This window comes from Nicotiana sylvestris, chromosome 5 (assembly GCF_000393655.2).
Source record: "Nicotiana sylvestris chromosome 5, ASM39365v2, whole genome shotgun sequence".
NCBI classification, from domain to species: domain Eukaryota; kingdom Viridiplantae; phylum Streptophyta; class Magnoliopsida; order Solanales; family Solanaceae; genus Nicotiana; species Nicotiana sylvestris.
Window position 1 is genome coordinate 63900434 of NC_091061.1, and position 72089 is coordinate 63972522.

The 72089-nt window shown below is 39.8% G+C and overlaps 3 protein-coding genes and 1 long non-coding RNA gene across 5 annotated transcripts; 2 read left to right on the forward strand and 2 right to left on the reverse strand.

Moving 5' to 3' along the window:
• Nucleotides 1-33854: 33854 nt before the first annotated feature.
• Nucleotides 33855-34982, forward strand: LOC138868745 (uncharacterized). Its single transcript, XM_070146314.1, has 2 exons — nucleotides 33855-34640; nucleotides 34689-34982. The coding sequence occupies exons 1-2, from the start codon at nucleotides 33855-33857 to the stop codon at nucleotides 34980-34982; spliced, it is 1080 nt and encodes a 359-aa protein (XP_070002415.1).
• A 3229-nt stretch (nucleotides 34983-38211) lies between these two features.
• LOC104221587 (uncharacterized) lies at nucleotides 38212-41806 on the reverse strand. Of its 2 annotated transcripts, none has more exons than XR_011407387.1 (4): nucleotides 41696-41806; nucleotides 40322-40438; nucleotides 39490-39618; nucleotides 38212-38377 (listed from the first exon to the last, which is right to left on the reverse strand). It is a non-coding gene; the product is annotated as an uncharacterized lncRNA (long non-coding RNA). The 2 variants fall into 2 exon arrangements; XR_011407388.1 differs by having other exon boundaries at nucleotides 38212-38975.
• A 413-nt stretch (nucleotides 41807-42219) lies between these two features.
• Nucleotides 42220-46354, reverse strand: LOC104221588 (probable pre-mRNA-splicing factor ATP-dependent RNA helicase DEAH5). The gene is made up of 2 exons (XM_009772663.2): nucleotides 42900-46354; nucleotides 42220-42719 (listed from the first exon to the last, which is right to left on the reverse strand). The coding sequence occupies exons 1-2, from the start codon at nucleotides 46148-46150 to the stop codon at nucleotides 42326-42328; spliced, it is 3645 nt and encodes a 1214-aa protein (XP_009770965.1). The 5' UTR covers nucleotides 46151-46354; the 3' UTR covers nucleotides 42220-42325.
• Nucleotides 46355-61868: 15514 nt separating this feature from the next.
• LOC138868746 (uncharacterized) lies at nucleotides 61869-62381 on the forward strand. Its single transcript, XM_070146315.1, has one exon. The coding sequence runs from the start codon at nucleotides 61869-61871 to the stop codon at nucleotides 62379-62381; it is 513 nt and encodes a 170-aa protein (XP_070002416.1).
• Nucleotides 62382-72089: the final 9708 nt, after the last annotated feature.

Here is a 72089-nt window from a genome sequence, read left to right on the forward strand (position 1 = left end):
CGTTCATCTAGGCTGTGGAAGGCTGACCAACGGGCACAGTTAATACATCCGTGGAAAAACGGAACGACGAAGTTACTTTTACCTTGAAGAACGAGAATCAGGAGCGCAATGAATGACATCGAAAAGCATGAGCCAGGGGCCGCATCGTCGACATGGCGTCGCCGAAAGAAGCTCAAGGAGTCAAGTGTCAAAATCATTTCCCATCTCTCCGATATGGGAAACACGGAGACTATCTGTATACGGTGAAATCGGAAGACTCAATTTCTCGCTGTTAAGACATTTCAGAAGCATATCCCGGGGTTTTGAGAGCAGGAGGTTGCGACCGAACTCTCAACCTCAGGGCTCGTTGAAGCCCGATTTAGAGGAAACAAGGGAAGACGCCCTCTAGGCACATGGCTACGCCTGACAAACACGGCCTACCTAGAGCCTACGCTGAAGCATCACGTCAAGCCATCCCATCATCGTACTTTGTAGCTAACCCCCACATACTTGTAACTGAGTCTCCCCCTCTACATAAAGGGGGCACGGTCCATCTTGTAAAGGGTTGATGTTGCTCCATTTCTCCACAAGTGCAATAATATCTCTCTTTTCCCCCCTTTTCTTCTAAGTCATTCGTTCTCATTGGCCCGAGGTCATTTCGCATTTATTGTTGTCTTACTTGTTCTTCACCATCCAGCTATACATTATCCATAAAGAGCCTTATTCAATCGTATTACTGCTTGTTATCCCTTTCCCAACTGTCCCCGATAGTTCGAACTCGGCCCAAGTTTCGGCCCCGAGGCCTCCATCGACCTACTCTGCATCCGGCTAACAGGCCCTTTCGGTTTGTCTACTTCCTCGATTTAGTTCGTATTTTATCGTTATACCGTATATTCTTAACACAAACTGCTTTAACAACTAGCTAGAGAATAGATCACGTATTTTTATAATTCCATTTACAAATTTAATTATTGTTACCATTTTCACGGTAAACAAATATACAGAAAGAAACAAAATAAAGTTGGAATAAACATTTTGATACACATATTATTAATATATTATTCAATGTGATATATAAATAATATAATTTTTTTATATTATACACTTGGATACATTGATAACAATAAGTTATAGACAACTATATTTATAATTTCATATCCTATATACAAAGAAGGAAATAAAATTTTGATATATATTTTGATAGACACAAAGAAGAAAATAAAGTTATGATATATATATATATATATATATATATATATATACACGCACATTACTGTTGTATTATACATTGGGATATACAAACCAACAATATTTTTGTACTATACACTTGGTTATACATACAACAATAAATTATAAACAACTATATTTATAATTACGCATTTTAGATGTTGCTCTAAATCTGATATACATTGATGTAGTGAGATATCAAGAAAATTAAATAATAAAAAAGAAAGTAGAGAGATTTGGGAGAAAATGTTGAATGATTTTGCTGAAATTGTTAGGAGAAAGATACTAAATATTTTTGCTATTTTTAAGGAGGATAAAGAAGTAGGGACTAATTTGGCTACCATATGCCAATAAATGAAAATAAGTTAATTCTAGCCAATTAGTAGGCAAAATCGATATACAGTGCAAAATTCCCCATCAATATATCAACTTCATCATCTATGTAAGAATTGCATCATGGTATCTGCTTTGCACACTTCCATATAGTATTACTTAATTTTTTAAAAATTATTTAAAGCTTTGTTAGTATTGGTGTATACGGTTGAACTCACGGTCAGCACACACCCCAAGTTCTCGGCGAGTCTGACGAAGTACGAATGTATGAGATAGAGACCGAGTCTGAGAACTCATTAGTTCGAGGCCAAAACGGGGTGCTCTCCATCGGGCCCGACAAGTAAATATTCCTCAAACCCAGAACGAGTTGCAAGACCTCGGAAGGCAGTACAAACGGTTGCACACGACTAACAGAGGCCGTAATATCCGCATCCAATCGGATATCACGACACAGATCTCGCTCAATGCCGGTAGCGTATCAGTGATTGATGTACAAGGAAGTTTTTTACCTTTTTTAGAATTTTACTAGAGGTAAAACTCCCCTACTATATAAAAGGGAGGCTTCTTATTCAATGTACACATTGTAACAGGTTTTCTAGACATTGAACGGTTCTTATTTTATTCATAGTTCTCCATACACATTTGGCTTCGAATCGCTGGCCCGGTCGAGGGTAAGACCATTGTTAAGCTAAAACCTGAGCCCAGACTCAACATCACAACTGGTTTGGTTATTGATTTCATCTTTAATTCGTTTATCTAACATTCTAGATTTCTTGTATTGAACCTATCCACATATCTTTAAAACCGCGTGTAAATTTAATTGTTACTCCTTTTAAGGGTAAACAGTTTGGTGCCCACCGTGGGGATAAGGATAATAGTGGTGGTTTGATACAAATCCATAACACATTCTATTTTACACTTGCTCTTTAAGGTCTCAATTTCAAGTCAGCTTGAAAATGTCAAATTCTCAGTCCGCTCACTTGAACGTTGAGGATGGGTCTGGACAACATGGCAAAAATAACAATCTGGTTCCTAGCAATGAGGTGCCCCTGCTAATCCCAACGGGGTCCCTGTCATAGAACTAGTCGATGTTAACTCACAGGTGGCCATCGATGCCAACCTTCTTACTGACCCCGAGAACAGGATTCATGGAGGAGCCCGACCAACGGCTCGAGGAGAGCCTAAAGGCAAATGCGACGGGGTCAGTCTGCGATTGATTTTTGATATGTTGCAGGATCAACAAGAGGTATAGCACAGCTGCAAAATCAGAGACGCTCTCCCAGCAGAATGGAGCCCAAATAATCCCGAGAAAATTCCTGAAGCAATGAGCAGATCACCGAAAAGCTGGGTGAAGCTAAGTCCGGAGTCAGCCCCTGAACTAATGAAAATGCTTGAATCATTAACGAAGCGGGTGGAATCAGGTGAAAAGAAAATTGAGACGAATGACAAAAAGGTGGAAACATATAATTCGCGGGTCGATCAAATCCCAGGAGCGCCCCCGATATTGAAAGGTACGAATTCTAAGAAATTTATTCAAAAGCCTTTTCCTCTGAGCGTGGCATCGAAGCCAATCCCGAAGAGGTTTTGCATTCCTAATATTTTAAAATATAATGGAACCACGGATCTAAATGAGTATGTGATCTCCTACATATGCGCCATCAAAGTTAACGACTTCGAAGACGATGAAATCGAGTTAGTGTTATTAAAAAAGTTTGGGAAAACTCTATCAAAAGTAGCAATGATATGGTACGACAACTTACCCCCAAATTCCATTGATTCGTTTGCTATGCTCACGTATGCTTTTGTAAAGGCTCACGCTGGGATCTTCAAGGTTGAAATCAGAAAATCGGATATTTTCAAGGTTAAGCAAAGGGACAACGAGATTTTCAGGGAGTTCGTGTCAAGATTTGAAATGGAACGGTTGACTTACCTCCAGTTGTGGACGATTGGGTCGTTCAGTCATTTACTCAGGGACTCAACCCCCGAAGCTCATTGGCTTCGCAGCAGCTGAAACAAAATTTGGTAGATTAACCGGAGGTAACTTGGGCCAACGTCCACAACTGGTATCAGTCAAAAATCAGAGTCGAGGACGACCAACTCAGAGCCCTTCTGGGTCTTTTTATCCTATCAGAATCGGCGACAGGCCTAAAAGAGTCATCGATCATGAATCAAGGACAGTCCGAGGTTGGTACCAACCATATAATGCATATCAAAGGGGAAACATGTCCGGACACAAAATCTATAAGGAACGAAAAGAGAAGCGATCGAAGGCTCAATAACCGAGGCCTGATGAGCAAAAATTATTTCGATAGGCTGCTTGGGGGAAAGGAAGCTCTAAGATTTTTAGAGTATAACTTTAACGTTGATGCAACAAGCATCGTATCAGCCATAAGACGCATTAAGGAGACCAAGTGGCCTCGACCATTGCAATCCAACCCTACCCAGAGAGATCCGAACTTCATGTGTGAGTATTATGGCACTTATGGACACAGGACCGAGGACTGTCGACAATTGAGAGAAGAAGTTGCCCGATTGTTCAATAACGGACATCTCCAAAAATTCCTGATTGATCGAGCCAAAAACCACTTCCAGAATAGGGACTCCAATAAACAGACCGAACAAGAAGAACCTCAACAAATCATCAACATGATCATTGGAGGGATCGATGTCCCACATGGACCGATGTTAAAGCGCACTAAGTATCCACTACGAGGGAAAAGCACACCCGATATTACATTCCAGAGGGAACCATTTCATTCAGTGATGATAATACTGAAGGCATCGTACAGCCTCATAATGATGCACTGGTGATATATGTGCTTATCAACAAATCTCGAGTTAAATGTGTGTTGATTGATCTAGACATCTCGACCAATATTATCAGATCGAGGATTGTAGAGCAGTTGGGGTTATATGATCAGATAGTACCCGCGGTCCGGGTGTTGAACAAATTTAACATGGCTTGTGAAACTACTAAACGATAAATAACCTTGCTAGTGAATACCACCGGGAGAATTCAAGATACAAAATTCAACGTGATCGAAGGCGACATGAGGTTAATGCCTTATTCAAAAGGCCATGGGTTCACAACATAAGGAAAGTACCCTTAACACTGCATTAGGCACTATAGTTCCCTACACCGGGAAGAGTCAAGATGGTCTACGGAGAGCAGCCAGTCGCAAAAGAAATATTCCCAGTCGACGAAGTGATTTTAGCACCCGTGATCTCGACATCAAAGAACACAGAGCTGACCAGGAAGGAAGAAATTAAATAGCAATCACCGATACCAGCCCCGACCGAACTAGAGGACCGAGGAGTAGGCGAGGAAGATGATTATGGAGTCCCTAGGTCGTTCATTGCCCCTGATGATTTCGATGCCACCAAATCAACGGTCGAGGAGCTGAAGCAAGTCATATTGATAGAACACTTTCCTGATCGGAAGGTATACCTGGGCACGGGGTTAAGTCCTGAACTCAAGAAAAAACTCATTAAATTTCTTATAGCTAGCATAAATTGTTTAGCTTGGTTCCATCTTGATATGAAAGGGATCCCGCCAAAGGTAACCACTCATAAGCTGAGTTTAGCCCCGAAGTTCCATCCAGTTAAGCAGAAATGGAGACCACAGTCCGAGGTCAAGCATACATTAATCAAGGATGAGGTATCCAAATTAAAATAGGATCCATTCGGGAAGTTAAGTACCCGGACTTGTTAGCCAACATAGTGGTAGTACTTAAGAAAGGAAATAAGCTAAGTGTGAGCACGTGATTTTTGCCCTATATATGAATAATTCCCAAAATCCCAAACAAAATAATTTTTCTTTTGTTTTTACAATTTTTGTGCGTTTTTGGTGTCATCTTCTGATAATTGTTGCATTTTATTTGTGCGTGTTAATTTTTATAAAATACAAAAATACGCATTTTTCTGCACTTAGGATTTAATTTTATACTTTAGTATTAATTAAGGATTAACCTGTTTTGGAATAGGATATGAAGAAAATGACAATAATAGTTCACTTTAACGTTTTTATTATTTTAATTGTGAGACAGTCGCAAATAGTTATCAAGTTAATTTTAGGCATTAATTGGTTGTAGCTTAATTGTTAGTTTAATTTCCCACCTTTGTAAAAAATCAGAAAAAATAAATACAAAAATACAAGATTGCAAAATGAAAAATGGAAAATTATTGTTTAAAAGAATAATAGAGGGGGTCTTGTTTGAGACCCGAAATTTGGGCCAAATGCATCAAATATTTCAGGCCCAAACGCATCTAACATTTTAAAGTGAGTCCAGCCCAAGTCCCTACCCGATCTGCCCCCCCTTTAAATGAAACGGTGTCGTTTCAGGGCCCTTGAATCTCATCAATACAACGGTCCGGAACTAACGAGGTTTCCAGTATATAAGTGTCCAAACCGTTCCCCCCTACCCCCATTTCCATAGTCTTCTTCACCCTACCCTTTCTCCCCAAACCCTAATCCGCGCTGCCCTAAAATTCCTTGCCGGCGGTGAACGCGAACTACGTCGTTCACCCTGAAATTAACACCATGGGCTCCCCTCACCCTTCTCTTTCTATTACACCCGTTGGTTTGCCTCGAATAAGGCCGGAACTCTTCGAATCTTGATTTGAAGTTTTCCGGCCAGGTGACAGTTTGTCCGAATTAGCCCAAAATCACACCCTACAACCCCCAGCCCTTCCTCAACACTAATCTGTGGTTATTTTCTTTCAAATCACCTTGAAACGACCCAAATCTTAGATCTAAGAATTGCTGACCAAACCCTAAAACCAAATCCTTTCCTTAACCATGTGTTCTCGTGTAAGAACACATGGTTAGGGGTGTTACGCGTCAAAAATCTGAAAGGATTCAGATGTTTATGACTGGCCGGAACCCCTTTTGCCTTTGTGAGTTTTTCTTTTCTTTTTTCTACTACTTCTTTTACTTGCATGATTGAAACATTATTTGTAGTCGTTGTTTCATTATTGTACTGTTAATTTTATGGTTTAATTGTGTTAGTTTAGGTTCTGTTAATTACTGTTGAGTTTAAGCTTGTTAGTTGGTTGAATGATTATAAGTTCGTGATTTAATAATTAGTTTTAAGTTCATTTAATGTTAATCGTGGTAGCTTAAGCTCAGTTCAATTTTGTTTAGTTTGTTTGAGTTGGTTAATTGAACAGAATTGGTTCAGTCAGTCTGATTAGTTGGTTTCTGATTGCTAGTTAATTAATTTTAGTTAGTTTCTGATGGCTAGTTAATTAATTTTAGTTAAGTTTCAGAATGGTTTAGGATATTGGGTATAACTGTTAGGGATAAGGGTAGGTTCAGTGATTCTAAAAGGCTTTCAGGGGTAATCTGGGTATGGAAAAGGGCAGTTCTGATAGGAATAGTAATATCAAGGTATAGGGAAGGGTAGTATGGGTATTGTATGGGTAGAGGAATGCTTTAGGGCCTTCTAGAATGGGTTTCAAGTGTAAATTTTAATAAGTGTACTGCAGTTACTTGTTTAGCAAGATAAAAATAGAGGGACCAAAGTGAAAATAAAGAGGGACTAATTAGAAAATCAGAACTTAGTTTAATCTCTTTGGGGTTGCCTATAAAAGGGCATAAGATGCCTTGGGAAAGGGGGTCGGCTCTATCTTCTGCCTTGAGCCCTAAGTTTTAATTTGAGCTTTCATTTTTTTATTCAGTTAGCATTTCAATTCTGAGGGTATTCAGAAAATAAAAACATCAAAATATGGAGATCTGAAACAGTTTCAGAGTCTCATTACTAGTTTTGGACTTCAGCTGTGAGGGATAGGGGTATGTTAGACTGATCTGTGGGAATTGGCTTATATATCTGATTTTCGAAGTAATCTGTCTGTGTTTTTGTGGTGTAACATTGCTGGGTTTGTTGCTGTTGTTGTTCAAAGTACCTGACTCCTCACCTTTTCTCTATTTTACATTCCAATTTCCAGGTACATTTCCCTGAATCTCACTGATGTATGTTCGTTGAAGTTGAACTGAAATGTTCCAAGGCCTGTTATTCAACTGAAAGTAGCATGTATCTTTAATGATAGTAATAGTGTGGTCTCCTGTTATGTAAATGGCAAAATGTGTATAATTAAACTTGTTCAGTAGGGTAGATTACATGTTGAATGATGCGTAGTTTAGAACTGTTGAATTGGACATTTGAATAAGCTTTGAGCATGGGCCTGGGCTGATCAGAAAATTCGTGTGAGTTCCATAAGCAATTAGACCTGTGTACATGACATGAGAATTCATGAGCAAATTTGATGACATTTAGCTTAGTCATTGGTATCTTGTCATTATAGTGTAATAGAAGGTTTGCTTTGGTTTTATGATTCTGAAATCGTTTGGAAGATCATAATTATGGTAAGTAGATTGGTATAGAAATCAGTTGGAAATCATGAAGCAAACTCATTCATCATTGACTTAGTTCATTAAGAACAGCAGGTCGTGATAGGCAATGTGTAGGATAGATCATTTAGGAATTTTGAGAATTCACGTTTTCAGTATAAGGATTCATGGATATTTTATTAATTGTTACAATAGAAATAAATCTATCTTCGTTGGGCCGTTCGGATCACACTAAGGCCATGGGCAGGCCCAATTCTCCTTTAAATTTGGTCCTTATTTTATTTCATTGCAACCCATTTTCAAATTAACTAGTCTTTTAGAGGCATACAAATAAGTAGAAAATCGTAGCTATTTCGGAATTGCTACTAGCCTTGCCAGAATAAATCACATGCGCGGACTGTCAACAATGGGCTACTAACAATGATTAGAAATTGGAATGGCCATTTAGCAAATTCCATGGTCCTCTCTAAAATCATATTACATTAGAATCTTTGAGCTCGATTTAATTGAATAACCTTCTTAAACTCGGGTGCGCATTGATGCGACCCAAATCCAAATCTCGATGAAGCCGAAATGTGTCGATAACCGCGGGTGCATTGATTGCAACGTGGTTCGAAACACGTTTTCGCGACATCGTAATTCTTAAAAAAATAAATAATGATAGAAAAGAGTTTCACAAATTGAGACGAGCCTCACTGCGCAAAAAACAAATAAATGTGGGGCCCTTAGTAAATAATTATCGAAATAATTAGAATGTGGGATGGCCGTTTAGCGAACTTCATGGCTTTTTCCAAAAATAACACTACGTTAGTATCTTTAGGTACGATTTAATAACCCTCTTAAAATTCGGGTGCGCATTGATGCGACTCAAATCCAAATCTCGACGAAGTCAAAATGTGTTGATAACTACGGGTGCATTGATTGCGACGTGGTTCGAAACGCGTTTTCATGACGTCACAATTCTTTAAAAAATAATTATAATAAAAGCGGTGTAAAATTAAATAAAAGGTATATAAGCTAGCATGTATTAAAACTAGATAAAATCAAATACAACAGTTAAGTGACCGTGCTAGAACCACGGAGCTCGGGAATACCTAACACCTTCTCCCGGGTTAACAGAATTCCTTACTCGGATTTCTGGTTCGCGGACTATTAACAGAGTCATAAATTTCCTCGGTTCGGGATTCAACCGGTGACTTGGGACACCATTAATCTCCCAAGTGGCGACTCTGAATAATTAACAATTAAATCCCGTTCCGATTGTCCTTTAATTGGAAAAACTCCTTTACGTCCTTGTGGGGCGTAGGTATAGAAAAAAGGAGGTGTGACACTAAGAATGTGTGTTGGATTATAAAGATCTGAACAAGGCATCCCTACGGATTCTTTTCCTTTGCCTAACATCGATCAGACGATCGACGCGACGGCCGAGCATAGGATACTTAGTTTTCTCGATGCTTATTTCGTGTACAACCAAATTTGGATGGACCCGGGCGACCAAGAGAAGACTTCCTTTATCACTAAATTTGGCACCTATTGTTATAACATATTGTTATTCAGATTAAAGAACGCCGATGCCAACTATCAACGCCTAGTAAATCGGATGTTCGAAGAACAAATAGGGAAATCAATGGAAATTTATATTGACGACATGTTAGTCAAGTCCCTCCAAGCAGAGGACCATTTGAAACATTTGCAGGAAACCTTCGACATATTGAATAGATATAATATGAAGCTAAACCTGGAGAAGTGCACACTCGGAGTCGGATCTAGAAAATTCCTCAGGTTCATGGTATCTAATCGGGGAATCGATATCAATCCCGACAAAATCAAATACATAGAAGACATCACCATAGTGGACAATGTCAAGGCCATTTAGAGTCTGACCAGGGGTATAGAAGTCCTAGGTTGGTTCATGTTGAGGTCCTCGAACAAAAGCCATCAGTTCTTCTCCATGTTGAAGAAGAAAAATAAATTTTCTTGAACCCCGGAATGCCAACAGGTCTTGGAAGAACTCAAACGATACCACTCGAGTCCCCCCTGCTCCACACTCCAAAGGCAGATGCATGGTTGTACCTTTACTTGGCAGTTTCCGAGGTGTGGTAAGTGGAGTCCTAGTCCGGGAAGAGGAAGGTCGGGAATTCCCTATTTAATGTGTCAGTAGTACTCTACCGAGGTTGAAACAAGGTATTCCCACCTGGAAAAATTGGCGCTCGCTTTGCTATGCGCCTCTAGAACGTTAAAAAAGTACTTTCAATGTCACCCCATATGTGTCGTGACTTATTACCCACTGAGGAACATCATATACAAGCAAAAGCTCTGGGGCCAATTAGCCAAATGGGTCGTCGAAATTAGCGGGTATGATATCGAGTATCGGCCCTGAACTGCCATTAAAACTCAAATTTTGGCCGACTTCGTGGCCGACTTTACACCAGCCTTAGTGCCCGAAATCGATAGAGAATTACTGTTAGACTCAGGGCCTACCTCGAGAATTTGGACCATTTTTACGGATGGTTCCTCGAATGAAAAGGGGTTCGAGCTCGGCATCGTGCTGACGCCTCCTACAGGGAACGTAGTTAGAAAATCCATTAGAGCTGTAAAATTGATTAACAATGAGGCCGAGTATGAGGCCAAGATTGAGGGCGTCTAATTGGCTAAAAGCCTTGGGGCCGAGCTGGTCGAAGCAAAGTGTGATTCTCTCATTGTGGTAAATCAAGTCAATTGGACATTCGAAGTAAAGGAGAAATGAATTCGAAGGTATTTAGACAAGTTACAGGTGATGTTTCATCAATTCAAGGAATGGACTCTACGGCACGTACCCCGAGATCAAAACAGCAATGCTGATGCTCTGGCTAACTTGGGATCATCCGTTGATGATGATGAATTCAGTTCAAGAACAGTCATACAGCTCATGAAGTCAGTGATAGAAGAAGGCCATGCCGAAGCGAACTCAATGATTTTGACCTACGATTGGAGGAACAAGTACATAAACTACTTGAAAACTGGGAAGCTGCCTTCGAATCCTAAAGAATCAAGAGCCCTGCATACCAAAGCTGCCAGATTTAGCTTGGCCGAATGGACACTATTTAGAAGAACGTTCGACGGCCCATTAGCCAAATGCTTGGGGCCGGGAGATACTAAGTAAGCCTTGAGAGAAGTTCACGAAGGCACTTGCGAAAACCATTTAGGAGAAGAGTCTTTGGTTCAGAAATTAATCAGTGGCGGCTATTATTGGACCGAAATGGAGAAGGATGACAAGGACTTCGTACAAAAATGTAACGGCTGCTAGAGACACGCACCGATGATCCATCAACCGGGAGAGCTACTACACTCGGTCATGTCCCCATGGCTGTTTATGAAATGGGGTATGGACATCGTCATTCCACTACCATGGGCACCAGGTAAATCTCAATTCATACTATTCATGACCGACTATTTTCCAAATGGGTCGAGGCTCAAGCATTCGAAAAGGTCTGAGAGAAAGAAGTCATTGACTTCATCTGGGACCACATAATAAGTCGATTTAGGATACGGGCCGAAATCGTGTGCGATAATGGGAGGCAATTCATTGGCAACAAGGTAAACAAATTCTTCAAAGATCACAAGATTAAAAAAATACTATCAATACCTTACCACCCTATTAGGAACAGACAGGCGGAGTCGACAAACAAGACTATACTCCAAAACCTAAAAAAGAGCTTGGCCGATGCCAAAGGGAAATGGAAGGAAATGTTGCCCGAAGTCCTATGGGAATATCATAAAACCTTGAAGTGTAGTATCGGGTCACTCCATTTTCATTGGTCTACAAGGCCGAAGCCTCGATACTAGTTGAGGTGAGAGAACCAAGCCTTAGGTTCCAATATGCGACTGAAGAATCAAATTTCAAGGCCATGATTACGAGCTTGGAACTATTAGATGAAAGACGCGAGGTAGCTTTAGTCCAGTTGGTGATAACTATGGATTGTAGCATATCTTATGCTCTCTTTTGCTTAGGTTTTGGTTCAAAAATATGTAAAAGTATTTTCGAAAACTAACTTACTGTGCTTGTTTGCAAGGTTTGGTCAAAATGAGGCAAGAAAGTTATAACCAGCTCATAAAGTAGTTAAACCTGCACAAGTTCAAAGCTGAGATAAAAGCACTAACAGAGAAGGAAAAGGGCGGCTGCGGAAGGTCCACCGCTGAGGCGGCCATAATTACGCTCTGAGCAGAATTGAGGTTAAGGAAATTTTGGGCACAACAGATACCGCTGACCGCGGTGAAATAGCAAGGCAGCAAAATACTTTACGCGGCCGTGGTGCAAAATACGCTGAGGGCGAAATACAGATTCAGAGGCCTGGATATCTGAGCTCAAATGAAGAGTGCGGTCCGCGAACATTTTACGCAGTCGCGGTTGAAGACAATGCTGAGGCGATCTCATTTACACTCCCAGTGAAATCAAGCCCAGCCCCAGTTCAAAATGCAAGAAATGGAGTCCGTGCATGCTTTTGCGCGGCCGCGGAAGTCCAAGCGCTGAGGCGCTCAGTCTTGCGCTGATAGCGGAACCTCCGTAGGGGTATTTTTATCCAGTAATTTCAGTTGTGTATAAATAGATCTTTTTCAGATTTTTATGTCATTTGTTGTACTGAAGAGCTCGTGAACAGCCGTATTTTACTACTTTGAGTAATTTTAGAGTAGCTTTAGCTTATATTCTTAGATTTTAATCTTGTAATCAACTTTTATGGCTTATATTTCATCTTCATCTTTGATTTATACCTTTATTATGAGTATCTAAACCTATTAGCTAGGGTTGTGACCCAACCCTAATGTGGGTATTTAATGGGTCTTCTATTTTAGGGCTTAATTGTTTATGGGTTAGTGATATTTAGCTTGATTCATGCTTTAATTGTAGAATTGGTGGTTGCAAATACTCATTCATGCCTTTATGACTTAGACTCTTCTTGAGAAAGAGGGACTAAGTCTAGGAAAATTAGACTAACAAGGAATTGGGGTGAACTCAAGAGATTGATAACCCCAATTAAAGGGTTAAACCTAGAGATAGTAATACCTGACTTGAGCCAATTTTACTTGTATTGTTTGAACACCCAATTGGGCTTGAGAAAGCCAATTAGGGCAAAGTCACTCAAACTACCGAGAGGTATAGAGTGAGTAATTTTGTGTAATGGCTATATTACGACCCCAAATATAACAAGCTTGTCCTAAATTTTGGATCTCATTAGATACTCGCCTAGGTGTAAGTCACTTCCCTAGTGCTTTTTATCCCTTGAGAAAACTTTACAAAAATATTGTTCTTAGTTTATTGTTAGCATTCAATAGCATTTAAAAGTAGAATAGTACCAACTCCAAGCACAGTTAGAAGTGCAATTAAAAGCAATGCGCATAACTAAATTAGATAGAAACCCAAGTCCAAACCAATATTAACTCTCTGTGGAAATCGATCCCGACCTTTCGGCTAAAAGTTGCATCGACCTCTCCTCACCATTATATAGTGGTGTAGGGTTGGAGTCGATCACTTTTTGGCACCGCTGCCGGGGAGTTAAACGGTTTTGGCTATCTATCTGACTAGTTGTGTGTCTTATTTTTCTTTCCTTCTGTTTTACTGACTTGTGTGAGTTAATCGATTCAGGTACAAAATGGCAAACAATAATCCTATCGGAAATGTTATCCTGGGGGAGGAGGTAGATGTTAATGGTGAAGATGAGGTGCCTCTAGTACCTCAAGCGCAAAGAAGAGGCCGCCAGGCCAGTGAAAATATTCTAGACCCTACCCCAACTCCTCCACGAATGGCTCCTCGAGTGCTTCCAAACGAAGGGTACACAAGTGCAATTGTCCCACCTTGGATCCGGGCAGGTAATTTCCAGATTACAAATGTCATGCTGACTTTATTGGAGCAAAGAGGATACTTCACAAGTTCTCCCCATCAAAATGCATGTAAACATCTAAAGGGCTTTGTGGATACCTGCTGAGGAAGCAAACAAACTAATCTGTCGAAGGATACATTGAGACTAAGATTGTTCCCTTTTTCACTCAGAGGGAAAGCTTTGTACTGGCTCGAAAGACTCCCCAACCATTCCATCATTACGTGGGATGAGTTGGCCGATAAGTTTAAAGCCAAGTGTTTCTCACCAGGACATATGGCTGCATTAAGGGATGAGATCTTAGCATTTAAACATGAACCAAATGAACCCCTTCATGAAATCTGGGATAGATATAGGATTATGGTCAAGTAATACCCCAATAATGATATGACTGAAGCAATGATCCAACAGACATTCTATCGGGGTAAAAACATGACCAATCAATGTGTGGTGAACCAGTTAGTAGGGGGTAATTTTATGAAGTTGCCTTAGGCTGAAGCTTGTGAGATTCTTGATGAGATGACTGACACTTCATCAACCTGGCAGAGTCGGCCAAATGTTCCTCAGGGGGGGACCCTCATGTCATAAACCTTCACAAAGAACTTCAAGACCACGGATAATCCATGGTTGAGTTAACAACAACCATGAACCAGTTAGCCAAAGCACAACTTCAGCAGATTCAGGGACCAAAGCAAGTAAACGCAATGGAAGGCGTCAATCTATTTGTAAACAAGAAGAGACAACATGGTCAACAAATTCAAGGCAATCAAGATCAATATGAGCAAGGTAGTAGTGGTTACAACCAGGATGATGGGTATTATGAGCAAAGTGAAGAGGTCTTGTATGCCAACAACTACCAAGGACAACGAGGTAATGTTCCAAATCAACAATGGAGATCGCAAGGGAATAATTAGAACTGGGGCAACCAAGGCCAAGGAAATTGGAACAATAACAACAACAACTCTAACAATTGAGGGAACACCAACCAGAATCGGGGTAACAATAGCAATTGGGGTGGCAACAACAACCAAAGAGGTTGGAATAATGGTAATCAAGCTAATCGGGGGCCGGGTTTTCAAAGGCCTCCAATGTTTCAAAAAACCAAACAATCTGCCTCCATTTCCGTCTCAATGTCCTAGCTCGTCCAACAATAAGATGGGGTGGATTGAGTCAATGTTTGAGAAAATGATGAAGAATAACACCGACTCTGATGCTCAATTGGCATCCCATAATACTTCTATTCGCAATATGGAGGTCCAACTTGGTCAGGATTTGCAAGCTTTAAACACTCGCCCTAAGGGGGCACTACCTAGTGAACCGTGGTAGTAAATCTGAAAGTGGGAACAACACCGGCCATGCAATGGCAGTGACCACAAGGAGCGGTAGAGGTGGTGAAGCAAATACCTCCAAGAAAAAGGAAGTTGTGAGTGATGATGTTGAAGTGCAAAATGAAGATGATCCTATAGTTGATGAGCAAGTGAGTGAAGAGAAGTTGGATGGTGAGGTGAGGATTGATATTCATGACAATGAGGAGGAGACTCAAAATGACGTAAACTCGTCTAGGGAACACGTGATAGACATACCGGAAATGGTAATGCCTAAAGCCAAGGCTGCATTGCCTAGGCCTCCTCCACCTTACCCTCAAAGACTTGAAAAGCAGAAGAATGAAAATCAGTTCAAGACGTTTATTGAGATGATGAAAAGTTTGTCGATCAATGTGCCCTTGGTGGAAGCTCTTGAGCAAATGTCGGGATACACCAAGTTTATGAAAGACTTGGTATCTAAAAAGAGATCTATGAATTGTGAGACCATCAAAATGACTCATCAAGTGAGTGACATTGCGCACTCGATGGCTCCAAAGCTTGAAGATCCCGGCGTATTTACCATTCCATGTACCATTGGGAGTGCGGATTTTTCAAAGGCCTTGTGTGATTTGGGAGCAAGTATAAACTTGATGCCTTACTCCATATTCAAAACTTTGGGTATTGGTCAACCGAGAGCTACTTCAATGATATTGAAAATGGCGGATTGAACAATGAAGAGGTCGCTTGGTATTATTGATGATGTTCTTGTCCGAGTTGACAAGTTTATTTTGCCTGCTGATTTTGTAATTCTCGACTGCGAAGTCGACTATGAGGTGCCAATAATATTGGGAAGGCCTTTCCTCGCAATAGGGAAGGTATTGGTTGATTTGGAAGCAGGGGATCTCACCTTCTGGGTGAGTGACGAAAAAGTACTCGTCCACGTGTGCAAATCAATGAGGCAGCCGAATAGTATTGAAGTTTGTTCTTTTGTGGATCTGGTGACGAAGGTGATAGTTGATGACACGAGTGTCATGATCAATGTGGAGGATCCTTTAGAAGCTATATTGTTGAACCATGATGTGACCGAGGATGAAGGCTTGGTAGAGTATATCAATGCCGTGCAAGGAATGGGTTCTTACTCCTATAAGCCCCGTAAACTTTCTTTAGATCTTGAGAACAGAAAGACTCCACCAACAACGCCCTTAATTGAGGAACCTACATTATTGGAGTTGAAGCCTTTGCCCCACACCTCAGGTATGAATTCTTGGGCCCTTGTTCAACATTACCTATTATTCTTTCTTCTTGCCTTACTAATGTGCAGGTAGATGCCACCCTTGAGGTGCTTCAAAGAAGGAAGAGGGCAATTGGATGGACTCTAGCTAATATTTGGGGGATAAGCCCCGCCTTTTGCATGCACAAGATTATACTTGAGGATGATGCCAAACCCTCCATGGAACATCAAAGGAGGTTGAACGAGGCTATGCAAGAGGTAGTCAAAAAGGGAGTTATCAAGTGGCTAGATGTAGGGGTGGTGTATCCCATCTCGGATAATTCATGGACTTTACCAGTACAATGTGTGCCGAAAAAGGGGGGTATGACTGTGGTCACAAATGAGCAAAATGAGTTGATCCCCACTAGGACTGTCACCGGATGGAGGGTATGCATGGACTACCGGAAGCTGAACAAAATGACCCGCAAAGATCATTTTCCATTGCCCTTTCTTGACCAAATGCTGGATAGACTTGCGAGGCGTTCCTACTATTACTTTTTGGATGGGTAATCAGGCTACAATCATAATATACTCAGGCTACAACCAAATTATGGTTGCACCAGAGGACCAGGAGAAAACCACATTCACATATCCGTATGACACATTTGCATTTTCTCGGATGCCATTTGGTATGTGTAATGCACCGGGTACATTTCAGCGGTGTATGATGACTATATTTACTGACATGGTGGAGGACTTCTTGGAAGTGTTCATGGATGATTTCAGTATTGTGGGTGACTCTTTTGAAGAATATTTGGGTAATCTAGACAAAGTGTTGGCCCGATGTGAGGAGACAAACCTAATGCTTAATTGGGAAAAGTGCCACTTTATGGTCGAGGAGGAAATTGTCCTCGGCCATAAGATCTCAAAGAATGGCATCGAAGTGGACAAAGTGAATATTGAAGTGATTTCAAAACTCCCTCCTCCTACTTCCGTCAAAGGAGTGAGGAGCTTTCTCGGGCATGCGGGTTTCTACCGAAGGTTCATCAAGGACTTCTCCAAGGTGGTGAATCCCTAGTGCAAATTGTTAGAAAAGGATGCAAAGTTTGTGTTTAATGATGAGTGCATGAAAGCTTTTGAGCTTCTCAAGTATAGATTGACTACCACTCCCATACCAATTGGAGCTTGCCTTTTGAGCTCATGTGTGATGCTAGTAACGTTGCAGTAGGAGCGGTCTTGGGGAAAAGGGTGAACAAGATATTTCATCCGGTGTACTATGCAAGCAAAACTATGAATGATGCCCAAGTTAATTACATGGTGACGGAGAAAGAGTTGCTAAAAATTGTGTTTGCAATGGAGAAGTTAAAGCATTATCTCATGGGTGCCAAAGTGATTGTTCATACCGATCACGCGGCACTCCGTTACTTGATGACCAAAAAGGACTCTAAAGCTAGACTGATGAGATAGGTTTTGTTGCTTCAAGAATTTGACCTAGAGATTGTTGATCGGAAGGGAACTGAAAATCAAGTGGCAGACCACTTGTCCCACTTGGAGGAGGAGAGGAGACCCAATGATGGTCTCGAAATTGATGGTGCATTCCCGGATGAACAACTCCTCTCAGTTTCTTTGAATAGTATGCCTTAGTTCACCGATGTGGCCAATTTTCTTGTGACTGACATTGTTCTGAGTGAGCTCTCTTCTAACCAAAGGAAGAATCTTAAACGGGACAACTTGGATTATTACTGGGATGAACCTTATCTTTTCAATATTTGTAATGATGGTGTGATCCGGAGATGTGTTTCGTAAGAGGAGCAAATGAGTATTTTTGATGCTTTCCATTCCTCGCCCTACGGTGGTCATCATGGTGGGGAGAGAAGTAATTCAAAGGTTATAAGCTATGATTTTTATTGGCCTACTCTGTATAAAGATGCGGGTGAGCTTGTCAAGAGATGTGATGAGTGTCAGAGAGTGGGTGGAATTTCCAAGAAGGATGAAATGCCTCTCACCAGTATTCTTAAGGTTGACATTTTTGACGTGTAGGGAATAGATTTCATAAGGCCTTTTGTAAGTTCGTGTGGCAATACTTATATTCTGGTGGCCATTGATTATGTTTCCAAGTGGGTTGAGGTCGTGGCTTTGCCCAACAACAAAGCCCGGAGTGTGGTGGTGTTTCTCAAGAAAAATATCTTCACACGATTTGGCACTCCTCGGGAAATCATCAGTGATGGGGGTTCTCATTTCTGCAATAGGGCATTTGACACTTTACTTGGAAAGAATGGTGTCAATCACAATGTATACACCCCTTATAATCCTCAGGCTAGTGGACAAGTTGAGGTCTCCAACAGGGAGATAAAGAGCATATTGTCAAAAATTATCAATGCAAATAGGACTGACTGGTCCAAGAAACTAGATGATGCTTTGTGGGCTTACAGAACTGCTTATAAGACTCCAATTAGAATGTCTTCGTATCGGTTTGTATTTGGGAAGGCGTGCCATCTTCCGGTTGATTTAGAGCACAAGGCCATATGGGCGCTGAAGAGGTTAAATCTTGAGTGGGATGTTGCAGTATCTCCGGGTAGAGAAACTCAATGAACTTGATGAATTTAAGTTTCATGCATTTTCCAGCTCATCCTTGTATAAAGACAAGATGAATTACTTACATGAAAAATATACTCGGAGCAAGGAATTCAAAGAGAGTGACTTGGTTCTCTTATTCAACTCTCGGTTACGATTGTTTCCGGGAAAGCTCAAGTCAAAATAGAGTGGCCCTTTTAAAGTGGTACATGTGACTCCATTTGGTGCTCTTGATTTGAAGAATAAAAATGGTGAAGTTTTCAGAGTTAATGGGCACCGAGTCAAACACTACCTGGGAACCTTGATTAATTTCAAATGATGATGGTAGCATATGTCGTGCCGCGACGTTAAATCAGGCGCTTCCTTGGAGGCAACCCATGTGTTTCTCATTTTCTTCTTTTTCATTTTCTTCTTAGTGTAGTATTTGTTTTGGACTAACTAGTTGTGAGATGTGTAGGAATGTTTGAGGTAGTACAGGACAATACTGGAAAAATTTTGCTAAGTCTATAATTGGACCGCTGACTGCGCTCAAAATTCTGCGGTCGGCGGAAGATTTTGCGGTGGCATGATTTGGTAGCGGACGCGGGCTTGAAAAGTCCAAAATGTGACCTCTCTGAAGTTTGAACTGCATCCACGGTGGCTTTTTCGCGGTCAGCGGACCTGTTCTGTGGCCGCGCCCAATTTTCTGCTCTCAGCGGTAATGTTGAACAGGCAGCCTTTCAAAAATGGTAAAAGCTCGGACCGCGGTGGAATTATGCAGCCGCGCCAGGTAAGATCTGTGGATCCCAGTATTTTTAGTATAAATAGAAGGTCATGGGGCATTTTACCCTTTTTCACAATTTCCATTCTCCAAAGAAAGAAGTTATTGTTCATCTCCTCTACACTGAGCTATAATTTTCTTAACACGAATTAGAAGTCAATTTCCAACATACATCAAACTACTGGTATGCTCAAATCATCATTGTTTTTCAATTTGTACTTTTCTTTTCTTTTAGTTTTAACTTCTTCCTCTTTTCTTTTAGTTTTAACTAGGGTTCATTAGTTGTCAATTGTATGATGCTAAATTAGTTAGGGTTAATTAGATGATGACTAGTAGGGGTTAGTGGTGTTTATGATACCCGTTAATGACAAGAAAAAGTGAAACCCTAGGTTTCATGTTTAATTTTTGAATTCCACGACCGTGTCTATATTTCCGCGGTCAGCGTTTATGTGCAGCTTGAGTTAAAAATGATTTGTTTTCCACGATCAGTGGTGGAAATTCCGCTGACAGCGGCCTGCTTTACGCGACCGCGATTCCTTTTACGCAGATAGTGGAATTTAAGTTCAGAGAAGTGTCAAATTGGGTCCGCGGCCGCGTTTATTTTTCCACGAACAGCGGTTCAATTTTTGCGGTCGCGCCCAAAATTCCGCTCTCAGCGGTACCTCAGATTCAGAGGTTGGGTAGTTTGATCCCCAGTCCTCAACGGCCACGGCCCTTTTTATGTTGTCAGCCGTACCCATTCTGCGGCCGCTCTCCTTTTTGCGCTGTCAGCCGATATGTGCTTGTGAAACACTGTCAACTTTTCATCTACTTTTCTTTGCTGATTCTTCTAACACCAATACTAATGATCTTTCACTAATTTTCTTTGCAGACAATGGTACGATCTAGATGTGCCGATGATGCATAAAAAGGGAGGGCCAAATCCTCCTAGGGCAGGGGAAGAGGAGGTCAAGAAAGGACCAAATTACCATTAGCAGTCCAAAAATCGATAGGGAAGCTGAGGAAAACAATCAAAGCTACAAACAGAGCCGCATCCCATTTGGAGGGTAGTGAGTATATCCCCTCCCGAGAAGCTTCGGAAGGGAATTCAGTGCGAACCCATATTCCCACAGATTTCTAGGGGAGATTTCAGTTGAGAGATGAGCCTACACCCCCAGCTTCCCCAACTTTTCCTGCTTCTTCTGAGTCGTCTAATGGCTTAGAGTAAAGTAGTGAATCTTCAGCATCAGCCACTCCTCCAGTTTCTCTACCTAGACAGGAAATAATTGATGTAGATACTGAGATCCCTGATGACGGGAGAGGTGGTGACACCCAAATAGGAGGGTTGGATAAAACAAGGAACCCCGTGGTGTGGCAAGAAAGATTTGTCAGTGAGAAAGCCTACCACAAATTTTGGGAGTGGTGGCCTCAGAGGTCACTCACACATGAGAGGCATTTTATAGAAAAGGATCTTCTACCCCAATCCCAATGTGAAGAGGCAATTTGATGAAAGAGTGGGGTGAAAATTCTTCATAAGCAAGCTGTCGGAGGCCAATGAGAACTTGGTCAAAGAGTTTTATGCCAATGTTGCCCACATCAAAAGGGGCACCTATGTGACCAAGGTGCAGAACCAGAAGATCAGATTTGATGGCAAGGCATTGAACGATTATGCTGGGTTCAATGATGAGGATGAGTCCTTGTATTTGGAGAAGGGGGCCATGGATGAGTTGGCCCGCCCGTGGCTAGCATCAGTGACTGCTCTCCCAGGGACTACTCCAGCTTGGCTGACACCTGGGGTCCCAATCTACAGGAACATATTGAGCTTTGAGGCGAAGGATTGGGAGACATTCGTGTGCATCATATTAGACCCCACTACTCATGGCAGTAATATGCCGGTCTCCCGAGTTATTATAGTGGGGGCCATTATAGCGGGGTACCCGATCAATGTCGGGAACATTATGTGCAGGGTGATCACTAGAGTGGTCAACAAGAATGAGAGCTCATACCCTTTCTCGAACTTCCTCACCATGTACCTAGAGGATCAGGAAGTCGAGGGAAGGGACTTTGACACGAAGGTGAAACCAAATAGACCATTTTCCTGGTACAGCTTTCAGGGTACCGACAACCCCAAGTCCAAGGGCAAAGCCTCCACTTCAGTCTGAAGAGCCAGGAGTGGTGGCCACTGGTTCTGAGCCTCCTACTGGCATACCACAACCTCCTTCCAAACCATCTACTTCCATGCCTATTTCGGTGCCTTCTTCATCAGCTTACCCTCTCACTGTACCGAGGGTTAACCAGACTCTATCCAGCATCAACAACTGGATGCAGGCAGTGACAACAAAGCTGTCTGTCATATCCAGCACAGTGGCAACTCAGTTAGCTCTGGTACAGCCTCAGGTGCCAACTTCCGTAGAGGAATCACTAAAGGAGATTTTGGACAACCAGAAGTTGATTATGGCCACTTTGGAGGCACAGGGAATGGCAATCACGGACCTGAGCAAGCAAACAAAGAAAATGAAGAAAACTCGGGCTAAAAAGGAGTCGGTAAAGCTGCTGAGGAAGGAGGTGGAAAAGATTAGATCAACTAGCGACATCCCATTGGAGCTACTATTGGAGGACCTAGTTCCAACAGTAGAGGCACCGGAGCAGGTGGCTGATAGAGAGTCTATGAGGAGAGGGATGATTCTCAGCCTGATGACGTAGAGATTGAGCTGGAGGACCCCCGAGGAAGGTGACCCAGGGACCCAGCCACAGGACCCAGTCAGTGACCCCATGCAGACAGAGGAACCATAGGGAGTTTTCTTTACTCTCTAACCCCTCTTTGATCTTATTTTGTGCTTTTAGCATTGAGAACAATGCTAGTTTTTATTTGGGGGGTGGTCCTATTTTGATTGATTTGGTAACTGGAATGTAATTATGGTACTTATTTTTCATTATTGTTATTTTTCACTTTTGGTATGTATATAACTTTACCATTTATTTTTTACTTTTCGTTATTTTTTAATTTCGGTATGTATATAAAGTTGCCTTTCCATGTATATATTTATTCCCCTTTTATGTATATTCGTCTCAATTTCCTATTGTACATATTCAGCTAACTTTCTGTATTTTACTTTATAACTTCTTTTGAAATTTTCCTTAATAACATAGCTTCTTATTTCATTCAGTAGTTTCTTTTTAAATTTGTAGGTTCTTACTTTTACAAGTTTGCGTGATCAATAAGCCTTTGGTTTTCTGAATGTCATGGTTCTTTCCAAAGGTGGAATTTCTGTGAACCAGGTGGCTCTTCCCGATGATGGATGGCATGACAACCTTCTTAAGGGTTTGAGTCCGTTTTCTTTACGTTTTTGTGTAAATAGTAGTAATGAATAAAAGTATCTCAGGCAAAGCTTCACTTGGGCCTAACACATTTATCTTTGACCTTATAGTTAGAAACAAGTTTATTTGAAAAGAATGGTGCTAGTTTTGACCTTTAGACTCTTGTGTTGACTAAACAATCATCGAATGGTTTTTCGGGACCATTTGTGTTGCTCAATCTTAGTTAAGGTTGTTGTGGGCCCTCGACTCTGTTCTCTTTAGCAATCCAATAGATTGTAAGGTGAGGTATTGATTTGCAAGTCCAAGTCCCGTGCCAATAAGTCTAGAACTTGCCCTAAATGTTTGTTTAGGCAAAATTCTAAGTGTAGCTCGACTTGAGAAATAATTATAGGCTCTCCTTGATTCCAAATTGAAAACTTGAAAGCATCCATAGCCCACCAAATATGATATCCCTAGTCAACCCCGTTGAGCCATAGCCCTTGTTCTTTCAATAACCATGATACAAGCCTTTATCCGTTCTAAAATGACCCTCTCTTGGCACCCGATCTTTCCTTTGCACAATTGGCAAAAGCATAAGTTTGGGGGAGAGACGAGGAATGCAAAAGTGATAAAAGGTACAAAATGAAGAAAAGGGAAGGCAAAAGAAAAAAGAAAGAAAAGCCAAAAAGTCAAAAAGAAAGTGAGCAATATAGAAAAATGAAGGGATTCAATAAAAGCGATGATGAAAGGCTTGGAATGATTAGAAAGGAGAAAAATGATTGTCATGAACAAGAAAGAGTGACAGTGTGTCTCTCTAGTTCCCTAAGGAAGAAGAAAATGACTCAAAGAGTCAAGAAAGTGTGAGCCGAAATGAGAAAATAAAGTGCTCAAGGAAAGATGAAACCTTCATATACCGATATACCCTACCTTGAACCAAAATCCTTTATTACAATCTCGCAAAAACCCTACAGGATCTTGAGTTGAGTGAGCTTACATTAGTGGTGATTCACATGAGGGGCAAGCTTATGGTACTTAGAGCCGGATTGTGACCTTCCTTTGAGAGAGATGAGTGTATTTTTCCACAATCCTTGTTCTGAATGCTATAGTCTAAAGTGAGATTTGCTTATGGAGAGTAGAGGAGAAAGAGTTTGGGTTCCACAGTGACCTACGTAGTAGAGCGAGCTTCTTTGATGAATTAAGTCAACTCTTGATGCTCTTGTGTCGCACTAGAGTCATGGTTCTAAAAAGGTTGTGTGTTGTTGATAATACATTTGTGTTGAGGGTAATTGTTAGTCCTAATTGATGCTTGCTGAAGTCACCTTAAAACAACTAAAATTCTTCTTTCTTTTACCTTGTGGAGGTGGGGATTACTTTGTTTGCTTGAGGACAAGCAAAAGCTTAAGTTTTGGGGAATTGATAACTACGGATTTTAGCCTATCTTATGCTCTCTTTTGCTTAGGTTTTGGTTCAAAAATGTGTAAAAGTATTCCCGAAAACTAACTTACTATGCTTGTTTGCAGGGTTTGATCAAAATGAGGCAAGAAATTATAACCAGCTCATAAAAGAGTTAAACCTGCACAAGTTCAAAGCTAAGATAAAAGCACTGACATCGAAAGAAAAGGGCGGCTGCGGAAGGTCCACCGCTGAGGCGGCCATAATTACGCTCTGAGCAGAATTGAGGTTAAGGAAATTTTGGGCACAACAGATACTGCTGACCGCGGTGAAATAACAAGGTAGCAAAATACTTTATGCGACTGTGGTGCAAAATACGCTGAGGGCGAAATATAGATTCAGAGGCCTGGATATCTGAGATCAAATGAAGAGTGCGGTCCGCGAACATTTTACGCAGTCGCGGTTGAAGACAACGCTGAGGCGATCTCATTTACACTCCTAGTGAAATCAAGCCCAGCCCCAGTTCAAAATGCAAGAAATGGAGTCCGTGCATGCTTTTGCGCGGCCGCAGAAGTCCAAGCGCTGAGGCGCTCAGTATTGCGCTGATAGCGGAACCTCCGTAGGGGTATTTTTATCCAGTAATTTCAGTTGTGTATAAATAGATCTTTTTTCAGATTTTTATGTCATCTTTTGTACTGAAGAGCTCTTGAACAGCCGTATTTTACTACTTTGAGTAATTTTAGAGTAGCTTTAGCTTATATTCTTAGATTTTAATCTTGTAATCAACTTTTATGGCTTATATTTCATCTTCATCTTTGATTTCTACCTTTATTATGAGTATCTAAACCTATTAGCTAGGGTTGTGACCCAACCCTAATGTGGGTATTTAATGGGTCTTCTATTTTAGGGCTTAATTGTTTATGGGCTAGTGATATTTAGCTTGATTCATGCTTTAATTGTAGAATTGGTGGTTGCAAATACTCATTCATGCCTTTATGACTTAGACTCTTCTTGATAAAGAGGGACTAAGTCTAGAAAAATTAGACTAACAAGGAATTGGGGTGCACTCAAGAGATTGATAGCCCCAATTAAAGGGTTAAACCTAGAGATAGTAATACCCGACTTGAGCCAATTTTACTTGTATTGTTTGAACACCCAATTGGGCTTGAGAAAGCCAATTAGGGCAAAGTCACTCAAACTACCGAGAGGTATAGAGTGAGTAATTTTGTGTAATGTCTATATTACGACCCCAAATATAACAAGCTTGTCCTAAATTTTGGATCCCATTAGATACTCGCCTAGGTGTAAGTCACTTCCCTAGTGCTTTTTATCCCTTGAGAAAACTTTACAAAAATATTGTTCTTAGTTTATTGTTAGCATTCAATAGCATTTAAAAGTAGAATAGTAACAACTCCAAGCACGGTTAGAAGTGCAATTAAAAGCAATGCGCATAACTAGATTAGATAGAAACCCAACTCCAAACCAATATTAACTCTCTGTGGAAATCGATCCCGACCCTTCGGCTAAAAGTTGCATCGACCTCTCCTCACCATTATATAGTGGTGTAGGGTTGGATCCGATCACTTTTTGGCCGCCCAGAAACAGCGATAGATGGATACTATAACCGAAGATCCAACCTCCGACATTTCAAAATCGGGGACATAGTGTTGAGTAAAGTAACATTACAAACCCGGAACCCGAATGAGGTAAAACTGGGGCTGAATTGAGAAGGACCATATAAAGTCATCGGAATTACCGGTAAAGGCTCATACAAACTCAATGCGGGAAACAGTGTGCAACTACCGAATAACTGGAATGTGACGCACTTAAAGCGGTACTACTACTAAGGTATGATATTAACTCTTTAATCATATTATGAATCATACTAACACTCGCAGGCAACGGCCAAAGATGGATATGGCTATTAGGTCTGAAAGCATGCATTGCACTCTTTTTCTCTTGAACCGGTTTTGTCCCAAAATGGTTTTTTTGGAAAGGTTTTTAATGAGGCAACAGTAAAATTTGCTAACTTAGATTCAAAGGCCAGTCTCAAATCGGGGTCAATGGGCATTCATTTCACATCAACGGTATCCGAGCCCTCTCAAGCTCGACCTCAAATACTAGGGGCCATTACCCTCGGATTAAGGTTTTAGCAACAAAAACTTTAGCAAGGGAAAAAGAAAACCTAGTATGTTAGAAGCTAAGGCTCGATGGTTAGGATTCAAATTAAGGGCCAAATAGTCGTATGAATGTGCCCACATAATCCACTTTAGCCTTGATGCAAGCTTTTACACGCTTTCGATCATGTATTTTACACACTGAAATGAACCTTGCTATTATGCATTTTTTTATTTCTTCGATCTCGGATTCCAAGAGCTCATGGGCTATCCCTACTCGGGGACTATCAAGCCTAAGGGCCACCCTTTATTTTGGAATTATCGAGCCCAAGAGCTACCCTTATTTGGGGACTATCGAGCCCAAGGGCTACCCTACTCAGGGACTGTTGTCCGAAAAAGAGTTCAGACAATTCGGGATACAAAATCCCGGAGGCATCAAGCCTATTAGGCTAGTGCCTAAATACAAAAGGCTATAGCCGCCCTAAAAATGGCTCAGAGACATCCGAAGCTCGTAATCACTTACATAAAAATTTGAAACCTGCTAAAAGGTCATCCTCGGCAAAAACATCATCTAAAATCACTTAAGCATCTTTAAAAAGACTTTTGGTCACATCGAGTTTTCAAAGCCTCGAACAAACAAAGTTGTATCGAAGTCAGACTCCGTTTAGATCTTTGAAAATGGAATTCCCTATAACTACATTTGATTCTACGCTAAGGCATTAGAAGAATTGCAAGAGTAGAAATTATGAAAAGATGCTAAAAGACTCAAAATTGCCAGAAAGGGAAAACTTTATATATATTCCGGAATACACATACAAAGGCTCAATAGAAATGGCCTCAAAATAAACAAAAAATGTACATAAGACCAAAACTAAAAAAAAAAAGTACTAAGCCATCTACGCCTAATCTTCACCAGAGCCCAACTCATCGGTGGAGCCATCAGCGCCTTCGGATCCCTCTAAGCCCTTGAAATCCTCAAAGGCTTCGGCACCTTCAGGCTCGTAAATCTTCTTTTCCTCGACCTCAGATTTTTTAGCTTCCTCGGTCTCAGCCGACAGTTCAAAACCTCGGGAATGGATTTTCTTGAGGGTCTCTCTTCGGGTTAGCCATTTCATATATTCGGCCTTTTCCTTTAGGCGGACTTCAGCTGCCTCCACATCGGCCTTGTATTGGGCTACCATTTCGTCGGTATCAGCCAAGGTTGTATCCAACTTGGACTTCACTGCCTCGTATTCTCTACCGAAGGCATCCCGCTCTCTGACAGCCAAGCTCAACTGTGTTTGGAGATCATCATTCAGTTGAGACCATTTGTTAGCAAACCTCGTATCTCTTGCAAAAGTCCAAAATAATTAGGTCTACGGGCCCACTATGAAGGGATAAGTGTAAATACTTAAATACCCCTCCACATGAGTGGTGATATCATCCTCAGGCCCGGGGACTACCACGTCCTTACACATGAGTGGTAAATACTTAAATACCCCTCCACATGAGTGGTGTTGACGACGAATAACGACGACGAGGGAGGGGACTGTTTGGTCGAAGGACTGGACGACGCCATGGGAGGCAGCCATGGTTATCTTGGGTTGAAGGTTTTGGAGAAGAAGGAGATGGAGGGGGGAGGCGGATGTTAGTGTTAGGTTTTTTTGTTTTGTTATTCTTTGTTTTGTTTTTGTGTTTAGACCAAAAAAATGAAGAAAGGGGTTGGGTATTGGGTTAATGGGGCGGACCGGGTCGACCCGGTCTGAAGTGGACTGGGTCATAGGGAAGATTGGGCCATTTTTTGGGTTTGTGGCTTGAAATCGAAGAAGAGGCCTAATTCCGACTTTCTTTATATTTTCGCTCTCTTTTCTTCTTTTATTTCTCTAAAACTAATTTATAAAAATACTTAAACTATTATTAAGAATTAAATTAAGTTATAAAAGCGCAAATTAACTCCCAATAACAATTAACGCACAATTAAGTAATAATTAAGCATAAAATTGTATATTTGGACATTAAATGCTAAAAATGCAAACGATGCCTATTTTTGTAATTTTTAATTTTTGTAAAACAAATTTAATTACTAACAATTGTAGAATTAAATCCTACATGCAAAATGCGACATATTTTTGTATTTTTTATTAATTTAGCAAATAAACACGCACAAACAAATATAAATAATTATTCAAAATATCACAAAATATCACAGAAATTCCACACCAAGGAAAATTATTTTATTTTTGAATTTTTGGGAGTAATTATCATATTGGGAAAAAATCACGTGCTTACAGATTTCATCTTTAATTCGTTTATCGAACATTCTTGATTTTTTGTATTGAATCTATCCACATATATTTAAAACCGCGTACAAATCTAATTGTTATCCGTTTTAAGGATAAACAATTGGCAAAGTTCAAAACCGTAGTTTTTTTTTTTCACCCGGTGTTTGGTACCCGCATTGGAGCCTGATTATATCTGAATTCGCACTGTGTAGGGCCCCATTCGGGGGAAGCACTCCCTACCAAGGATTTTTCCATACCCATGGCTCGAACTTGAGATGTTTGGTTAAAGGAAGAGCAGTCCCTTCTACTACACCACATCCTTTGGTGGTCAAAACCATGTTTGTTGTTGCTCCTCTTCCTGTTACTCTTTTGGCCGTTTTTAAGTGTGGAAAGTCTTCATTACCTTAGAAATTTCTTACCACGAGTGTTGATCTGAGAATAGAACAAATAGAGTCAGGAATATGAAAGAGGAGAACCTAAGAGTCACCATTTAATTCACCCAACTGTCATTTGAGTAAATAAAATATGATAAGAATTCATTGTGGAAAATGGGGAAGCATTTTTTTACCAAGAAGAAGACTAATTCATTAAACATAGTCCAATTTTTTCTCGTCCCTTTCTCTATCCAATTTTTTTTTTACTTTTTGAAAAATCTTTTGTTGTTTGGATATTTGCCAACTTCAAACATTTTGGGTTTGGATTAGGCTTTATAGTTCCTACTTAAGACCTTTCTGATTCAAAGTTTTCAAACTTCGTACATACAGATCTAAAGATGGGATTCCCAAGTCTAACTTCAAAGCCAAATATTTAAAGTTTGACATTGCCAACCACAAACATTTTGATCTAAAGTTTGGTTTGGGAATCCCAACTTCAGACCTATATGTCTAAAGATTCAGATTTCAAACAAGTGATTCCCAACTTTAGTCTCGCAAGTCTGAAGTTAATTCTAAGGTGGTTAAACTTTATAAACCTTGGCTATTTTTTAAATAGGGGACCTAAATACAGCTACTTGTACACTTACCCCCTCATGTGTTCAGCTTTGGGGACTTGGGATAAGGGATAAGGAAAGATACACAAATACCTATAGAAACCCAAAAAATTACTCTCACTGTATCCATTAAGAATTCTACTCGTTAAATAATATCAAGGAATTTTTACATTCCTATGTCATATAGTAAACTATATTACCCTTCATGCTTAACTTTTAATATAATTACCTTCTATATACCTAATTACCATTTATGTACCATTTTAGGATTTTAATGGTATTAATTAGTCTCCTAATTTTACTCAACCGTATATTCACACTCCCCCAAGTTTCTCTCTCCAAATCCCCACGATTTCCTCTTCAATCACCCACGATTTCCTCTTCTAAAACCAGCGAAAATCTGTGACCCCTCCACCATTGACAACCATTAAAAAGTTTTGAAGCTTTGAATTCGAATTTGGGTTTTCAAAAGACATTGTTTGTTTGGATTGGATGTTGTTGCAAAGAATTGAGAATTATCTCTACGTCTCTCTCTATCTCTTAATCCCAAATTTCAGTAATATAAGAGAAAAGGAAAATAGAGCAGTAATTCCACCATTGACAGCCATTAAAAAGCTTTGAAGCTTTGAATTCGAATTTGGGTTTTGAAAAATCATTATTTGTTTGGATTGAGTGTTGTTGAAAATAATTGGGAATATGGTTTGGAGTTTATATCTCAATTTTGAGGGGTTTTGGGAAGATTAGACTTGGTTTTGGCTGAATTTCAGATTGAAACTGACTTGATTTTAGATATGGAGTTTATATCTCAATATGGGAGCTTGTTATTCCACTTCGTCTGTTTTGGAGCTAACTTGTGCAGAGGAGAAGATGTTTTTTAAGTTATATATATTGCTATACCTTTAAATTCAAGAAAGTATGGTTGTATTGTATTTAAAGAGGCGTGAATTTGTAGAATAGGTTGAATGTGAGGAATGAGTCAAATAAGACTCACAATGGCTTGTTTTCGGGGAGACAGAATTGAGGAATTGAAATTAGGTTGTGCTTCATCTATTGATCAAGTTGCTATAGTCAAAAGCCAGGCACATGACCATTTATTTAGTTGCTTGAGGATTGTAAAGTAAAGTGAGGCACATGACCAATTTTCTAGTTGCTTGTAGATTTGTAAAGTTACGTGAGTTGAGTGCAGATGCACAAAATGTCTTCTTGACTTTGCAGAACTGAGCATGAGGTGCGGATGCACAATTTTACTACCATAAAATTGTATTCTTTTATTCATTTAACTATGGCGTATATCATTATGGATTTTTACAATATCTACAAAATTTCTACATTTATTCTACAATAAAACTACATATCATTTGAAAAATTAATATGAAAATACAGAATTTCAATGTTTCTACAAATTATCTACAAAATTTCTACAAACTGTTCATAACAAGAATTTATCTTTATTTTCATGCATGTTCGTCTGGAACACTAAAGTTACTTGATATGCCAACATCTCCCGTTATAGAGGAATACAACTTATCTATAATTTTCTACAACTTTCACACATTATTTTCACCCAGTTAAATACAACTACAATAACATAAAACTTACATACAAATTTTATACAAAATTTGTACAATATATCTTTTGTATATTTTGTATCTGATTTATACATAGTAAAAACAAATTTCATACAACTAATTATATATTATACAACTTATCTACAAATTATCTACAATTTTCGTACATTATTTCTACTAAGTTATATACAACTACAATATAATATCACTTAAATACAATTTTTATACAATGTTGTTAAACTTTCATACAATAGGTAAATGAATAAAAGAAAAATAAAAACAACAGTCTACAATTTTTCTACAATTTCTGCAATATAATGTATGTCATGTCTTTTTCTTCTTCTTCTTCGAGTTTCAATCTGAAATCTGCCAAAACCAAGTCTAATATTCACCAAAACCCCTCAAATTGAGATATAAACTCCAAACCATATTCCCAATTATTTTCAACAACACCAATCCAAACAAATAATGATTTTTGAAAACCCAAATTTGAATTCAAAGCTTCAAAGCTTTTTAATGACTGCCAATGGTGGAATTGCTGCTCTCTTTTCCTTTGCTTTGTATTACTGAAATTTGGGATTGAGAGATAGAGAGAGACGTAGAGAGAATTCTCAATTCTTTGCAACAACATCCAATCCAAACAAACAAATATCTTTTGAAAACCCAAATTCGAATTCAAAGCTTCAAAGTTTTTTAATGGTTGTCAATGGTGCAGATTTTCGCTGGTTTTAGAAGAGGAAACCGTGGGTGATTGAAGAGGAAATCGTGGGGTGTGGTTTGATACGTGAGTGAGGTGGTTGTAAAATATTTGGAAGAATATTTAATTCCCCAATATTAGCGCCCCTAGATAAGGAAGCCTACAGCTACAATGATTCCTTATTTAATGAATTGTCTATATTTTATAGAAATACTATTAGCATGGCGGGTAATATGCAAACTATGAACATATTTGGTAATATAGTTTCCTATATGGTATAGGAACGAAAATTTCCCTAATATCAATATGCCTACTCTAGTTTCCAACTTCTATATTAACCACCTGATCCCTATTTTCTCTCCTTTTTTCCCTTTCTTTTTCTTTTTTCTATCTTTTCTGTTCCTCCTTTTTTTTATCTTCTTTTTCTTTTTTCTTTTTTATTTTTTATTTTTTATTTTTTTATTTTTTCTTTGCTCCTTTTCTTTTTTATTTCTTTTTTATATTTAAATTTTTGTTTCCTTTCTCTTTTCTCCTTTTCTAGTCCATTTATCTTTTCCAAATTATACTTTTCTTTATTTTTTTACTTAATTGGATCCCATTTATATTTTCTTCAAATTATTTTTATATTCTTTTTTGCTTAATTTGATACCATTCATTTTTTTCGTTCCTTTCCAACTGAATACCTTTTATTTTTTAATATAAACTATAATATACCTTTTATCTTTTCTTTTTTTCTTTTTTTACTTTTTGTGGTTATATATATGTGTATTACTGCAAATATTTCTGGCATATAGTATACAGTATAACAAAAGATATATCATTATAGTAATATAACATGTAAATGTTCAATATTATAGTAAAATATCTTGCACGGTAGTATACTAGTGTTAGCCCCTTGACAAAGGTCATCGGCAGGTGTGGGTTATGACAAGGATTTTCATGATGGCCTTGGCACACAACCTGAAAATTGGGCAACATCATGATGGGCTGCTCGGCATGACGGACAATGTGGGGTTCGACAAATGCACCTTGAACGGAAGTAAGGCGCACTTTACTTGGATGTGCGGGTTGGCAAAACAATGGCAAGGCAAAGCCATGTCAAGCAGGGGCAAAGACATGGCAAGGCAAGGCAAGGCAAGGCAAGGCAAGGCGGTACAAGCAATGGCAAATGATACGGGCAGATTTGATCAAGTCGGGGGCGACTTGACATGTGCGGGCAGCTGTGACAATGAACGTGTGCGGCTAAGTCAGCGGGCGGCGAGCTGTGGCAATGACATTGGCGCGGAAAAGTGTCAAAGGCAAGGTTGGGCACAATGCCAGCCTTGGCATAAAGCAGCTGGGCGAAAATCAGACACATGCTGTGCACAAGTAGCAGTTGGAAAACATGTGCAAAGCACATGGGAAGCAGTTGGCAGTTGCAACCTCTTCCAAGACATGTTGATCATGGCCTAAAAGTGTGCCCACGTTTTTGTACTTTGTCTTAACTTGTTTGCCCATCAGTTGGGGCTTGTCAACTGATTGTAGCCTTATAAATACTTGTCTAGGCTATCCAAAACAAGGCAAAAAAACTTAGTCTAAGGCATTGTGAAGCCAAATTCGTCTAAGTCATTTCCTAAGGGTGAAAAAATCTTTTTGGGGCAGGGAATTAGGGAATTCTTTGTCTTGGCCATAGGGTTGGCTTTTGTGTTCTTGTATTCACATATTAGTACAAGTTGGGAAGAAATTCCTGTATATCGTGTGTGCCTTTATTTACTGTTTTTGCTGCCTATTTTCATTCTAAGTGCAAACGTCCCTAAAAATAAAACTAAGTGTTGGAAAGACTGAAGTCAAGGCTGGGATTGACTGTCGCACGGAGGTGAACCTCGGGCAGAATTCGAGTGACATAAATCACCCCTGTGACAACTAGTATCAGAGCCAGGATGGATCGGGGCGGAGACACAACGTTCAGTGGTTGAATTTTGTGAAGAATGGCTGGTGGCAATGCAGAACTGAGGGAAAAGGTTGCTGCATTAGAGGCACTCGTCGGAACTGTTGATGGGGATCAATTTCTGACTATCTTGACTCGTCTCGCCTATCATGAGGCCGAGATGAACAGGCTGAGTCAGGAGTGCACAGATCTGAAAATGGAAAATGGGTTGTTGCGTCGTGCTGTTGGCAATGATGAAGCACAGCGTGGGGCAAATTGTACCAAGGTTAGAATTCCGGAGCCTAAAGAGTTTAATGGCGCAAGGAGTGCCAAGAAACTCGAAAACTTCCTGTGGGATATGGAACAGTACTTCCATGCTGCCAAAGTGCAAGATGAAGACAAGGTCCCCATTACGACTATGTACTTGGTGGACGATGCAAAGTTGTGGTGGCGTACGCGCGTGGCAGATGATGTAAGTGCTGGTAGACCGAAGATTGACTCTTGGGAAGGGCTGAACAAAGAGTTGAAGGATCAATTCTTTCCTAGCAAAGGGGGCTGGATTGCTAGAGATCGTTTGAAGAAGTTGAAACAAACTGGAACGGTCAGAGATTATGTCAAAGATTTCAGTTCTTTGATGCTGGATATAAGCAACATGTCTGAGGAAGACAAGCTGCAAAATTTCCTTTACGGGTTGCAGTCGTGGGTGCAAATGGAACTACGAAGGCAGAATGTGAAAGACTTTCCTAGTGCCATTGCTGTTGTGGATGCGTTGGGTGATGTTCGGTTGGGACAAGATGGTTCTGATTTCTCTACTACTTCAAAGTCCAAAAACGGGAACAAGGACAAGGTAAAAGAGTGGAGGAAAAACGGAAACGACAAGGGTAATGTTGTTTAGGGCAATGGCAATGAGAAGGGAAAGCAATGTACTGGACCTTCGACAAACAAGGGACAAAACAGCAAATTTGATGGCTGTTTTATTTGCAAAGGACCACACATGGCGAGGGATTGTCCAAGAATTGAACGGATTTCAGCATTTTTTGCTGAAGAAAAGAGTGAAGATGAGCCAAACGAGGAAGAACATGAGCAAGCAACAGCATATTTAGGGCCTATGGTGGTGCTGAAAAATGTGGAAGCTGCTTCGTCGAGGACGACGAATTCTTCTGGTGGGGGTGGTTTGTTAGCCCCTTGACAAAGGTCCTCGGCAGGTGTGGGTTGTGACAAGGATTTTCATGATGGCCTTGGCACACAACCTGCAAATGGGCAACATCATGATGGGCTGCTCGGCATGACGAACAATGCGGGGTTCGACAAACGCACCTTGAACGGAAGCAAGGCGCACTTTACTTGGATGTGTGGGTTGGCAAAACAATGGCAAGGCAAAGCCATGTCAAGCAGAGGAAAAGACATGGAAAGGCAAGGCAAGGCGGGACAAGCAATGGCAAATGATACGGGCAGATTTGATCAAGTCGGGGGCGACTTGACATGGGCGGGCAACTGTGACAATGAATGTGTGCGGCTAAGTCAGCGGGCGGCGATTTGTGGCAATGACATTAGCGCGGAGCAGTGTCAAAGGCAAGGTTGGGCGCAATACCAGCCTTGGCACAAAACAGCTGGGCAAAAATCAGACACATGTTGTGCACAAGCAGCAGTTGGAAAACATGTGCAAAGCACATGGGAAGTAGTTGGCAGTTGCAACCTCTTCCAAGACATGCTGATCATGGCCTAAAAGTGTGCCCACGTTTTTGTACTTTGTCTTAACTTGTTTGCCCATCAGTTGGGCTTGTCAACTGATTATAGCCTTATAAATACTTGCCTAGGCTGTCCAAAACGGGGCAGAAAAACTTAGTCTAAGGCATTGTGAAGCCAAATTCGTCTAAGTCATTTCCTAAGGGTGGGAAAATCTTTTTGGGGCAGGGAATTAGGGAATTCTTTGTCTTGGCCATAGGTTTGGCTATTGTGTTCTTGTATTCACATATTAATACAAGTTGAGAAGAAATTCCTGTATATCGTGTGTGCCTTTATTTACTGTTTTTGCTGCCTATTTTCATTCTAAGTGCAAACGTCCCTAAAAATAAAACTAAGTGTTGGAAAGGCTGAAGTCAAGGCTGGGCTTGACTGCTGCACGGAGGTGAACCTCGGGCAGAATTCGAGTGACATAAATCACCCCTGTGACAACTGGTATCAGAGCCATGCTGGATCGGGGCAGAGACACAACGTTCGGTGGTTGAATTTTGTGAATAATGGTTGGTGGCAACGCAGAACTGAGGGAAAAGGTTGCTGCATTAGAGGCACTCGTCGGAACTGTTGATGGGGATCAATTTCTGACTATCTTGACTCTTCTCGCCTATCATGAGGTCGAGATGAACAGGCGGAGCCAGGAGTGCACAGATCTGAAAACGAAAAATGGGTTGCTGCGTCGTGCTGTTGGCAATGATGAAGCACAGCGTGGGGCAGATTGTACCAAGGTCAGAATTCCGGAGCCTAAAGAGTTTAATGGCGCAAGGAGTGCCAAGAAACTCGAAAACTTCCTGTGGGATATGGAACAGTACTTCCATGCTGCCAAAGTGCAAGATGAAGACAAGGTCCCTATTACGACTATGTACTTGGTGGACGATGCAAAGCTGTGGTGGCGTACGCGTGTGGCAGATGATGTAAGTGGTGGTAGACTGAAGATTGACTCTTGGGAAGGGCTGAAGAAAGAGTTGAAGGATCAATTCTTTCCTAGCAATGCGGGCAGGATTGCTAGAGATCGTTTGAATAAGTTGAAACAAACTGGAACGGTCAGAGATTATGTCAAAGATTTTAGTTTTTTGATGCTGGATATAAGCAACATATCTGAGGAAGACAAGCTGCATAATTTCCTTTACGGGTTGCAGTCATGGGCGCAAATGGAACTACGAAGGCAGAATGTGAAAGATTTTCCTAGTGTCATTGCTGTTGCGGATGCGTTGGGTGATTTCCGGTTGGGACAAGATGGTTCTGATTTCTCTACTACTTCAAAGTCCAAAAATGGGAACAAGGACAAGGTAAAAGAGTGGAGGAAAAACGGAAACGACAAGGGTAATGTTGTTGAGGGCAATGGCAATGAGAATGGAAAGCAATGTGCTGGACCTTCGACAAACAAGGGACAAAACAACAAGTTTGATGGCTGTTTTTTTTTTTTTTGCAAAGGACCACACATGGCGAGGGATTGTCCAAGAATTGAACGGCTTTCAGCATTGTTTGCTGAAGAAAAGAGTGAAGATGAGCCAAACGAGGAAGAACATGAGCAAGCAACAGCATATTTAGGGCCTATGGTAGTGCTGAAAAATGTGGAAGCTGCTTCGTCGAGGACGGCGAATTCTTCTGGTGGGGGTGGTTTGTTATCCCCTTCACAAAGGTCCTCGGCAGGAGTGGGTTGTGACAAGGATTTTCATGATGGCCTTGGCACACAACCAGAAAATTGGGCAACATCATGATGGGCTGCTCGGCATGACGGACAATGCGGGGTTCGACAAACGCACCTTGAACGAAAGCAAGGCGCACTTTACTTGGATGTGCGAGTTGGCAAAACAATGGCAAGGCAAAGCCATGTCAAGCAGGGGCAAAGACATGGCAAGGCAAGGCGGGACAAGCAATGGCAAATGATACGGGCAGATTTGATCAAGTCGGGGGCGACTTGACATGGGCGGGCAGCTGTGACAATGAATGTGTGTGGCTAAGTCAGCGGGCGGCGAGTTGTGGCAATGACATTGGCGCGGAGCAGTGTCAAAGGCAAGGTTGGGCGCAATGCCAACCTTGGCACAAAGCAGCTGAGCGAAAATCAGACACATGTTGTGCACAAGCAGCAGTTGGAAAACATGTGCAAAGCACATATAGTTGGCAGTTGCAACCTCTTCCAAGACATGTTGATCATGGCCTAAAAGTGTGCCCACGTTTTTGTACTTTGTCTTAACTTGTTTGCCCATCAGTTGGGGCTTGTCAACTGATTGTAGCCTTATAAATACTTGGCTAGGCTGTCCAAAACGGGGCAGAAAAACTTAGTCTAAGGCATTGTGAAGCCAAATTCGTCTAAGTCATTTCCTAAGGGTGAGAAAATCTTTTTGGGGCAGGAAATTAGGGAATTCTTTGTCTTGGCCATAGGGTTGGCTATTGTGTTCTTGTATTCACATATTAATATAAGTTGGGAAGAAATTCCTGTATATCGTGTGTGCCTTTATTTACTGTTTTTGCTGCCTATTTTCATTCTAAGTGCAAACGTCCCTAAAAATAAAACTAAGTGTTGGAAAGGCTGAAGTCAAGGCTAGGCTTGATTGCCGCACAGAGGTGAACCTCGGGCAGAATTCGAGTGACATAAATCACCCATGTGACAACTAGCACGATGTATAAGTATACCAAATAGGTATATTATTATTTTACGTCTATTCTTACCATATCATGCAAAAAACTGTGGGATATGTGGTCGACACACAATTTTGCATTCTTTAACATGGTATTTACAAAATTAATCTCTCTATAATCAAATAGGGCAAGAACAGGGGAGCATGTGGCTGGTTTTCTCAGTGCTTTGTCTGGTATGAATATATCATCTTCCTCATCTGCTACCTACACAAGAAGTTATGTTGAGGAAGATTAGTAGAACTATCAGCAGGAGAATAGGGAAAAACAAACCAAAGAAGTGGCACCAGTAGTGTAATTCGCCAAAGACCCACAACGCTAAATACTGTTTGTACGCCTAACAAACTATGAGTTCCGTATCAACAGATAGTAAGTCCAATTTGCATGGGTACTCAGGAAGACGTTAAATAGTTTGGTAGTATAGTAATTGCTAGCACATACACATTGCGCTCTGCAATCGCTACTTTATGTCTCGCTGCAAAAGTATAAAGAGAAGGATTTGAGTTCGCAAGTAAATTCAAGTACTATTCTTCTTTTCAACTCCTAGTTCTTTAAATTTTCAATCGCTACTCCCTTTTTACCTATTCTGACAATAGTAATCTTAATGTCCATGCTGCAACATAATGTCTTCAGATTTCAAGAGAAATAACCATTGCATCTATGTGTGAAAGATGATCTCAAGGATCGGAGTGTCCGAAATAAAGAAAGCTAGAAATTTTAAATGTATGTTGGCCACTTCCCTACAGTGAATGGTTAATATCCTTGCAATTATAATTCTTGTCCAAATAATTAGCCCATCCTGTTCCTACAAGGCAAAAGAAAATTACGACTTCAAAAGGATCTGATATAATATAGTAACTGTTACTGGGTAAATGGCATCTGGTTTCGTAGTCATGTCAAATATTTTCCTTTGCATGTTCAGAAGCGGTAGTCATCTCTTAGGATAATTAAATACAAAAGACAGAGTGAAACCAAAGGGAAAAAATTATTTTTACAAATTACTTATTCACAAAAATGGAAGGAAAAAAAAGCCAAAATGAAATTCTTTTTTCTTGAACAGAGGTGATTGAAGATGAATCTTGAAACGCATATCCATTTATAAGTGATTAGGAGGCAATAGAATGAGAGATAGGGGCAAGGATGTGTGGATCATGGAAAGGGAGCTTGAAAAGGAAAGTAGAGCTGAACGACGGCAATTTTAAGCAGAGCCTATTCCATTTGCAGAACCACACAATATGTGGAAACTTTATCTTTGGATATATTTGTGTCTCAGATAATCACACATAGTACCTCATTAAGGAAATTTCACGGGGCCTTACCTTTGGCCTGCTTGTTGTTTTGCTTTCTGCATTTTGATAATTTTCTCTGTCGCCTCCCCTCAAGTTGCTGAGTTAATGGCTATATTCTTGAAATGTGGTGCAGCCAACAAAAAGACACTCACTTTATAGCTGTATAAAACAGATAAAATTTGTTGGACCAATAATTGTGAACTGCTAACGGAAGTAAAGCATTCCCTTTATTAAGATTTTGTACGATTGACGAGTAGCCTCTTTTCCCTTATTTATTTTTGATGCACCCACGAGGTTCCCATATGTATATACGATAGGGTGTCTTATGTAGAAAACCATGTCTTTTTGTAAGGTTTTATTTTTTGGGGGTATACGCCTTGTATACAGGCATGTTTTGGCCCTTCTTTTAATGAGATTTATTACCTCATCAAAAAAACTGATACAGCTAAACAGTGGCTAAAAGTCCTGTCGCACATCTTTCCCAACATTGTGCAACTAAAAAGAGAGAGTCGAGTATTTGAAACTACTTAAACAAGGAAGCATTCTATTTTTTTTTATCTGAACTAACAGGGAAGCATTCTAATGGAAGCCAAAACAAAGACAAAGTGTTTTTCAATTGCCCGACACCTTAAAGGTATTTTCCTTACTTTTACTAAAACAAGAACCTGTTCTCACAAAGGAAATTAGAAAGCTAGTGACACAGCTTAGCTCAACTCAAATTGAATGAAACATAACCATATTGGACTCCACTAATGCAGGCCGCGACAGCTAATATTGAACAGCAAAAAAACAACAGATGAAAAGGAGGTGTGATAAGCAGAGTTAGCATCGACAAAAGCTATTTAAAGACATAATTTGTTACCTAAAAATGCCTTTAGATCAAAAGCACCGTGAAGACAAACTCTCAAAAATGTAACAATTGGATCCCTTGCATTCCACTATGATATCAGTCAGGATGGACAAACACTGAGATTTAAACCTGCGAGTTTGGAGAGTTAAGTTCAAATGCAGTTACCTTCAAATTTTCATATACAAGGTTTTTGCACAGAAGTGACCTATTCAAGGACTATATTAGTTATGTATTACAGCAAAGTTATGTAAAAGTTCATTATCACCTCTGACAGAAGGAATTCACAATAGGCAACCATTATATTCAAAACTACTTTAGGCTTGTCCTGATAAACATGTGTGGACGAAGTTATATGTCGAAGACTGCAAGACACTCATTCATGCACTTCAAAACCAACAAGGCAACAGACTCCATTTTTCTGTGTTCTGATTTTAAGAGGCCTCCCGACAACACTGAGCAGCACAAAATAAATAAGAAAAAAATAACAGAAGACCGATAAAACCACCAAAGCAATAAAATCCGATTACTCCATGCTCATATTTACTTTACGCGGCTTGAAAAGATAGATACACAGAAGACACGGAAAAAAAAAAGATTGAAAACAAAGCATAGATAGGAAAAATAACAGGAATTATAATCACAATTAAATCTGAAATTGACTGAAAAGACTTAACAAAAGATTGAGGCAATAACAGAGAAGGAACTAAAGAGAAGCAAAAAAAAATGGACCAAGGGGAAAACCAGAAGAATCAAAATATGGGAAAGAAGAACAACATAAATACCAACGCTTTGATTGCAAAAGGAAAACAATAAGAAAAGATAGCTGCATAATATAATGTAGGATGCATCAGATAGCATGCATTCTCATACCCAAAAAAGAGGGGGGAAAGAAACAAGAAGAAAACCAGAAGCACAAAAAATCCAGAGCATGGTTTCTAGAAGCTTCAAAATACAACACAACAATTCGAAGGATAAATCGGCAAAAATGGAAAAGCATCACTTGCAATAACATTGGATGATGATATCATAGTCCTCACATATATGAAGCTCAAGAAATATCAAAGAAAAGGTGAGAAGGAATGATATTCGACATGCTTGTGACAAAAATATTTCTAGAATTTTTTTCTATATCGCCAAGAAGAAAGCACACTTAGTTTCAATCTCTTCTATGGAACTTCCTCTGAACTCTGAAGATTCTTTATTTCCTAAATACATGGATATCTCGGTTTTCCTGAGTAACAATATTACCCTCCATATAGCATTTTACCCAACAAAAAAAATAGAAATAATAAGGTATCCAGAACATGAGCCCAGACATCTATTTCAAAACATACCTAGAGAGAAAGAAGAAAAACTAAAACCGGAGAAAATTAAACCAAAACTCACAGGTAGATCTCGCTGGAATAGAAGAAACCAAAGCTTCCGGAAGAAGTGGAGAGACTCGAGAAAAAGCTGACACATAAATTACTGAAGAAGCCAGAATGAGATAGAAACAGAGAGTCCAGGGTATTCCAAATTCCAAATAAGAGATTTCCTTACCTGCTATGTTATTAAATGACAAAACAATAAGTTCCCCAAATTGCCCCTGTTCGTACCATCTTGTTCATCCACCATTGTCGGTTATGTATAATTTATTTAAATTTAGTAGAAATAGCACTCGCACTAAGCAACCGCAAGTACCAAGAAGTTAATAGGTCTTTGGAGCTTCCAACCGAAACATTGTCACTGAACCAAAACCTGTATCAGAATATTAACAAGTTTCTCCTGGAGAACAGATTCGATGAATGCTGTCCTTCTTAAGAACAGGAACAAACTTTGACAATCCCGTAGCTTCTTCAGATTCCAAACAGGAAACAACATAAAGATAGCTACCAACAATTTTGAACCAAAGAAGTAATTCCCACAGTTGCTAAGACCAAAATTATACTTTAAAATAGAACAATATTCTTTTACACCGAACAAACAAGTGGTTAAGGTCACAGCATTAACCCATGAAAAATAGAAAAAGCAAAAAGATCAAGCTCTCCTTTTACTCAACCGCCATGAGTTAGGCTCATGGTATCTATCGTAAAGGGGTTCAATGCGTTCTTGTCTCTTGCGCTTGCTCAATTTAGTTGGGTCAGACACTTTGAAGAATCTCGGCGCCAATTCCACAAGCCATTTCGGATCTACAACAGTGACTTCACGCATGTATTCCTTAGTTGTCATCACCAGCTCATGGTAAATAACCCAGTCCGGTTGTCTTTGAAAAAGTGCACTGCTAGGATGGATGTAAACGGGCTGGTTTTCAACAAGGGTTCTATAACCCTCTTGAGGATCCTTTCTGGCAGAATGAAAAAAGAAACCTGCTGTAATAGCCTTGCGGATCTTTGTAAAGTTTTTTCCGGCACTCATAACATCCAATTTATACCTGCCAAGGCATGGAAGATTCACCATTAGATAACAAATCTATTAAGTTTCTTCTCAATAAAATTATGGATAGAAATCAATTGACTAAGTCCAACCCAATCAGGCAGTAAAAGCTGAATAAAATTGTAAGAGATGATGAAGCAAGAAATGAAAAAACAAAGAGAAGGAATTAAAGACGTACTTGTCCATAATGGAGAGGAGTTGTTTCCTGACATCTTGTGCCCTCCTAAGAGATCGAGATTGAACAAAATTTTCAAAACACCATGGCCCAGAAAAGTTTTTGGCTTTCCAAGCCTCGTAAACAGCAAGCAAGGTCAGATGATCACCCTCAGGCTGAAAAAACTTGGCTCTTTTCTGATCAGCCTGAGCTTGTTTTTCTCTTGGTCTGTAGAAGATATTGCCAGTTTGAATCATTGCAATGATGGTCAAGATCTCATCGCTACAACCAAGGTCCACACTGGCGAGGAGCATCTTGGACAAAGGAGGATCCAATGGAAATTCTGCCATTTTCCTTCCCAATTTTGTTAGGAGCCCCTCTTCATCCAGCGCTCCAAGAGTATACAACTGTTCCATGGCTGATACCAGAGCCTGAGGGGAAGGAGGGTCCATGAAATCAAACGACAAAAGATCATTAATTCCCATAGCTTTCATCATAAGTACAGTGTTCCCAAGATTTATCCTCTGGATTTCAGGGATGCTAGTAGGAGACATTTCATTGTGGAACGCACTCTCCGTGTATAGGCGGTAGCATTTACCAGGTCCTGTTCTTCCAGCACGCCCAGCTCGTTGCTTTGCTGATGCTTGTGAAATTGGAGTTATCACCAAAGAATCAAGCCCCTGTTTTGGATTGTACACATTTTGCTTTGCAAATCCAGGATCAATAACATAATATATACCATCGATAGTCAATGAAGCTTCAGCAATATTCGTAGCAACAACCACTTTTCTCTTCCCAGGAGGGGCAGGATCAAAAATTCTAGATTGCATTTCACTGGGCAGAGCACTATAGACAGGTAAAATAATCAGTTCAGGAACATTTTTACCTAGCCCTTTCATCCTCTCGTACAGACATTGGCAAGCATAATCAATCTCCTCTTGACCAGTCAGGAAAAGGAGGACGTCACCTTCAGGTTCTGTCAAGTGGATCTGTAGTACAGTGATTAAAGCTGCATCAAGGTAATCGCTTTCTGGTTGTTTAGTGTAAAGCACCTCTACTGGAAAAGTTCTTCCTGGAATTGTAAAGATGTTGCAGTTGAAGAAATATCCAGAAAATTTCTCTGCATCCAAGGTTGCAGATGTGACTATCAGACGGAGGTCAGGTCTCCTCTTCACAAGTTGCTTAAGCAGTCCGAAGAGAACATCAGTGTGAATGGTTCTCTCGTGCGCTTCATCAAGCATTACGACTGAATACTGGGACAAATTTTCATCAATCAGAATCTCCCTCAGAAGCATACCATCAGTCATATACTTTATAACAGTTTCTGGTCCAGTACAATCCTCGAAACGGATAGCATAACCAACTTCTTCCCCTAAACGACAACCAAATTCCTCAGCAACTCTCTTAGCCACTGACATAGCAGCCACTCGACGAGGTTGAGTACATCCAATTTTGCCCTTCGTTGTATACCCTGCCTCAGCTAAATACTGTGTCACCTGTGTTGTCTTGCCAGAACCTGTCTCGCCAATGACGACAAGGACCTGATTATCATGGACAGCCTGTACCAGTTCATTCTTCAACTTGTAAATTGGAAGGCTCTTCCTCTGCTCCTGGAGAGATAGTTTAGACCTCTGCCCAAAGGTCAAGGCTTTACCATAAGCATCCTTTTTCCATTCCGGCATGTCATAGGCAGATAAACCGACACCCCTCAATTCCTGTGCCAGATGCCTCTCACCAGTCTCCGGCATTGGGTCTTCCCATGGTCTGTTAAGATCCTTCGGGATGGAATCTAGCATTGTTCTCTGTTGCTGTTCCCTCACTTCCCTTCTCTCTTTAATCAAAGCTGATTGAAGTGCTGCAGCACGACTCAAGGATCCTTCAGGATTTTTAAATATTTTAACAGGGGACATATCCACTGAATACCGACTCTGGCCTTGCAAGAAAGGGGGTTCATCTTCATTCAACTCAATCTCAAGCTCTTCTTCCGCACCCTCTTCCTGATATAGCACCCCATCCCCCTCTTCATCAAACATAGGAAATTCCTTTACACTCATAACACCTGCAGCTATGAGTTGTTTTGCTTCCCATATTTCGGGAGAACTCATTCTCTTCAACGGTCGTCGTGATGGAACAACATCTTCCTCCTCTTTAATCCTGATACCTGAAAGACCAATCCTTGTCTTAGAACCCTCATTGTTCATCCCCGAAGGATTCGCCCTCAATCCATCATCATCCGAACTCTTCTTCAATGGCAACAAATCCCTTCCAGTAGTCTGATCAACATCTCTCATCGACAGACTCAGCTTCTGCCCACTAATAGAGATCACCTTCACATAAACCTCCTGGTCACGCTTTACCAAATCTTTTGCATTTGAAACCCTTCTAGTAGCAAGCTGGGAAACATGCACCAACCCTTCTTTCCCCCTAAAATCATTCAGCTGAACGAAACAACCAGAATCCATCACCCTCGACACCCTCCCCTTATACACTCCATACAACTCAAGCTCATTCGACGGAAACCTCCCCTTCCTTCTTTCATCATTCCCATCCTCCTCATACCCATCTCTTCTGTTCTTCTCATACTTGTTCCTGTCCTGATGCCTCCCAGACCTCATAACATCCTCCTCACCTTCCCCATACCCATCTCTCCTATTCTTCTCATATTTATTCCTATCCCGCTCCCGATCCCTATGCCTTTCCCGGCCCTTATATTCAACTCTATCATCACCATGATTATCCCAGTCTCTATCCCTCTCGCTCTCCCTACCCCTATCCCCATCATCCCAATCCCTACCCCTATCCCTATGCCTATCCTTGCCCCGTTCTCTTCTATCATCTCGATCCCTCTCTCGCCTCCTGTCATGCCTATTCCTATCAAAATCTTCTTCCTCATCCTTCCCCCTCTTACTCTTTGCCTCCAACTCAATCTCCTTCTCTAATTCCTTCACTCTATCTCTATCATCCCTAATTTTCAATGCCGAAAATTCAGAATCATCCTTACTCAACTCATTCTCTAACTTGGACTTCACCTTAGGAGGCAAAATGGCATGAATTATGGTCAATAATGTGCGGACAAAATAATCCGGCATTTCAGCACCATTTTCTTTTAATTTCCGATCAAATTCGTCCACTGTCTCGCACTTTCGACCAAGCTCCGTAATAAACTCAGCTAATACTTTATCACCGAACCCTAAATGGGTCTCGAGCTCTGAACAAACTTTTGAAACTAAAGAAAGATATTCTAATTTCTTTAGTCCATCTTCTTCAGCTCCCATTTTAACAAATCCAAAGGCACGAAATATACACACAAATTGCTTCCTATATGAAATTAGGGTTTTAGAGACTTACCGTTTGAGACTGATCGTGGGATTTTGAAGAAGGGGAATTGGCACTATAATATGTATTTGATGGAAATTATCAATCTGAGCTGGTTAAGGAGAGGAAACCGACGTAGTTCCGGTTTGGGCAACAGTTGCAAGTTCCGGGACTTATTGCAAGGTTATTTAAGTTATTGGGCCCAAAGCTACTACAAATTTGGGCTAAAATGTAGCGGGTGGACCGTCTACTTCAAATGTAAAAAGAATTTTTTATTAGGAATTTTTACATTCCTATGCCATATAGGAAACTATATTACTTTTAATGTTTAAGGTTTAATATAATTATATTTAGTATACCTAATTATCAATTCTATACCATAAGGTGTTTTAACTGTACATTAATTGTACCTTATATCACTCCTAAATTTATGGTACCGTATATTTCTCCAAATCCCCTCTCCCCCCACGTTTCTCTCTCACAGCCCCACACCCTCACCCATGTATCACCACACACCCACGTTTCAAACCATTATTCCCTCTGCTAAAACCAGAAAAATAATTGAAACCCTCTACCATTAACATTCAAAACCAAGGTTTTTTCTTCTACAATCAGTCAAAATTGAAGTCAAATCTTCAAAGTTCATACATGATAATAACTTTTGATGGTTATGATTTCGGGTTCCTTCAGTAATATAAGAGGGAAGGAAAAGAGAGCAGCAATTCCACCATTGACAGCCATTAAAAAGCTTTGAAACTTTGAATTCAAATTTGGGTTTTCAAAATCATTATTTATTTGGATTGGGTGTTGTTGTAAATAATTGGGAATATAGTTTGGAGTTTATATCTCAATTTTGAGGGGTTTTGGTGAAGATTAGACTTGGTTTTGGCTGAATTTTAGATTGAAACTCGAAGGAGAAGAAGAAGAAGACATGACATACATTATATTGCAGCAATTGTAGAAAAATTGTAGATTGTTGTTTATTTATTTTTGAGCTTTTGTGTTTTTGTGTTAAAAATTTTGATGGGAGCTTGTTATTCCACTTCGTCTGTTTTGGAGCTAACTTGTGCAGAGGAGAAGGTGTTTTTTAAGTTATATATATTGATATATCTTTAAATTCAAGAAAGTATGGTTGTATTGTATTTAAAGAGGCGTGAATTTGTAGAATATGTTGAATGTGAGGAATGAGCCAAATAAGACTCACAATGGCTTGTTTTTTACATTTAATCTACAACAAAATTACATATTGTGAGCACGTGATTTTTGCCTCACCTGAATTGCTCCTACATAATCCCAAGAATTAGATTTTTCCTTTTAATTATTTGTTATTTTAGAAATTATTGTAGAATTTTTCTTTTTTGTTTGCATTTTTTGTGCGCATGTCTAGTTTTTGTTTAAGCAATAAAAATACAAAATATATTGCATTTGCATTTAGGACTTCATTTTATATTTTTTCTTGATTAATTAGTAAATTAGTGTTTTGCAAAAATGAAAAATCACAAAAAAAAATTTCATTTTTGCATTTTTAATTTTAGCTTCAAATTTTGTAGTTTTCCTTTAATTTGGTAATTAATTAGTTGTTGCAAATATTATTTGAGTAATTAACCTAATTTGGTAGCATAATTTGGGTTAGGAATTAATTTAGGTTTTATTTTTATGTTTGAAAAGAAAAAGAATTTTGAAATGAAAAGAAAAGGAAAAGAAATGAAAGGAGTCGAATTTTTGGGCCAATTTAATTCAAATTCCCTCAGGCCCAAATCGTTTTCCTCCATTACCCATCCAGACCCGACCAAATCAGACCCAAACCCGTTGTCTCTACCCGGTCCAAGACTTCAGCCTCAAGACTATTGAAAACGACGTAGTATGGGCTTGAGACTACGTCGTTTTGAGTTTGAATTTTTAAAAGTCAATTGAGGCCCTTTATTTCATCAGATCCAACGACCCAAATTACTTATCCCAATTACATAAAAATGCCTGAAACCCTTTTCATTAACCTAGTACAGATCCTGTCTCTCATCTCCCTCATCAAACCAGCGCCGCCCTCACGTCCTCTTCACCATTTTTACCGGCGAGACAACATCCAATCACCACCAAACTTCAACCCCATAATCCCTATAGTCCCTTAAACACTAAACCACAACCAATTTTCCCTAAATCCTTTCCACTTCTCCTTAATTTCAGATCGTAAAACGGAGCCCTAGACTTGTTCCCACCTTCGATGCCTCATTTAAAGGTTCTGGTTCGGTTATTTCGAAGATGATTTTGGCTAAAATGAGTGCTAGACGTTTGTTCTCGCAAGAATAAACCGACTGACACTCTTTTTTGCTTCAAATCGGAAAGCACCAGAAGTCCGTTCAAGCCATTTTCCTTTTTCTACTATTCTAGGTATTTCTTTGCTTCTCATCATTTTTTGTTCATCTTCTTCTGTCTTCTTCCTCTTTTATCTCCTATCTTTTCTGTCATTCTTTGTATGCATTTCAAGTCGCGTATTGTTGTTTATTCTTATTTCTTTCTTCTTTTGTTATTTCGAATTGATCTCTGTTGCATGTTTAGAATTGGGTCGTATTAGTGATTATCAGTATATTAGTGTAATTAGCCTTTTCTTCAGTATTTCTGATTTCGTGTTTGCTTGTTGCCTCATTTTTTTTTCCTCCGTTAGTTTTTCTCTTTCGATGCCGGAATGGCAGAACTTATGGGCTTACCTATTCGCGGCCTATGGTCTTTTGGATCACAATTTGGGCTTCAAGGGTTCAGGAGCCCAAAAGCCATAGAACCTGCTAGTGCAGTAGCCCAAGACCTTTGGGCCATTTGTCTGAAGTTTTGGTTTACTGAAGTAAATAAAAGGGGTTTAAAGGGTATTTTGGGTAGTTTACCTTAGAGAATCTTGCATAACTGAATTAGGAAGTTGCTAGGAAGGTGTCATTGAGACTTAACTGAAAATTTGATTTTTTAAGTGAGGGTACTTGAGCAAAAACCAAAATTGCAAAAGGTCTTAAGTTCAAAAATGAGCTTGTTTCTGCAGCCCTAAAACCTTGCCTATAAAGGCATCTTTACTTGAGGTTCAAGTCAGAGATTAGAGACAAAAATCCCTGGAAAAAAAAATGAAACGACTGAGTTCTTTTAAAAAAAAATTTTGAATTCCTGCATTCCATGGTTGAAGACTACCAAGATTTTGCTTGTTTAGATTTCTGATCTCTCTTTGTTAGCTAAAGCACTTGAAAATTTCCCTAGTTACACTTCTGGTTTGAGAAATGGCTTGAATTTTGGTTTGAATCTGGGTTTGGATTTGTTATTCCTCCACTGTTTCATTGATTGTTCTTGAACTGATTTCACTGTTCTACTGCTGAATCTGGGACTCTGTTTTGTTGCTGCTGCCTACTGATCCCTACTTCTTCTTGCTTTCCCCTTATTCTCAGGTAAATGACCTCTGAATTTTACCTCATGTGAGGCTTGACTTGAAGAATGAAATGAAAAGCAAAAGTTTAAAGCATATCATCAGTTATTTTGTGATTCAGTCGTATTTCTTTTGATATTTTTTAGTAACCTGATGTGTACATCGTCTAGTTGAGTTCTGGTTTGGATAGTGAACTTTTACTATTGTATCTAACTTGGGACTATTATGAAAACTTGGGGAACAATTTGTTTTTGTTGAATTAGTAGTTAGACCCTATATTCAATCATGCTAAATCCTATAATGTGGACTGCATCAGAGTCTTTTCTGCTATGATAGTTCGTTTAAGTTGTTGCAACATATTAGTTGTGTTTGGATGGTGCTGTGTTCATGTAGTTGGGTAGCTGAATGTGTTCTTAACTTTAGTGGGTATGAAATCATGCTTAAAGCGAGCGAAATGGTCCAGAATACTCTAAGAATTGAACTATGCGTTGATTTGATCCTGATTTACTTGTGGGCATGTTTAAGTGTGACTATTAAAAATGCAGAATGATCATTTAGTTGGTTAGTGTTTCAATAGTAAAAATTCAGAAGTAAATGTCAGTTGATTTCATGTTTGTATGGTCCTAGTTGGTTGGCATTTAATTAAATTTGCACAAGTGTTTGGTTCTGAAGATTGGGCCTAATGCTGGAATAACTGATAAAAGTCCAATTTCAAATGCATGTGTTGTGTCATGGACGCCTTTTCTTCTACCAAGAATCGGGCTCATTTTTGGGTTTAAGCTTGAAAGCATTTGCTCATTGGGTTGCTTATATTTTGTTGTTCGAGCCTATTTTATTTTCATCAAATCCAGCGCCCTGTTCATATTGCTGTTGTCTGGGACGATTTCCCTAAGTAATTAATTATTTGAACAAGGTTCATTAGTTTGTTAAATAAGTTCGAACTTTTAGTGTAAAAATCAGAATCCCTTAAAAGCTTTCCTTTATTAATTGGCCTCTTGAAAATAGTTTGAGGTGTGTCATATCAGCCAAACACATAATTTATGCCCCCCTCCCAATCTAAGTTTAGAAGCCCTTTTAAAAATTAGAATCGAGGTGTGCCGTGCCAAATAAAAGCTCAAAATGCATGACCCTCGCTTGATTAATATTTTAATCCTTAGAAATCGAGGTGCGTCATTTAGTTGAATTTTCCATGGCTCTCGCAAAGTTGAAAGTGCGTAGTTGCTTTAGGCGCGCTATTTTAAAAAAAAAATTACTTTCCTAAACTCGGGTGTGCATTTCATGTGACCCAAATCCAAATCTCAACAACGTTAAATAAAATGTGTCTCAGACTGCGGGTACATTTCATGTGGCGTGGTCCAAAGACGCGTTTTAGATGATGTTGAAATCTTCTTAAAATTAATTAAAAGCGGTTAATGGTTTAAATTACACTATAGGCTAAAACATGTATTAAAATCAGATAATAGGCCAATTATGATAGTTTAAGCGACCGTGCTAGAACCACGGAATCCGGGGGTGCCTAACACCTTCCCTCGGGTTAACAGAATTCCTTATTCAGAATTTCTGATTCGCAGACTTCAAAAGGAAAGTCAAAATTTTTCTCGATTTGGGATTCAAAATAAACCAGTGACTTGGGACACCAAATAAACTATCCCAAGTGGCGACTCTGAATAAAAATGAATAATTAATCTCATTTCGAATAATGTCACTTAAAGTAGAAAAACTCCCTTATACTACCTTCGGGTAGTGTAAAAAGGAGGTGTGACAGCTCTGGCGACTCTGTTGGGGATCGAACCCAGAATCTCTGGTTCAGGGTTCAAGAATTCGAGCTTAGAATAACTGTTATAGTTAGCTTTTATCTATTTGTCTGATTTTTACATGTTTGAGCCTAATGTGCTAAATGCCGCTTTTTACCGCTTTGATATTTTGTGAACTGTATATAAACTGTTACGAAACCCTTCTTCTCTCTGAGTCTTCTAAATCATTTGGGGAGTGTGCACTTCGTGTGACTTCTCTTCTGTCTATAGTTTTATCCAATTTTAGAACGAGGTTCGGACAAGTTGTAAAGCCGGTGAAGCTTTTGTATTCCCGGTACGCTGCCCCCTAGCTCGAGTTGTCCGCTCGGGTAAGCCAGGTCTAGAACAATAAACCCTGGTTTTAAACCTAGTATAACAAAACCTCATGTTGGATCCCTAGTAGGAACGTTTGTTTGCATTACGTGCATTTGACTTTGGAGACTCAACACAGGGGTTGGGTCTGTCTAGAACAGGTGTACCTGAAATGAAAAGACCATCCTGATGCATCCTGCTTGCTACTTGTGCATTTATTTGCTTCGGATTTGCATGTTGACCGGCTTATGAATAATATGATAAAGTTGGGAAAAGAAAATAGCAATGTGAGGGCTAAGAAAGATAATTACCTGTTTTTGAAAAAAAAAACAATGTCCAAAAGGTACTGAAACACTGTAATTTTTTTAAAAAAAAAGGAAAAGAAAATCTTGTTTTCAAAAATAGTTGGTTTTATTTTTCGACAAATTTGCCCGAACTACGCCAGTTTGATTCTCACCGGATGTGGGATACGTAGACAACCCTCATTGGGTCCAACTTTCCCTTTTGCAAAAATAGCCCAAAAAGAACAAAAATATTATTGTTTTTATGGTGAATAAGTAAGGTGATGTCATTCTTGTCTAAAATAGCCGAATGTCCCCAAAAGGGCACCGGAAGGCTGTTTTTGCAAGAACAGCCGCCTGTGGTCTCTTTTTCAAATTTTCGACCGGTTAGCAAGCACAACCCTAAAATCTTCTTCCCCGAAGTGCTGAAAGGCCGTATTTGCAAAGCCGGATTTTTGTTTTTGGAATGAAAACTTTTGAAAAAAAAAGTGTTAATCTTTTCTTGAGTCAAAAATGAGTTATTAAATCACCCTAATAAATGTGCAGGATGAGCACAAACGAAAATGAACCCTTCGCAGCTCTTGAGGAAATTCCCTTACAACTTCATATGTGGTGGAATGATTTGGGAAAAGGCAGTAGAGGAATTGTGATTAAAGTATTGGGTGGTCTTGTCAGACTGTTGAACATCAAGCCAAGATTGGACATAATTGAAGCATTGATACCCTTTTGGGATTCGACTCGAAATGTGTTTCGCTTTTCTGATTTTGAGCACACACCCACACTAGAAGAAATTGCACGTTACGCCAACTTTAATGGAAATCTTAGAAGTCGATATCTGGTGTCACCAAGGCTGGTATCTCCCCACAAGTTTTTGGATATGTTGAGTATTAGCCGGGATATCCAGGATAAGAATTTATCTGAAGGGTCATGCACTTTCCAGTTCTTGTACCAACGTTATGGTAACCCCCAAGGCTTTGAAGCACCGAATACTGGTTTGACTCATGCTGGAAATAAAGATAAATGGGAGGCAAGGCGAGGCTTGGTCTTTATAAGCCTTCTTGGGAGTTATAATCTGTCCGCGAAAAAACCGCAACATAGAACTGGGCCTAGTAGGAATGGCTGACGTCGCAATCAAGAAAGCTAATGGCACTCTGGTTCCCTTGATTTTGTCTGAAATTTACCGAGCTTTGACCATCTGTAGAGAAGGTAGAAAGTTCTTCCAAGGTTGCAACTTATTACTACAATTGTGGATACAGGAACATCTCTGCCACCGGGCCGGGTATATGAATTATGGCATGACCGGTTTGAACTGCATCAAAGAATTTGAAAGCCGAGTGGTAGGTGTTGGATTTCCCGAGGGTACCGAGGCTTGGTTGGCACGTTTGATCTCTTTGACTTCTGCTAAAATTGAATGGGCATTCGGATGGCTCCCTGTCACTGAAGTTGTGTACATGTCAACCGAAGCCTGTTATCTTCTCCTGATGGGCATCCGGAGCATCCAGCCATATGCTTCTCACAGGGTTTTGCGTCAATTGGGCAGATTTCAAACCGTCTCCCATGATGAAGATTTGAGTGGACATGTCGTCGAATTGGGCCCAAAGGCCGTATTTCCGAAAGGAAGAGTTCGCCACGTGTGGAATGAATGTATATTTCTTGAACCTAAGACTATAGTACGTGATCTAGCTAGAGGTGAAGTAGACCCCAAGTACATTATTTGGTTCGGTAGAAGGTTCCAGATTCCTGAGAGACCTGCTAAGAGAGCTCATGTTCAACAATTCACCAACGACTCGCAAGAGTAGTGGGGCTGGTTGGCAAAAGAAGAAAGCTACATGGCCAAAATAAGTAAACTAGAGGGACAAATCAGGGACCTCAAATTTGGCAACAGTATCCAGGCTGCCGTAGATGAAGGGGAAAAGAAAAAGCTAACTCAGGAAAACGAAGCCCTCAAAGCTCAAATCCAGAAAATGAGAATAGTTGTGAGAAACCCAGAAAGAAGCCGAGCAGACGAAAGGCTTATAAGCAGTCTGAGAAAGAAAGCACTTGAGTGTCAAGATGACCTAGAAAAGTCTGAAGCCAGTCTAGCAAAAGTCCGGGCCCAATTGGCAAAGAACGCAGAAGGGCGGGCACAGTTTTTGCATCAAATGAAAAGAAAATATGAAGGGACAATCACCAATCTGAAGAGAAAGTTAACTACCCTTGAGAATGAGGCAGCCAAGCAGGTCAAGGACTTTAAAGCTGATAGGGAACATTGTTATGCTTTGATGGCTCATATGGAGGAAGAAATGCAACAATTGCAAAATCAAAACCATCACGACACTTAGGTATTAGAAGCCAGGAATCAGCAGGTCGGGCATCTGCTTCAGGAAAAAGGTAGAATCCGAGAGAGGGTTAGAGCCATTGCCGACTACATTGTCATGAAATGCCAAGCATGTGAGGACATGACTCGAACCACTTTCTTCGCTACAGTGATGACATTTGTCCGCCAGATAATGAGTGATTTGGAGCGGCTTCAAAGGGATCTCGTATATAGGCCCGTGGCGAGACCGAATGATGTCCCACGGGCCCCAGGAGTCGAAGCCTTAACGTATTCCTAATTTTTCACTTATCGAGTCTGTATTTTGGTTTATTTTGAGTCTGTTCGTAGTTTTTCCAAGAAAATGAGTAGTTTGAAGTCTTTTGTAATAGAAAGTTTAGGAGTTTTTATTAATGAAAATCGAAAATTCCCAAAAAAAATTTCTTTATTTTTCGCATTTATTTTCTTGAACTACGTAATGATCTGATTCACGCGGCGTCGTAATACGTAGGCAATCCTCATCAGTTCCGGTCATGATTTTGTAAATAACCCCAATAAGAGAGGGATGTGAAAAGAAAGACCCAGAAGAAAAACCCAAAAAGGAAGAAAAGAGAGCCGAAGGAAAATCAAAGGAAAAATGAGAAAAGAGAGCGAAAAAAAAGTGGAAGATTGGGAAGCGGAAAAAAGAGAAAATCAGGGAAAATAAGTAAAGTCGGGATGAAACATGCAACCGTTGCGAAACACGTAGAAACACATTTGACTGTATAGGTGCATCACACCCCAACGTGCGATTACCTATGTGTTATTTTCTTCAAACTAACCAGTTTGTTGTCTACTATTAAGATCACGTTTTATAGAAAGGTGGTTGGTTTTGTGGTAGTCTGGCTTCACATCCATACTTCACAAGGTCGAAGGGAAGCATTGAAATGTCTTCAGAAATGACTCTGCCAACAGTTCCTATTGCAGATGAGAGTCCGATCTCGGGCATCCCAACTTCAGAATCGGCAGCTGCCGAAGAAAACAGGTTACTGCGTCTCTGCATGATGGAAATGTGGGATGCCTGGGCAAACGGAAGAGAACCACCAAGTGCAATCCCTGGATTTCCCGAGCTTTTTACCAAGGCAAGTGGGACCTCCAACATCCCCATAAACTATCCAAATACCCCACTAGGATACCCTACTATTTCTGCCAACTTTGTGGGAACACCTTCTGAGGCTCGCCCCCAGGTGTTAGCTTCAGGTGCAGCTTCGAATATCTTCACTGCTCCGCCTTGCTCGGCTTCGGCACAGCCTACACTGCCCAGGCCCAGCTTTGACCCATCATCCTTCACCTTCCAAACACTATCTTTCCCACTGGAACCTACACAGTTTCCCACCTATACTTACTCCAACAACCCCGGTATGAGTTCACCGCAGGGCAATAGAAAGCCACCAAAACCCCTGAGCAAGAGGAGATGGCGAGAAAGATGAGAAGCATGGAGCAGAGTCTCAAAAACATACAGGGTTTGAGTGGACAAAAAAGTGTATCCTATGACGACTTATGTATGTTCCCTCACATGTATCTACCATTGGTATTTAAAACCCCAAAGTTTGAGAAATATGACGGGCACGGAGATCTCATTGCCCACCTCAAAAGATATTGCAACCAGTTGCGGGGAGCGGGCGGAAAAGAGGAGCTCCTCATGGCCTACTTTGGAGAGAGTTTGGTCGGAATCGCGTCTGAATGGTATATGGATCAAGATTTATCCCGTTGGCATATCTGGGATGACCTTGGTCGAGACTTCGTCAGGCAGTTTCAGTACAACATTGATATTGCCCATGATAGGAACTCATTGACAAATCTAAAGAAGAAGTCCTCGGAAAGCTTCCGAGAGTACGCTGTCAAATGGCATGAGCAAGCCTCCAGGGTAAAGCCTCCAATGGACAAGATTGAAATGGTCATGGTCTTCCTCCAAGCCCAAGAGGCTGATTATTTTCAAAACATGATGTCCGTAATGGGTAAGCCGTTCGCCGAAGCCATCAAAATTGGCGAAATGGTTGAAAACGAGTTGAAAACAGGGCGAATCTTGAGCCAATCCGCCATCAGAGCTACCTCCCAAGCCATTCAGGATGGGTCTTAGGAGTAGCGAAGGGCAAGAAAAAGGAAAAAACATCCATGGCAGCGTCGGGTGCAAGAAAACACCATACTCCCAGATCCCTTTTCTCAGAAAGGATCCCGTAGCACTATTACCCCCACCAAGATGTAGCCTATGCTCCTCATCTATACACGGTCATGAATGCTCAACCTTATGTCCGGCCACAACAACAAGCTAGCCGGAACCAAGCTCTATTTTCTAGAAACCAGCCTCCTTACCAAAACCACTACAACCCCCGGCCTCCACAAAATAATTTCCACCCTTGTGAACCGCCCAAGAGGCCAAATTTTACACCAATTGGCGAACCCTACTCCAGATTGTTACCAAAGCTTGTGCTACAGCCTATTTCTCAAACCAGGCAAAACCCAGCATCACCCGCTTACAGAACCGGTACCCGATGCGCCTATCACTCAGGGGCAAAAGGGCACGACACGGATGATTGCTGGACTTTGAAGAGAGCCGTGGAGAACTTGATAGAAAAAGGAAGATAGTGCTAAGGGATGAAGATATTCCCAATGTGACTAACAACCCACTACCGGCCCATAAGAACGGGCCGGTAATCGGAATGATTTGTGAGGACAAGGAATTTGACCCAGCGTTGAAGGCCATAATTGCCATTGTTGATGTAGAAAAGAAACCAAAGGCTGCCCTGAAGCAAGACAAAGGGGAGAAAAAGAAAAAAACCACCCTCCAAAGTCAGAGAAGAAAGTTGAAATTGAAACTGGGGCAATGCCTCCCAAAGATGATGTCCTTTATGTCCCTCGAGGCCGCAAAGGAAGGCAGATGACTTTGAGTCCTCCCAGGAGATTCGAGCTAAATAAGACAACCCAAATGTATGTGCCCAAGGGAGCTTATGTGATGCGGGGACCAATTAATCCACCAAGGATGAGTGAGCCCGTGGTTATTGGCCGTGCACCACAAAAACCCATGACGGATCCTACCGCTGTGCCCTGGAACTACAACAAATCAGTGGTGACTTACAAAGGCAAATAAATCTCGGGAGAAGTTCAAGAAAATAACCCGGCTGAAAGGTATTTCAAATTGGAAGAGGTAAACAATGCCACTAGAAAGCGCTTCCATCTAAGAAGCCCGTGAGTGCCGAAGAAGCGAAGGCCTTCTTTCAAAATATGAAAATGGAGGATTATAGGTGATCGAACCGGCTTAAAAAATTTCCCGCACAAGTCTCCTTGTTATCTTTGTTGATAAACTCCACTGAACATCAAAAGGTATTGATCAAGACCCTTAATGAAGCATATGTGCCTGTTGAGACTTCTGTAGAGCAGTTAGAGAGAATGGCCGAAAGATTTTTCGCAATCAACCAGATCTCCTTCAGCAAAAATGACTTGCCCCCAGAAGGGGCCGCACATAACAAAGCCCTGCACCTGACATTCAAATACGAAGGGTACTACGTGAAAAAGGTTATGTTGGACGGAGGCTCTGGGGTAGACATTTGCCCACTCTCAACTCTGCAGCGTATGGAAATTGGTACCGAAAGAATCTGACCCAACAACGTCTGTGTACGTGCCTTCGATGGTATCAAAAGGGACACAATTAGAGAGATTGATCTGATTCTGGCCATCGGCCCAGTAGACTTTGAAGTAACCTTCCAAGTTCTGGACATGGACACATCCTACAACTTTCTTTTGGGAAGGCCGTGGATCCATGCAGCGGGGGCTGTACCCTCTACTCTTCACCAGATGGTGAAGTTCGAGCATGAGGATCAAGAGATTGTGGTCCACGGGAAAGATGAGCAATCAATTTATCGGGACCCATCAGTCCTGTGTCTTGAAGCAAGAGAGGGGAGTGAGCACATAGTCTATCAGGCCTTTGAAATCGTGGTCGCTGATCAGTGCGAAGAAGGAAAACCTTGCCCTCAACCTTTCCTTTCTAATGCATCAATCATGGTGGCCAAAGAAATGATCAGGCACGGCTACAAACCTGGGAAAGGGCTTGGGAAATCGTTGCAAGGAATAGCTGAACCTATTACTCTAACCGCCAGTGAAAATTTCTTTGGGATAGGCTTCCGACCTACTCCAACTGATGTAAGATGGGCAGATGATAGAAATAATGATGGTTGGGTCTTGCCTCAGTCGGTTCCGCATCTGTACAGAACATTTATCAAGCCGAAATACAATGAGAAAGAGGAATATAAGGCCTTTATAGCCGGAGAAATCGGAGAAATCTGTGGGGCCATAAGGAAGATACTGTATGAAGCCCACATGGTTCAGCCAGGGGAAGGCTCAAGCACCGCTGAGGTGATGTATATGGGACCTAATGCCAAATTGCAGAATTGGAAGGCTACGCCATTCCCAATCAGGCGGGAGTCCTGGTAGACCAGTCCTGCCACTTTTTCTGCATCACAAGTTATTTCAGGGTGTAACTCGGATGTTTTCTTTAGTTTCTTGTCTTTTAATTTCCAATGTAAACCCTGTTATCTACAAATTCAATGAAATAAAATCAATATTTCATCATGCATCTTCCTCTATTCCTTCTGATCTTCGTTATTTTCTCTTTTATTTCTTGTTTCAATTCTAATAATGCGGCTTTAAATAACATGACATGCTTGCAGACTTCAGCCCAGATTCAAACACGATGTCTAATTGTGAGATAATGAACCAAGAGCCGAAATACGATGAAGAGGAGGCTTTTACGGAAATAAATCGAGAATTGGAACAATTTGAGAATAAACCTAAACCAAACTTAAATGATAGTGAGCCGATTAATTTGGGTAGATCTGAAAAAGTCAGGAAAACCAAGATAAGCATTCACACAGATGAGAAAACCCGGGACGCATTAATCCAACTTTTGTTTGAGTTCAAAGATGTGTTCGCTTGGTCATATGATGACATGCCAGGGCTAAGTGTTGATTTGGTGGTTCATAAGTTGCCAACTTACCCCGATTGCTCCCCTGTCCAGCAAAAGCAAAGAAAGTTTAAAACTGATATCAGTGATAAGATCAAAGAAGAGGTCACGAAACAGTTGAAAACAGGGGTAATCCGGGTAGTTCGATGCACTACATGGTTAGCCAATATGGTCCCAGTACTGAAGAAAAATGGAAAAACCCAGGTGTGTGTGGATTACAGAGATTTAAACAAGGCAAGTCCCAAAGATAACTTCCCTTTGCCGAACATCCACATCCTTGTTGATAACTGCGCCAAACATGAGATACAGTCCTTCGTGGATTGTTACGCAGGATATCACCAGGTATTGATGGATGAAGAAGATGCAGAAAAGACAGCTTTTACCATACCTTAGGGTACATACTGTTACAGAGTCATGCCATTTGGTCTGAAGAACGCCGGGGCAACCTACATGAGGGCCATGACTGCCATTTTTCATGATATGATGCAACAAGAGATAGAGGTGTATGTGTACGATGTAATCATCAAATCCAAAACCCAGGACGACCACGTTCGGGACATGAGAAAATTCTTTGAGTGGCTGCGCAAATATGATTTGAAGCTGAACCCAGCCAAATGTGCATTTGGGGTACCATCCGACAAACTCTTAAGATTTGTAGTCAGTCGGAGGGGCATCGAGTTGGACCCAACAAAGATAAAGTCTATTCGAGATTTGCCTCCTCCAAGAACCAAGAAAGATGTTATGAGTTTGTTAGGAAGATTGAACTACATCAGCCGATTCATTGCTCAGTTGACATCCACGTGTGAACCCATATTCAAATTGCTAAAGAAAGATGCGGCAATCAAATGGACAAACGAGTGCCAAGACGTTTTTGATAAAATCAAAGAATATCTGTCGAATCCGCCAGTATTGGTCCCACCTAAGCCAAGGAGGCCTCTGTTCCTGTATCTGTCAGTCTTGAAAAATTCTTTCGGTTGTGTACTCGGGCAACATGATGTGACCGGAAAGAGAGAGCAGGCCATTTACTATTTGAGCAAGAGTTTACCAGTTATGAAGCCAAGTACACTTTACTGGAAAGAACTTGTTGCGCTTTAACTTGGGTCGCTCAGAAGCTGAGGCATTATTTGCAAGCCTACACCACTTACCTCATAACCAGGTTGGATCCTTTAAAATACATATTCTAGAAGCCAATGCCCACTGGGAGGTTAGCGAAGTGGTAGATCCTGCTCACGGAATTTGACATAGTCTATGTCACTCGCACTGTAATGAAAGCCCAGGCGTTAGCAGATCATTTGGCTGAAAATCCGGTCGATGATGAATACCAACCTTTGAACACTTACTTCCCGGATGAAGAGGTAAATTCAGTTGAGGCAATATCCGAAGACACCAATGCTTGGAAAATGTTCTTCGATGGAGCAGTAAACGCAAAAGGGTGTTGGAATTGAGGCAATCTTGATCTCACCCACTGGTCAGCATTATCCGGCCACAACTAGGCTTCGGTTTTTCTGCACAAACAACAATGTTGAGTATGAAGCCTGCATTATAGGTATGAACATGGCAATCGACCAAGATGTCGAAGAGTTGTTAATCATGGGAGACTAGGATCTGATTATCCGACAAGCTCAAGGAGAATGGGAAACCAGAGACGTCAAGCTTATTCCTTATAGGCAACATGTGGAAGATCTTGGCAAGCGATTCAAGTCAATAGAGTTCAGGTACATCCCTCGTTGCCATAACGAACTGGCTGATGTGCTTGTTTCTTTGGCCTCGATGCTGTCATACCCAGGCAATGCCCATATTGATCCTTTGGAAATCCAAATCAGGAAAAGGCATGGCTACTATAATATGGTTGAGGCAGAACCAAATATTCAGCCATGGTATCATGACATCAGAATATTCTTAAAAACCAAAGAATACCCCGAGCAAGCCAGTGGAGACCAAAAGAGAACCATTAGACGGCATGCAAGTGGTTTTTTTTTGAGTGGTGATGTCTTGTACAAAAGGACCCCGGACCTAAACTTGTTAAGATGTGTTGATGCCGAAGAAGCCGGAAGAATCATGTACGAAGTGCACGCAGGAGTGTGCGGACCCCACATGAACGGGTATGTTTTGGCAAAGAAAATCCTTCGAGCGGGTTATTATTGGATGACTATGGAAAAAGACTGCTTCAGTTTTGTTCGAAAATGTCATCAGTGTCAGGTGCACGGTGATTTGATTCATGCACCTCCCACAGAACTGCATCCCATATCAGCGCCTTGGCTGTTTGTTTCTTGGGGCATGGATGTCATTGGGCCAATCGAGCCAAAAGCCTCAAATGGGCACAGATTCATATTGGTCGCCATCGACTATTTCACGAAATGGGTTGAATAAATCACTCTCAAATCTGTCACCAAGAAAGTTGTGATAGACTTCGTGCACTCCAATCTTATCTGCCGTTTTGGCATTCCTGCAACTATTGTCACAAACAACGCTGCAAACTTGAATAGTCATTTGATGGGGAGATATGCGAACAATTCAAGATAACGCATCAGAACTCTACTCCTTATCGGCCTAAAGCCAATGGTGCCGTCGAAGCAGCAAACAAGAACATCAAAAAGATTTTGAGAAAGATGATTCAAAGTTCCAGGCAGTGGCATGAAAAGTTGCCGTTTGCATTATTGGGGTATCGCACTACTATGCGCACATCGGTTGGAGTAACCCCGTACCTTTTGGTTTATGGCACCGAAGCCGTAATACCCGCGGAAGTTGAAATCCCTTCTCTCCGGATCATTGTTGAAGCTGAAATTGAAGACAGTGAGTGGATCAAAGCCCGTCTAGAACAGTTAACTCTGATTGATGAAAAGCGAATGGCCACAATCTGCCACAGGCAGTTGTACCAACAAAGAATGGCCCGTGCTTATAACAAGAAAGTACGGCCCAAAAATCTTGAAGTGGGACAACTTGTTTTAAGGCGTATTCTTTCTCATCATCAGGAAGCAAAAGGGAAATTCGCTCCTAACTGGAAAGGCCCATACATTATCCGAAAGATATTACCAAGAGGAGCGTTATATCTGGGAGATATCGAAGGAAACGACCCCGAGGCAGCTGTGAACATAGACGCGGTCAAAAGGTACTATGTCTAGTCCTTTTGCAGCAATAGCACTATCCGATTGGGATGACGAAGGCTTTTATTCTCACTACCCCAAACACTCCAGTCCTTTTGCTAACCCTTTGAGCCAGTTACTTTTCTTTCATTACCCTCTTTGGAACTCGAAAAAAAACAAAAAAAACAAAGAAAAACTAAAACAAAGTTCCCTGAACTACGTTCGACTTGATTCCGAAAGGATACGTAGGCAGCCTCTCTTTGGGGTTCAGTCACACCAAAATAAAAATCCAGTTTCCCCCCAAAAGTAAAACTGGGGCAGATGTTATAATGGTTCGGCAATGAGCCCACCGGAACGGTTCCAAAGTTGTAATTCCGTCCAGATGCTCTTTACCCAAACCTTGTTCAAAGTCCTTCCGATCAATCGGTGAAATATTTTCAAAAAAATAAAGAACTCAGTTGTTTGGATTCGATGCAATCAAGATGAGAGAAATAAAATGAGAGAGTCTTATTGGTGAAAACCTATGGGCACTGTAAGGCGATGGTGAGCAGAGAAATTGAAAATGAGAGAGTCTTGTTAATGAAAACTAGTAAAAGAGCACTATAAGGCGATGGTAAGAAGAGAAATGAGAGAAGTAGATTGGCAAAAACCCGCAAAGGGCGCCGTTGATTGAAAAGAAGAAACCTCTCACCACCATTGGTATTGAAAGAGTCCTGGCAAGGTTCCTCGGTTTTGAAATATGGGTCGCAATGGGTTTATAAGAAGTTGGGATAGTTGTGTGGATCGGGCATCTAGTCCAAGAAGCATGTCATATCTATTGAAGTCTGCATACACCCCAGATAAGTCCGTCCTTCCTCCTCGAAAGGGACACTTCTCCTTAAACTCATTTTCTTGTCCTTTATTTACTTTTCCTTGAATCCCTTTCGGTCTAACTCTGTTTTCAAAACTAATACAAAGAAAAAGTGGCAAGATTGGCTTTACAGGGTTCTGCCTAAAGCTAAAGAAAAGTACCCAGCCTCAGCGGGTACATCAAGTCGATCCCGACTGGCCATGATGGCTGATGCTCTGAAATCATAGTTATTGAAAAAAGGAAAATAAAACCAAAGGCAAAAGCCTAAAAGCGGAATAAAGTGAAAGGTTCGAAACCCCACGTGGGTAAGCCATCATGAAATCTTAAAAGTTAAGACTCTCGGTTTGAAAGATAGATCAATCTTCAGAAAACCACCAAGCAGCAGAGGTTCTCAGCAAAGGTTCGGGCCGAGATCGAGTGATTGAGACAATCAAGGCCACAAAACCAACCACCGTTTCAAACTAACAATTGTTCTGTGTTTAAAATTGAAACAGGTGTAGCCCAAGGCAACCATGCAAAAGCAGATGCAGCCAAAAGAAAAGCTGCGCAAAAGCTAGAAACAGCTTCGCAGTAACAATCAACCCAAAAGGGAAGTTTTCCTCCAAAATTCTTTCCCGCATTTTATTGAAATAAAATGAAATGAAAAAGGAAAATGAAAAAAAAAGAGAAGAAAAAGAAGAAAATTCAAACAAAATGATAGTTCAGAATCCCCAATCTCAATCTTTTACGCCTTTTGCCAATATTAGGGCTCCAATCCCTGAGTTGAGATTTTAGACATAGGGCCTCCATTCCCTAGTCACCTTTTTGCCAACATTAGGGCTCCAATCCCTAAGTTGAGATTTTTAGACATAGGGCCTCCATTCCCTAGTCGCTTTTGCCAACATTAGGGCTCCAATCCCTGAGTTGAGATTTTAGACATAGGGCCCCCATTCCCTAGTCGCCTTTTTGCCAACATTAGGGCTCCAATCCCTGAGTTAAGATTTTTAGACATATGGCCTCCATTCCCTAGTCGCTTTTGCCAACATTAGGGCTCCAATCCCTGAGTTGAGATTTTTAGACATAGGGCTTCCATTCCCCAGTCGCCTTTTTGCCAACATTAGGGCTCCAATCCCTAAGTTAAGATTTTGGACATAGGGCCTCCATTCCCTAGTCGCCTTTTTGCCAACATTAAGGCTCCAATCCTTGAGTTGAGATTTTAGACATAGGGCCCCCATTCCCTAGTCACCTTTTTGCCAACATTAGGGCTCCAATCCTTGAGTTGAGATTTTTAGACATAGGGCCTCCATTCCCTAGTCGCTTTTGCCAACATTAGGGCTCTAATCCCTGAGTTGAGTTTTTAGACATAGGGCTTCCATTCCCCAGTCACCTTTTTGCCAACATTAGGGCTCCAATCCCTGAGTTGAGATTTTGGACATAGGGCCTTCATTCCTTAGTCACCTTTTTGCCAACATTAGGGCTCCAATCCCTGAGTTGAGATTTTAGACATAGGGCCTTCATTCCCCAGTCACCTTTTTGCCAACATTAGGGCTCCAATCCCTGAGTTGAGATTTTGGACATAGGGCCTCCATTCCCTAGTTACCTTTTTGCCAACATTAGGGCTCCAATCCCTGAGTTGAGATTTTTAGACATAGGGCCTCCATTCCCTAGTCGCCTTTTGCCAACATTTGGGCTCCAATCCCTGAGTTTAGATTTTTAGACATAGGCCTCCATTCCTTAGTCGCTTTTACCAACATTAGGGCTCCAATCCCTGAGTTGAGATTTTTATACATAGGGCCTCCATTACCTAGTCGCCTTTTACCAACATTAGGGCTTCAATCCCTGAGTTGAGATTTTAGACATAGAACTTCCATTCTCAGTCACCTTTTTGCCAATATTAGGGATCCAATCCCTGAGTTAACATTTTAGATATAGGGATCCATCCCCTAACCTTTTCCCTCCTAGATAGACACAATCCTTATTTTATTGCTTTCAAAAAAAAAAAGTTCAGACTTTTGTCACAAATAACTCACAAAATTTTCTTAGTGAAAACTGGGGCAGAAAAATTTCGTTCGTTTGTTTGTTTTGGCATCGGAGCAGGTCTGACCTCGGAGCACAGGATCCGATGTAGCCGAAAGAATGAGCCTCGGTCCAGAATAAATAAAAGAAGAAAAAGAACAAAGAAGTGAATTCAAAATGCTGAAGCAGACAGAGATGCAGACTGCTCACGATATAATTGGAGTCACAAGCTCCGCGTGTCCCGCTTTGATTCAAGAGCTGAAGAAAGAACCAGCACACGCAACTGACGAGCATCAAGATTCAGATCGAAGTCAACAACAAAAACCAGCTAAGACTCAAGATCAAGTTTCAAGAGATTTATAGATAGGAATCTTGTAACTCGTATTTGATAGGTTTAGCTAGCTTAGCATTTGAATTTCCTTTTGGTGTAATAAGGAGGTCAGCAAGTAGTAGTAGCAGCAGCAGCAGTGAAATCACAACTTCTCGGTAGTCCCAACTACCAAAACTTCCAAAACTACACTGATCTGATTCCTTTATAGCCAAGGATATGTAGGCAACCTTTGAAGCAAGGTTCGGTCAGACTCTTTTCAAAAAATGTTTCTCATGGAGTGTCAAATGGGCAAAAATCCCTCATAATTGCTCATTTTATCTTTGCCCGAAAACCCTTCGTGTCTCTGAGCAAAGAGGGGCAGATGTGAGCACGTGATTTTTGCCTCAGCTGAATTGCTCCTACATAATCCCAAGAATTAGATTTTTCCTTTTAATTATTTGTTATTTTAAAAATTATTGTAGAGTTTTTCTTTTTTGTTTGCATTTTTTGTGCACATGTCTAATTTTTGTTTAAGTCATAAAAATACAAAATATATTGCATTTGCATTAGGACTTAATTTTATATTTTTTCTTGATTAATTAGTAAATTAGTGTTTTACAAAAATGAAAAATCACAAAAAAGTGCATTTTTGCATTTTTAATTTTAGCTTCGAATTTTGTAGTTTTCCTTTAATTTGGTAATTAATTAGTTGTTGTAAATATTATTTAAGTAATTAACCTAATTTGGTAGCATAATTTGGGTTAGGAATTAATCTAAGTTTTATTTTTATGTTTGAAAAGAAAAAGAATTTTGAAATGAAAAGAAAAGGAAAAGAAATGAAAAGAGTCGGGATTTTGGGCCAATTTAATTCAAATTCCCTCAGGCCCAAATCATTTTCCTCCATTACCCATCCAGACCCAACCAAATCAGACCCAAACCCGTTGTCTCTACCCGGTCCAAGACTTCAGCCTCAAGACTATTGAAAACGACGTAGTATGGGCGTGAGACTACGTCATTTTGAGTTTGAATTTTTAAAAATCAATCGAGGCCCTTTATTTCATCAGATCCAACGGCCCAGATTACTTATCCCAATTACATAAAAATGCCTGAAACCCTTTTCATTAACCTAGTACAGATCCTATCTCTCATCTCCCTCAAACACCATCTCCCTCATCAAACCAGCACCGCTCTCACGTCCTCTTTGCCATTTTTACCGGCGAGACAGCTTCCAATCACCACCAAACTTCAACCCCATAATCCCCATAGTCCCTTAAACACTAAACCACAACCAATTTTCCCTAAATCCTTTCCACTTCTCCTTAATTTCAGATCGTAAAATGGAGCCCTAAACTTGTTCCCGCCTTTGATGCCTCATTTAAAAGGTCTGGTTCCGTTGTTTCGAAGATGATTTTGGCTAAAATGAGTGCTAGACGTTTGTTCTCGCAAGAACAAACCGACTGACACTCTTTTTTGCTTCAAATCGGAAAGCACCAGAAGTCCGTTCAAGCCATTTTCCTTTTTTTTTTTACTATTCTAGGTATTTCTTTGCTTCTCATCATTTTTTGTTCATCTTCTTCTGTCTTCTTCCTCTTTTATCTCCTATCTTTTCTGTCATTCTTTGTATCCATTTCAAGTCGCGTATTGTTGTTTCTTCTTATTTCTTTCTTCTTTTGTTATTTCGAATTGATCTCTGTTGCATGTTTAGAATTGGGTCATATTAGTGATTATAACTATATTAGTGTAATTAGCCTTTTCTTTAGTATTTCTGATTTCGTGTTTGTCTGTTGCCTCATTTGCATCTTTTTTTGTTTTGCTCTGTTAGTTTTTCTCTTTCGATGCCGGAATGGCAGAACTTATGGGCTTACCTATTCGCAGCCTATGGTCTTTTGGATCACAATTTGGGCTTCAAGGGTTCAGGAGCCCAAAGGCCGTAGAACCTGCTAGTGCAGTAGCCCAAGACCTTTGGGCCATTTGTCTGAAGTTTTGGTTTACTAAAATAAATAGCAGGGGTTTAAAGGGTTATTTGGGTAGTTTACCTTAGAGAATCTTGCATAACTGAATTAGGAAGCTGCTAGGAAAGTGTCATTGGGACTTAACTGAAAATTTGATTTTTTAAGTGAGGGTACTTGAGCAAAAACAAAAATTGCAAAAAATCTTAAGTTAAAAGATGACCTTGTTTCTGCAGCCCTAAAACCTTGCCTATAAAGACATCCTTATTTGAGGTTCGAGTCAGAGATTAGAGACAAAAATCCCTGGAAAAAAAAGCTGAAACGACTGAGTTCTTTTAAAAAACAATTTTGAATTCCTGCATTCCATGGTTGAAGACTACCAAGATTCTGCTTGTTTGGATTTCTGATCTCTCTTTGTTAGCTAAAGCACTTGAAAATTTCCCTAGTTACACTTCTGGTTTGAGAAATGGCTTGAATTTTGGTTTGAATCTGGGTTTGGATTTGTTATTCCTCCACTGTTTCATTGATTGTTCTTGAGCCGATTTCACTGTTCTACTGCTGAATCTGGGACTCTGTTCTGTTGCTGCTGCCTACTGATCCATACTTCTTCTTGCTTTCCCCTTATTCTCAGGTAAATGACCTCTGAATTCTACCTCATGTGAGGCTTGACTTGAAGAATGAAATGAAAAGCAAAAGTTTAAAGCATATCATCAGTTATTTTGTGATTCAGTCATATTTCTTTTGATATTGTTTAGTAACCTGATGTGTACATCGTCTAGTTGAGTTCTGGTTTGGATAGTGAACTTTTACTATTGTATCTAACTTGGGACTATTATGAAAACTTGGGGAACAACTTGTTTTTGTTGAATTGGTAGTTAGACCCTATATTCAATCATGCTAAATCCTATAATGTGGACTGGATCAGAGTCTTTTCTGCTATGATAGTTCGTTTAAGTTGTTGCAACATATTAGTTGTGTTTGGATGATGCTGTGTTCATGTAGTTGGGTAGCTGAATGTGTTCTTAACTTTAGTAGGTATGAAATCATGCTTAAAGTGAGCGAAATGGTCCAGAATACTCTAAGAATTGAACTATGCGTTGATTTGATCCTAATTTACTTGTGGACATGTTTAAGTATGAATATTAAAAATGCAGAATGATCATTTAGTTGGTTAGTGTTTCAATAGTAAAAATTCAGAAGTAAATGTCAGTTGATTTCGTGTTTGTATGGTCCTAGTTGGTTGGCATTTAATTGAATTTGCACAAGTGTTTGGCTCTGAAGATTGGGCCTAATGCTGGACCAACTGATAAAAGTTCAATTTCAAATGCATGTGTTTTCTCATGAATGCCTTTTCTTCTACCAAGAATCGGGCTCATTTTTGGGCTTAAGCTTGAAAGCATTTGATCATTGGGTTGCTTATCTTTTGTTGTTCGAGCCTATTTTATTTTCATCAAATCCAACGCCCTGTTCATATTGCTGTTGTCTAGGACGATTTCCCTAAGTAATTGATTATTTGAACAAGGTTCATTAGTTTGTTAAATAAGTTCGAACGTTTAGTGCAAAAATTAGAATCCCTTAAAAGCTTTCCTTTATTAATTTGCCTCTTGAAAACAGTTTGAGGTGTGCCATATCAGCCAAACACATAATTTACGCCCCCCCCCAATCTAAGTTTAGAAGCCCTTTTAAAAATTAGAATCTAGGTGTGCCGTGCCAAATAAAGGCTCCAAATGCATGGCCCTCGCTTAATTTATATTTTAATCCTTAAAAATCGAGGTGCGCCATTTAGTTGAATTTTCCATGGCTCTCGCAAAGTTGAAAGTGCGTAGTTGCTTTAGGCGCGCTATTTTTAAAAAACATTACTTCCCTAAATTCGGGTGTGCATTTCATGTAACCCATATCCAAATCTCAACAACGTTAAATAAAATGTGTCTCAGACTGCGGGTGCATTTCATGTGGCGTAGTCCAAAGACGCGTTTTAGATGACATTGAAATCTTTTTAAAATTAATTAAAAGCGGTTAATAGTTTAAAGTTACACCATTGGCTAAAACATGCATTAAAATCAGATAATAGGCCAATTATGATAGTTTAAGCGACCGTGCTAGAACCACGGAATTCAGGGGTGCCTAACACCTTCCCCCGGGTTAACAGAATTCCTTATTCAAAATTTATGGTTCGCAGACTTCAAAAGGTTAGTCGAAATTTTCCTCAATTCGGGATTCAAAATAAACCGGTGACTTGGGACACCAAATAAACTATCCCAAGTGGCGACTCTGAATAAAAATGAATAATTAATTCCATTTCGAATAATGTCACTTAAAGTGGAAAAACTCCCTTATACTACCTTCGGGTAGTGTAAAAAGGAGGTGTGACACATATCATTTGAAAAATTAATATGAAAATATAGAATTTCAATGTTTCTACAAATTATCTTCAAAATATCTACAAACTATTCATAAAAGAATTTATCTTTATTTTCATGCATGTTCATCTGGAACACTAAAGTTACTTGATATGTCAACATCTCCCTTTATAGAGGAATACAACTTATCTACAATTTTCTACAACTTTCACACATTATTTCCACCCAGTGAAATATAACTACAATAACATAAAACTTACATACAAATTTTATACAAAATCTATACAATATGTCTTTTGTATATTTTGTATCTGATTTATACATACTAAAAATAATTTTCATTCAACTAATTATATATTATACAACTTATCTACAAATTATCTATAATTTTCGTACATTATTTCTACTAAGTTATACACAATTACAATATAATACCATTTAAATATAATTTTTATACAATGTTGTTCAATTTTCATACAATAGTTAAATGAATAAAAGAAAAATAAATAAACAACAGAATTGTAGAAGAATAATCAATTCGTTTTTGAATCGTAGAAGAATAATTGCGTTTGATGTAGAGACACTAAATTTGAAACGAAACTGACGAAGAAGATTAATGTGCGTGATTTGCGTTTGGAAGATCTGGAAGAATATTTAATCCCCCAATTTTAGCGCGCCTAAATAAGGAAGCCTACAGCTACAATGATCCCTTATTTAATGCATGGTCTATATTTTGTAGAAATACTATTAGCATAAAGGGTAATATACAAACTATGAACACATTTGGTAATATAGTTTCCTATATAGTATGGAACGAAAATTTCCCTTTTTATTAACTAGCAACCTTAAATTATTGTACGGTGACAAGAGAAAGTTACATTGTATAGCAGAACCCACCCAACCCAATCCCGTCAAAATAGGGATACTAATTAATAAATCCTAGAATAAGCAATAATGAATGGAAAGAGGATAATTGAAGTAATTATATTCAAATTTGTCCATGTTTTTTGTTATACATATCCAAACTTCAAATATAATTATTTATAAATAAAAAAAAGTAGCTTCTGTTTCTTTATAGTATAAATATAAACATTAATTGAGTATATTATAATATTATAATACAATTTGTCATATATTTATTGTATAAACATTACATATATTTCAAAAAATATTATAGTTTTATAAATATTATATACACATAATATACAACCTGTATATTGCGACTATATATACACACATCTAAATGGCGTATACATCTAACTATTTATACTATAGTAAAAGCATGAGGTCCCTTAGTAAAATATCGTTCAAATTTATACTCTTTAAAATAAATTTTACATTGGATAGAATTATGTTTTAAGTTACTTTTCAATAATTTAGGACCTTAAAATCAACAAAAAATTTATTTTTTAATTCATTTCTCATTAAACCAGGTAAGAAGTCCTAATATTTAGAACTTTCAAATTACTATAATATAAATAAATAACATGCTTTTAATTTATTTTCGATGCGGCCAACTTGCCAAAGATTTTTTGTTCCTTTATATAAATGTTCTTCTCTAACCCCGGTAGGAATTCTTATTTGATTTCGCATGACTGCGAATAGCATCAAATACACAATTTACTTCAAAGTCTTAAATAATAATTTATTCAAACTTTACGTTATAGTTATTGTAGCTTAATTATGAATCATCACTTAAATTTTACACAAAAATAAAAAGTAGAAAATAAAACATAAAAGAAAATCTTTATAAAATAATGAAGATTGCAGACATCTCTCAGATGGATTCAATTTGTGGCCAATTGTTCCCGAAACAAAGTCAAAGAGGAAGACCACTAACTTTTAATTTATAAACAACGTAATCATAGACCTTTTTCTTTCTTTGTTAAGCTAACTAAATAAGATAAACATTTATCATTTTCAAGCAGTTACATTTTTTTCTTTGATTTTTATTTTAAAACTCATACACAAATATCTTAGTTGTATAATTTTTAAAATTATATATTCATTAAATTGGGGTGCGCTCAGAGACTAATATTATATAATTATTTGTACAAGTATATTATGAAGTGTACAATTGAATAATATTTGACATTTTGAATGACATTTAACTACTTTTGAAGGTTGAAATGAGCTTCTTCGTGTTCCTGACTACTTTCTTTACTGATTTTGCTAATATTCTATGTTTTTCATCTAATTTTTCTTAAATTTTAGGTTTGATTTCATCAGGAAAATTTTGAACAATATGCTATTCTACCTATAGATTGTCATATTAATCTTAAT

What these genes read in the sequence shown, in the direction of transcription:
- LOC138868745 (XM_070146314.1), top strand. Translation starts at nt 33,855, where the DNA reads ATGGCTGGTGGCAATGCAGAACTGAGGGAAAAGGTTGCTGCATTAGAG. An exon ending in AAAACGGGAACAAGGACAAG is followed by an intron (nt 34,641 to 34,688) that starts GTAAAAGAGTGG and finishes AATGTTGTTTAG; the next exon opens with GGCAATGGCAATGAGAAGGG.
- LOC104221588 (XM_009772663.2), bottom strand. Translation starts at nt 46,150, where the DNA reads ATGGGAGCTGAAGAAGATGGACTAAAGAAATTAGAATATCTTTCTTTA. An exon ending in CTCCTCTCCATTATGGACAA is followed by an intron (nt 42,720 to 42,899) that starts GTACGTCTTTAA and finishes ATGCCTTGGCAG; the next exon opens with GTATAAATTGGATGTTATGA.
- LOC138868746 (XM_070146315.1), top strand. Translation starts at nt 61,869, where the DNA reads ATGATTCAAAGTTCCAGGCAGTGGCATGAAAAGTTGCCGTTTGCATTA.